This window comes from Lithobates pipiens, unplaced genomic scaffold, assembly GCF_037356315.1.
Source record: "Lithobates pipiens isolate NorthernLeopardFrog02 unplaced genomic scaffold, aLitPip1_a1.2 Scaffold_22, whole genome shotgun sequence".
In the NCBI taxonomy this organism is placed as follows: domain Eukaryota; kingdom Metazoa; phylum Chordata; class Amphibia; order Anura; family Ranidae; genus Lithobates; species Lithobates pipiens.
This window is the reverse complement of record NW_027507784.1, coordinates 125,139,248-125,211,336: the sequence shown is the minus strand read 5'-3', so window position 1 is coordinate 125,211,336 and position 72,089 is coordinate 125,139,248. Positions and strand designations below refer to the sequence as shown.

Genomic DNA, 72,089 nt, shown 5'->3' with positions numbered 1-72,089 from the left:
CTGCTGCAGAATAGGGCAGCAGTAGGGCCCCTCAACCTTATATATTGTGGACCTATACCAGTCCTTAAGGATTAGCAGACTGTACCTCACTCAACCCTATATACTCTAGTACGCTATACCTTACCAGTCCTTAGAAGGACCTTTGTGGAACTAGTAGGTTGTGATTAGCAGACTGTACCTCAGTCCCTATACTGATAAAGGACTGCTGCAGAATAGGGCAGCAGTCAACAGTAGTGCACCTCAACCCTATATATTGTGGACCTATACCAGTCCTTAAGGATTAGCAGACTGTACCTCACTCAACCCTATATACTCTAGTACGCTATACCTTACCAGTCCTTAGAAGGACCTTTGTGGAACTAGTAGGTTGTGATTAGCAGACTGTACCTCACTCAACCCTATATACTGTAGTACACTATACCTTACCAGTCCTTAGAAGGACCTTTGTGGAACTAGTAGGTTGTGATTAGCAGACTGTACCTCAGTCCCTATACTGATAAAGGACTGCTGCAGAATAGGGCAGCAGTAGGGCCCCACAACCTTATATATTGTGGACCTATACCAGTCCTTAAGGATTAGCAGACTGTACCTCACTCAACCCTATATACTCTAGTACGCTATACCTTACCAGTCCTTAGAAGGACCTTTGTGGAACTAGTAGGTTGTGATTAGAAGACTGTACCTCAGTCCCTATACTGATAAAAGACTGCTGCAGAAAAGGGCAGCAGTCAGCAGTAGTGCACCTCAACCCTATATATATTGTGGACCTATAACAGTCCTTAAGGATTATCAGACTGTACCTCACTCAACCCTATATACTCTAGTAAGCTATACCTTACCGTCCTTAGAAGGACCTTTGTGGAACTAGTAGGTTGTGATTAGCAGACTGTACCTCACTCAACCCTATATACTGTAGTACACTATACCTTACCAGTCCTTAGAAGGACCTTTGTGGAACTAGTAGGTTGTGATTAGCAGACTGTACCTCACTCAACCCTATATACTGTAGTACACTATACCTTACCAGTCCTTAGAAGGACCTTTGTGGAACTAGTAGGTTGTGATTAGCAGACTGTACCTCAGTCCCTATACTGATAAAGGACTGCTGCAGAATAGGGCAGCAGTAGGGCCCCTCAACCTTATATATTGTGGACCTATACCAGTCCTTAAGGATTAGCAGACTGTACCTCACTCAACCCTATATACTCTAGTACGCTATACCTTACCAGTCCTTAGAAGGACCTTTGTGGAACTAGTAGGTTGTGATTAGCAGACTGTACCTCAGTCCCTATACTGATAAAGGACTGCTGCAGAAAAGGGCAGCAGTCAGCAGTAGTGCACCTCAACCATATATATTGTGGACCTATAACAGTCCTTAAGGATTATCAGACTGTACCTCACTCAACCCTATATACTCCAGTACGCTATACCTTACCGTCCTTAGAAGGACCTTTGTGGAACTAGTAGGTTGTGATTAGCAGACTGTACCTCACTCAACCCTATATACTGTAGTACACTATACCTTACCAGTCCTTAGAAGGACCTTTGTGGAACTAGTAGGTTGTGATTAGCAGACTGTACCTCAGTCCCTATACTGATAAAGGACTGCTGCAGAATAGGGCAGCAGTAGTGCACCTCAACCCTATATATTGAGGACCTATACCAGTCCTTAAGGATTAGCAGATTGTACCTCACTCAACCCTATATACTCTAGTACGCTATACCTTACCAGTCCTTAGAAGGACCTTTGTGGAACTAGTAGGTTGTGATTAGCAGACTGTACCTAAGTCCTTATACTGATAAAGGACTGCTGCAGAAAAGGGCAGCAGTCAGCAGTAGTGCACCTCAACCCTATATATTGTGGACCTATAACAGTCCTTCAGGATTATCAGACTGTACCTCACTCAACCCTATATACTCTAGTACGCTATACCTTACCGTCCTTAGAAGGACCTTTGTGGAACTAGTAGGTTGTGATTAGCAGACTGTACCTCACTCAACCCTATATACTGTAGTACACTATACCGTACCAGTCCTTAGAAGGACCATTGTGGAACTAGTAGGTTGTGATTAGCAGACTGTACCTCAGTCCCTATACTGATAAAGGACTGCTGCAGAATAGGGCAGCAGTCAGCAGTAGTGCACCTCAACCCTATATATTGAGGACCTATACCAGTCCTTAAGGATTAGCAGATTGTACCTCACTGAACCCTATATACTCTAGTACGCTATACCTTACCAGTTCTTAGAAGGACCGTTGTGGAACTAGTAGGTTGTGATTAGCAGACTGTACCTCAGTCTTTATACTGATAAAGGACTTCTGCAGAAAAGGGCAGCAGTCAGCAGTAGTGCACCTCAACCCTATATATTGTGGACCTATAACAGTCCTTCAGGATTATCAGACTGTACCTCACTCAACCCTATATACTCTAGTACGCTATACCTTACCGTCCTTAGAAGGACCTTTGTGGAACTAGTAGGTTGTGATTAGCAGACTGTACCTCACTCAACCCTATATACTGTAGTACAATATACCTTACCAGTCCTTAGAAGGACCTTTGTGGAACTAGTAGGTTGTGATTAGCAGACTGTACCTCAGTCCCTATACTGATAAAGGACTGCTGCAGAATAGGGCAGCAGTCAGCAGTAGTGCACCTCAACCCTATATATTGTGGACCTATACCAGTCCTAAAGGATTAGCAGACTGTACCTCACTCAACCCTATATACTCTAGTACGCTATACCTTACCAGTCCTTAGAAGGACCTTTTTGGAACTAGTAGGTTGTGATTATCAGACTGTACCTCACTCAACCCTATATACTCTAGTACGCTATACCTTACCAGTCCTTAGAAGGACCTTTGTGGAACTAGTAGGTTGTGATTAGCAGACTGTACCTCACTGAACCCTATATACTGTAGTACACTATACCTTACCAGTCCTAAGAAGGACTTTCGTGGAACTAGTAGGTTGTGATTAGCAGACTGTACCTCAGTCCCTCTACTTATAAAGGCCTGCTGCAGAATAGGGCAGCAGTCAGCAGTAGTGCACCTCAACCCTATATATTGTGGACCTATACCAGTTCTTAAGGATTAGCAGACTGTACCTCACTCAACCCTATATACTCTAGTACGCTATACCTTACCAGTCCTTAGAAGGACCTTTGTGGAACTAGTAGGTTGTGATTAGCAGACTGTACCTCAGTTCCTATACTGATAAAGGACTGCTGCAGAAAAAGGCAGCAGTCAGCAGTAGTGCACCTCAACTCTATATATTGTGGACCTATAACAGTCCTTAAGGATTATCAGACTGTACCTCACTCAACCCTATATACTATAGTACACTATACCTTACCAGTCCTTAGAAGGACCTTTGTGGAACTAGTAGGTTGTGATTAGCAGACTGTACCTCAGTCCCTATACTGATAAAGGACTGCTGCAGAATAGGGCAGCAGTCAGCAGTAGTGCACCTCAACCCTATATATTGTGGACCTATAACAGTCCTTAAGGATTATCAGACTGTACCTCACTCAGCCCTATATACTCTAGTACGCTATACATTACCGTCCTTAGAAGGACCTTTGTGGAACTAGTAGGTTGTGATTAGCAGACTGTATCTCATTCAACCCTATATACTGTAGTACACTATACCTTACCAGTCCTTAGAAGGACCTTTGTGGAACTAGTAGGTTGTGATTAGCAGACTGTACCTCAGTCCCTATACTGATAAAGGACTGCTGCAGAATAGGGCAGCAGTCAGCAGTAGTGCACCTCAACCCTATATATTGTGGACCTATACCAGTCCTTAAGGATTAGCAGACTGTACCTCACTCAACCCTATATACTCTAGTACGCTATACCTTACCAGTCCTTAGAAGGACCTTTGTGGAACTAGTAGGTTGTGATTATCAGACTGTACCTCACTCAACCCTATATACTCTAGTACGCTATACCTTACCAGCCCTTAGAAGGACCTTTGTGGAACTAGTAGGTTGTGATTAGCAGACTGTACCTCACTCAACCCTATATACTGTAGTACACTATACCTTACCAGTCCTAAGAAGGACCTTCGTGGAACTAGTAGGTTGTGATTAGCAGACTGTACCTCAGTCCCTATACTGATAAAGGCCTGCTGCAGAATAGGGCAGCAGTCAGCAGTAGGGCACCTCAACCCTATATATTGTGGACCTATACCAGTCCTTAAGGATTAGCAGACTGTACCTCACTCAACCCTATATACTCTAGTACGCTATACCTTACCAGTCCTTAGAAGGACCTTTGTGGAACTAGTAGGTTGTGATTAGCAGACTGTACCTCAGTTCCTATACTGATAAAGGACTGCTGTAGAAAAAGGCAGCAGTCAGCAGTAGTGCACCTCAACTCTATATATTGTGGACCTATAACAGTCCTTAAGGATTATCAGACTGTACCTCACTCAACCCTATATACTCCAGTACGCTATACCTTACCGTCCTTAGAAGGACCTTTGTGGAACTAGTAGGTTGTGATTAGCAGACTGTACCTCACTCAACCCTATATACTGTAGTACACTATACCTTACCAGTCCTTAGAAGGACCTTTGTGGAACTAGTAGGTTGTGATTTTACAGACTGTACCTCAGTCCCTATACTGATAAAAGACTGCTGCAGAAAAGGGCAGCAGTCAGCAGTAGTGCACCTCAACCCTATATATATTGTGGACCTATAACAGTCCTTAAGGATTATCAGACTGTACCTCACTCAACCCTATATACTCTAGTAAGCTATACCTCACCGTCCTTTGAAGGACCTTTGTGGAACTAGTAGGTTGTGATTAGCAGACTGTACCTCACTCAACCCTATATACTGTAGTACACTATACCTTACCAGTCCTTAGAAGGACCTTTGTGGAACTAGTAGGTTGTGATTAGCAGACTGTACCTCACTCAACCCTATATACTGTAGTGCACTATACCTTACCAGTCCTTAGAAGGACCTTTGTGGAACTAGTAGGTTGTGATTAGCAGACTGTACCTCAGTCCCTATACTGATAAAGGACTGCTGCAGAATAGGGCAGCAGTAGGGCCCCTCAACCTTATATATTGTGGACCTATACCAGTCCTTAAGGATTAGCAGACTGTACCTCACTCAACCCTATATACTCTAGTACGCTATACCTTACCAGTCCTTAGAAGGACCTTTGTGGAACTAGTAGGTTGTGATTAGCAGACTGTACCTCATTCCCTATACTGATAAAGGACTGCTGCTGAAAAGGGCAGCAGTCAGCAGTAGTGCACCTCAACCCTATATATATTGTGGACCTATAACAGTCCTTAAGGATTATCAGACTGTACCTCACTCAACCCTATATACTCCAGTACGCTATACCTTACCGTCCTTAGAAGGACCTTTGTGGAACTAGTAGGTTGTGATTAGCAGACTGTACCTCACTCAACCCAATATACTGTAGTACACTATACCTTACCAGTCCTTAGAAGGACCTTTGTGGAACTAGTAGGTTGTGATTAGCAGACTGTACCTCAGTCCCTATACTGATAAAGGACTGCTGCAGAATAGGGCAGCAGTCAGCAGTAGTGCACCTCAACCCTATATATTGAGGACCTATACCAGTCCTTAAGGATTAGCAGATTGTACCTCACTCAACCCTATATACTCTAGTACGCTATACCTTACCAGTCCTTAGAAGGACCTTTGTGGAACTAGTAGGTTGTGATTAGCAGACTGTACCTAAGTCCTTATACTGATAAAGGACTGCTGCAGAAAAGGGCAGCAGTCAGCAGTAGTGCACCTCAACCCTATATATTGTGGACCTATAACAGTCCTTCAGGATTATCAGACTGTACCTCACTCAACCCTATATACTCTAGTACGCTATACCTTACCGTCCTTAGAAGGACCTTTGTGGAACTAGTAGGTTGTGATTAGCAGACTGTACCTCACTCAACCCTATATACTGTAGTACACTATACCGTACCAGTCCTTAGAAGGACCATTGTGGAACTAGTAGGTTGTGATTAGCAGACTGTACCTCAGTCCCTATACTGATAAAGGACTGCTGCAGAATAGGGCAGCAGTCAGCAGTAGTGCACCTCAACCCTATATATTGAGGACCTATACCAGTCCTTAAGGATTAGCAGATTGTACCTCACTGAACCCTATATACTCTAGTACGCTATACCTTACCAGTTCTTAGAAGGACCTTTGTGGAACTAGTAGGTTGTGATTAGCAGACTGTACCTCAGTCTTTATACTGATAAAGGACTTCTGCAGAAAAGGGCAGCAGTCAGCAGTAGTGCACCTCAACCCTATATATTGTGGACCTATAACAGTCCTTCAGGATTATCAGACTGTACCTCACTCAACCCTATATACTCTAGTACGCTATACCTTACCGTCCTTAGAAGGACCTTTGTGGAACTAGTAGGTTGTGATTAGCAGACTGTATCTCACTCAACCCTATATACTCTAGTACGCTATACCTTACCGTCCTTAGAAGGACCTTTGTGGAACTAGTAGGTTGTGATTAGCAGACTGTACCTCACTCAACCCTATATACTGTAGTACAATATACCTTACCAGTCCTTAGAAGGACCTTTGTGGAACTAGTAGGTTGTGATTAGCAGACTGTACCTCAGTCCCTATACTGATAAAGGACTGCTGCAGAATAGGGCAGCAGTCAGCAGTAGTGCACCTCAACCCTATATATTGTGGACCTATACCAGTCCTTAAGGATTATCAGACTGTACCTCACTCAACCCTATATACTCTAGTACGCTATACCTTACCGTCCTTAGAAGGACCTTTGTGGAACTAGTAGGTTGTGATTAGCAGACTGTATCTCACTCAACCCTATATACTATAGTACACTATACCTTACCAGTCCTTAGAAGGACCTTTGTGGAACTAGTAGGTTGTGATAAGCAGACTGTACCTCAGTCCCTATACTGATAAAGGACTGCTGCAGAATAGGGCAGCAGTCAGCAGTAGTGCACCTCAACCCTATATATTGTGGACCTATAACAGTCCTTAAGGATTATCAGACTGTACCTCACTCAACCCTATATACTCCAGTACGCTATACCTTACCGTCCTTAGAAGGACCTTTGTGGAACTAGTAGGTTGTGATTAGCAGACTGTACCTCACTCAACCCTATATACCGTAGTACACTATACCTTACCAGTCCTAAGAAGGACCTTTGTGGAACTAGTAGGTTGTGATTAGCAGACTGTACCTCAGTCCCTATACTGATAAAGGACTGCTGCAGAATAGGGCAGCAGTCAGCAGTAGTGCACCTCAACCCTATATATTGTGGACCTATACCAGTCCTTAAGGATTAGAAGACTGTACCTCACTCAACCCTATATATTCTAGTACGCTATACCTTACCAGTCCTTAGAAGGACCTTTGTGGAACTAGTAGGTTGTGATTAGCAGACTGTACCTCACTCAACCCTATATACTGTAGTATACTATACCTTACCGGTCCTTAGAAGGACCTTTGTGGAACTAGTAGGTTGTGATTAGCAGACTGTACCTCAGTCCCGATGCTGATAAAGGACTGCTGCAGAATAGGGCAGCAGTCAGCAGTAGTGCACCTCAACCCTATATATTGTGGACCTATACCAGTCCTTAAGGATTAGCAGACTGTACCTCACTCAACCCTATATACTATAGTATGCTATACCTTACCAGTCCTTAGAAGGACCTTTGTGGAACTAGTAGGTTGTGATTAGCAGACTGTACCTCAGTCCCTATACTGATAAAGGACTGCTGCAGAATAGGGCAGCAGTCAGCAGTAGTGCACCTCAACCCTATATATTGTGGACCTATAACAGTCCTTAAGGATTATCAGACTGTACCTCACTCAGCCCTATATACTCTAGTACGCTATACATTACCGTCCTTAGAAGGACCTTTGTGGAACTAGTAGGTTGTGATTAGCAGACTGTATCTCATTCAACCCTATATACTGTAGTACACTATACCTTACCAGTCCTTAGAAGGACCTTTGTGGAACTAGTAGGTTGTGATTAGCAGACTGTACCTCAGTCCCTATACTGATAAAGGACTGCTGCAGAATAGGGCAGCAGTCAGCAGTAGTGCACCTCAACCCTATATATTGTGGACCTATACCAGTCCTTAAGGATTAGCAGACTGTACCTCACTCAACCATATATACTCTAGTACGCTATACCTTACCAGTCCTTAGAAGGACCTTTGTGGAACTAGTAGGTTGTGATTATCAGACTGTACCTCACTCAACCCTACATACTCTAGTACGCTATACCTTACCAGCCCTTAGAAGGACCTTTGTGGAACTAGTAGGTTGTGATTAGCAGACTGTACCTCACTCAACCCTATATACTGTAGTACACTATACCTTACCCGTCCTAAGAAGGACCTTCGTGGAACTAGTAGGTTGTGATTAGCAGACTGTACCTCAGTCCCTATACTGATAAAGGCCTGCTGCAGAATAGGGCAGCAGTCAGCAGTAGTGCACCTCAACCCTATATATTGTGGACCTATACCAGTCCTTAAGGATTAGCAGACTGTACCTCACTCAACCCTATATACTCTAGTACGCTATACCTTACCAGTCCTTAGAAGGACCTTTGTGGAACTAGTAGGTTGTGATTAGCAGACTGTACCTCAGTTCCTATACTGATAAAGGACTGCTGCAGAAAAAGGCAGCAGTCAGTAGTAGTGCACCTCAACTCTATATATTGTGGACCTATAACAGTCCTTAAGGATTATCAGACTGTACCTCACTCAACCCTATATACTCCAGTACGCTATACCTTACCGTCCTTAGAAGGACCTTTGTGGAACTAGTAGGTTGTGATTAGCAGACTGTACCTCACTCAACCCTATATACTGTAGTACACTATACCTTACCAGTCCTTAGAAGGACCTTTGTGGAACTAGTAGGTTGTGATTAGCAGACTGTACCTCAGTCCCTATACTGATAAAGGACTGCTGCAGAATAGGGCAGCAGTCAGCAGTAGTGCACCTCAACCCTATATATTGTGGACCTATACCAGTCCTTAAGGATTAGAAGACTGTACCTCACTCAACCCTATATATTCTAGTACGCTACACCTTACCAGTCCTTAGAAGGACCTTTGTGGAACTAGTAGGTTGTGATTAGCAGACTGTACCTCACTCAACCCTATATACTGTAGTATACTATACCTTACCAGTCCTTAGAAGGACCTTTGTGGAACTAGTAGGTTGTGATTAGCAGACTGTACCTCAGTCCCGAGGCTGATAAAGGACTGCTGCAGAATAGGGCAGCAGTCAGCAGTAGTGCACCTCAACCCTATATATTGTGGACCTATACCAGTCCTTAAGGATTAGCAGACTGTTCCTCACTCAACCCTATATACTCTAGTATGCTATACCTTACCAGTCCTTAGAAGGACCTTTGTGGAACTAGTAGGTTGTGATTAGCAGACTGTACCTCAGTCCCTATACTGATAAAGGACTGCTGCAGAATAGGGCAGCACTCAGCAGAAGTCCACCTTAACCCAATATATTGTGGACCTATACCAGTCCTTAAGGATTAGCAGACTGTACCTCACTCAACCCTATATACTGTAGTACGCTATACCTTACCAGTCCTTAGAAGGACCTTTGTGGAACTAGTAGGTTGTGATTAGCAGACTGTACCTCAGTCCCTATACTGATAAAGGACTGCTGCAGAATAGGGCAGCAGTCAGCAGTAGTGCACCTCAACCCTATATATTGTGGACCTATACCAGTCCTTAACCACTTTCAGACCGGACCAATTTGCTGGTCAAAGACCAGACCACTTTTTGCGATTCGGCACTGCGTCGCTTTAACTGACAATTGCGCGGTCGTGCGACGTGGCTCCCAAACAAAATTAACGTCCTTTTTTCCCCACAAATAGAGCTTTCTTTTGGTGGTATTTGATCACCCCTGCGGTTTTTATTTTTTGCGCTATAAACAAAAATAGAGCGATAATTTTGAAAAAAACGCATTATTTTTTACTTTTTGTAATAAGAAATATCCCCCAAAAATATATAAAAAAACATTTTTTTCCCTCAGTTTAGGCCGATACGTATTCTTCTACATATTTTTGGTTAAAAAAATCACAATAAGCGTTTATTGATTGGTTTGCGCAAAAGTTATAGCGTTTACAAAATAGGGATAGTTTTGTAGCATTTTTATTAATAATTTTTTATTATTTTTTTTTTTTACTAGTAATGGCGGCGATCTGCGATTTTTATTGTGACTGCGACATTGTGGGGGACCCATCGGACATTTTTGACACATTTTTGGGACCATTGTCATTTATACAGTAATCACTGCTATATAAATGCAGTGATTCCTGTGTAAATGACACTGGCAGTGAAAGGGTTAACCAGTGGGTGGCAGTGTAGGGGTTAAGTGTTCCTAGGGGTGTGTTACTAACTGTGGGGGGGTTGGGCTTTCATTTAGTGTACACTGATCTCTGCTCCAATCACATGGAGCAGAGTTTAGCGTCACTAGTTGCTAGGCAGAATGGAAAAATGTTGTTTATACAGCATTTCCTCCCTTCGGCCGCTCCGTGAGACGATCGCGGGGATACCCGCGGCGATCGAGTCCGCGGGTCCCGGGACCGGACTCACGGGGGTCCCGACCAGCGCGGGAGCGCGCCGCCGGCGGCGCGCTCCCGATGGCACGGCGGCAACGAATATTGGACGTACATGTACGCCAATATGCCTGCCCGTGCCATTCTGTCGACGTACATCGTCGTGCGCTGGTCGGGAAGTGGTTAAGGATTAGCAGACTGTACCTCACTCAACCCTATATACTCTAGTACGCTATACCTTACCAGTCCTTAGAAGGACCTTTGTGGAACTAGTAGGTTGTGATTAGCAGACTGTACCTCAGTCCCTATACTGATAAAGGACTGCTGCAGAATAGGGCAGCAGTCAGCAGAAGTCCACCTCAACCCTATATATTGTGGACCTATACCAGTCCTTAAGGATTAGCAGACTGTACCTCACTCAACCCTATATACTGTAGTACGCTATACCTTACCAGTCCTTAAAAGGACCTTTGTGGAACTAGTAGGTTGTGATTAGCAGACTGTACCTCAGTCCCTATACTGATAAAGGACTGCTGCAGAATAGGGCAGCAGTCAGCAGTAGTGCACCTCAACCCTATATATTTTGGACCTATACCAGTCCTTAAGGATTAGCAGACTGTACCTCACTCAACCCTATATACTCTAGTACGCTATACCTTACCAGTCCTTAGAAAGACCTTTGTGGAACAAGTAGGTTGTGATTAGCGGACTGTACCTCACTCAATCCTATATACTGTAGTACACTATACCTTACCAGTCCTTAGAAGGACCTTTGTGGAACTAGTAGGTTGTGATTAGCAGACTGTACCTCAGTCCCTATACTGATAAAGGACTGCTGCAGAATAGGGCAGCAGTCAGCAGTAGTGCACCTCAACCCTATATATTGTGGACCTATACCAGTCCTTAAGGATTAGCAGACTGTACCTCACTCAACCCTATATATTCTAGTACGCTATACCTTACCAGTCCTTAGAAGGACCTTTGTGGAACTAGTAGGTTGTGATTAGCAGACTGTACCTCACTCAACCCTATATACTGTAGTATACTATACCTTACCAGTCCTTAGAAGGACCTTTGTGGAACTAGTAGGTTGTGATTAGCAGACTGTACCTCAGTCCCTATACTCATAAAGGACTACTGTAGCAGAAGGGCAGCAGTCAAGTATAATATTCTTTCTATATTTGGAAGAAAGAATATTATACGTGTACAACCCTATTACCATACCAGTCCTGAAAAGGACCTTTGTGGACCTAATAGTAACAGCTACTGATTAAACTGACTGTCCCTCACTGCCACACACAGCTTCCTGTCTGTCCCTATTTAAACTGACAAAACACAGGCTGCTGCAACAATAACTTGAATAGCACTCGAAAATATATCCTGTACTACTACACCATACCAGTCCTGAAAAGGACTTTTGTGGACCTAATAGTAACAGCTAATGATTAAACTGACTGTCCCTCTCTGCAACACACAGCGTCTTATCTGTCCCTTTCTCAGCACTGACAAAAGACAATCTGCTGCAACAATGACTTGAATAGTAGTGCCTCAAACCTATATCCTGAACTACACCTATACCATACCAGCCCTTAATAGAACTTTTGTGGACCTAATAACTAGCGATTTGGGTCACTGCAGTCTCTCCCTGCTCCACACAGCAACCTCTCCCTATAGTGACAGTAGAAAGAATGTAAAATGGCCGCCGGATCGGGTCTATTTATAAGTTAGGGGGAATGTCCAAGTGTCCATGTGCTGTAATATCTCATTTGGCTCTCCTGTACCACATGATGGATGTGTCATCCTAGGTCAAAGTAAGCCCGCCGGGCGAACAGCGGCAATAGTCCGCCGATCAGGCAGACCGCGAACAGCCGAAATTTGCGGCGAACCGACCGCCGGGCGAACTGTTCGGCCATCCCTACTAGCAGACAGGAACAACAGAGTACACGCCAAAGGTTCAGGGTCACAGGCAGACAGGGATGGTTGGGGACATGCCAAAAGGTCAAGGTCACAAGCAGACAGGAATCGTTGAGAACACGCCAAGGATGGTAACAGAGACAAATGTAGAGCACACGGCAAGCAGGAAACAGGAAGCCAAACACCCAATGGATACACAATGGTTGATCAGCACCGCTGGCTTGCAGTGCACAGGTTAATATAGGGTTCCCTGATAGGGCCTGGGGTGGAACCATGCTTAGAGGAGAGGTTATAAAAACCACCAGGTGGAAGTGGCTGGCCTCTTAGTCTTAACACATGAGAGGTAAGCAAACAGAGGAAGATTACTGCATAACCATGACATCCACTAGTCAGGAGTAAACTATGACATCAGACCAAGTGCAAGGTTAGTCAACTAATGTAGCAAACTGGATACTAGAAACAGATGGAACTTGGGGTGGCTTAATGAATGGTGTATTGTTTGTTTTTAGAGGAAAGTGAGTGTAGTGAGCTCACCCAGGATGTTTGTTTGGAGCCATGGGATCTGACTCCTGGACCCAGCACAGACCTTGCCATTGTGGACGTCAAATCTCCTGACGTGAGTCACACTGAGGCTTGTTTGTGCAAGTAAATATTCTTGGAATCTGACTGCAAATGTGTATACATGTCGAGTGTTTAAATGTGCAAACAAAACACCCACTCCACACATTAGCAAAGTATGCAATGCCTTAACATTAGCATGGAGAAGGAAGAGGAGGAAGGAGCTGGCAGTGTTGCGAGGTACCTGGGTTTTGGAGACCCAGGCACCAGGGCCAAGATTACAGAGTAGTTGCAGTGTGTACATTCCTAGTAGTGTTGGTGTCTGAAGGGCAAGCAGGTTTCAACCAACAATAGACTGGGTAGGTAATTATTTACGGAATTTGACTAGTAACTTGACCATAACTCACTATGTAAGGTCTCAGCCACTTGCCCATCGTTCCTTTAATACCTTTTACTTTTTCTTACTAGGTCATGATCTTCCACGATGCACTATTGGCAGAATGAGTGCAGATATGCTGCATTGTTTGAAGGATCTGGAGCAAATTAAGGAGGCTGCCACCGCTTTACAGCAAAGAATCACAGATTTTGTGGACATCCTTGCCAAATTTTAATTTTCTCTTACCTGGTCTGAAGTTTGTTCCACTTTTTGGCTCCTGTTTGCCCTTTTAATATTTACCATGTTTTTAGAACTTTGAAATGTGAAAGTTTAGGGACAGAACTCCCCACTCCACTCCTCTAGGTGCACCAGCAGGTCTTGTTTTCTGTATTTTCTAAAAACAACTGTGAGAATTACTAACAGTGAAAATTATAACATCAGCTGTGCCAGATTCTACAAGTACAGAAAACATGACCTGAGTTTGCATCTTGAGGAGGAGAGTTGGGAAACACTGCCCTAACTAATGTGAATTGTAATGTTTCTGTGTTTTTAAGACTATAAAACCCCAAATTTGAAGGTGCCCCTAAATTGGGCCTTAACATTCTTATTTCCCTCATGATCCCTTCAAAAATGTGTGTATTTCCATACATATAGTTTGAAAAAAGCTCCAAAACACACATGTCAACAGGTGCTATCTATCATCACTGGGTATCAATGGACGCGTTTTGAGGGTGCAATCTATTACTTATAACTAAAATAGCTCAGAGGAAGGGTTTGCACCCTCAAAACATGTCCATTGATACTCCGTGATGGGAGATAGCACATGTGGAAACACTGTGTGTTTTGTTGGTGTCAGGGTTTCTCCCGCACGAAATGGGCGAATGCGCAGGTGCGCGTACGCGTCGTGCGCGTGCGCGTTAGCGTGGTTTGGCGCCAGTGGGCCTATTTAAAGAAGGCTGCTGCATCTACTCGGTGCTGTTTGTCTGCAGCTCTGTACCCGAACTACTTGCTATCTTCCTGCTGTTGTGATATCTGACCCGGCTACCGTCTGACCTCGCTGACCTCTCCTGCTCTGACCCCGGCCTGCCTGACCTTGCTTTGGACTGTACCTTTGTTGCCGAACCTCTGCCTGCCTGCACTTCTCTTCTGCCTGCTGTACTTACCTGCCTGCATATCCATTGTGACCCGGCCCGCCTGACTATTCTTCTGCTGTTCAAGTGTGCTGCACCCAGTCCTTGCTGCCACTGCCTTGCCTGCTGATCGCTGCCTGCCTGTCTACCAACTTCTCTGCAGTTCCAGCATCCAGAAGAACCAGCCGCTGCTTCCAGTCAGACACTCCTACCCCGCTGCGCTCACGGGGCCACTGTCTCCATTCCAGTGGTCCCTGAACCAGAGCTGTAAGAGAAGTCTTCTTCCATCAAGTCGGGCTCATCACCAGGAAACCTAACAGTTGGTTTAGACAAAAAGATGTTTGTAACTACACACATTTCCGACATGGGATCATAAGGGAAATGTAATTGTTATGCCTCTACATGTACGTGGGTTCAAATTTTGGCTTTTAGAGGGGTGAGATCATCCCATCTGAGGAAGGCGACATAGTCTTGCGATACTAATGTCTCATTTGGCCTTCACTTTACCAAACTCAAACTTTGTAAGTCCCTGAGTTTGGGATGTGGATTTGTGAAGTTGTTGTAGTTACAGTGACAATGTGCTCTTAAATGTGGCCAACTCCTGCAATTTTTAGGCTTTAAAAAGATTAAAGGAGTTGAAAAGGCATATTTTTTTTGAACTTCATGCATTAGATCCATTAACAACAAAAACATTGTGTGTGTGTAGCAGACCCATAGCACACCATAATAGTTAGCTGAAGAAGATATTGTCACCTTATGTAGAAAATAAGGTACATTTGCACTATTGCAGCAAGTGGCCAAAATAAAGCCCATTTGTGAACATATTAGACAGATAAGAAACACAGAAAATAGTAGTTCAAATGAAAAATTAGTTTATTATCTCAAAAAAATTTAGAGATGATCAGAAAAAAAATGCTGCCAAGCCACTGCCCCTCTACCCACAAAATAATCAAGGTATTTCTGCTGTAAATCTCTGGCAATCTGTGAGGGCAATCCAGCACAGGCATTTCAATATCTGTCAGCACGCCCACAGACTGACAAGCTGCAGCCTCTTCAGCTGGGCCTGCCACTGCAGGGTCTGCATCACTTGGCAGTGAGGCTAGGTAGCTGGTAGCATTCCTCCTTAAAAAATTATGTAGGATATAGCAGCATAGGACCTTATGGTTTATTTTGTAGAGTGCCAGGTTAATTGGAGTAAAAAACAGCCTGAAACTACTTGATAGGGTGCCAAAGGTGTTTTCAACCCCCCTTCTGGCACAAGAGAGCCTGTAATTGAATATTCTCTGCTCTGGGGCAGGTTCCTCATAATAAACGGCTTCATCAGATGTTCCCCCAGAGCAAAGGCCTCGTCTGCAACAAATAAAAAATTGAGGCCATCAACATTCTCCTCAGCAGGTGGCAAGTTTAAGGTGCCATTCTGGAGCTGCTTGTAGAACTCTGTCTGCATAATCACTCCTCCGTCAGAGTTTCGGCCATTCTTCCCAACATCCAGATACAAAAACTCATAGTTGGCAGACACTACTGCTAGCATGACTATGCTGCAAAATCCCTTCTAATTAAAAGAATATGAGCCAGAGTTGGGTGGTGGGACAATCCAGACATGCTTGCCATCAATATCACCACCACAGTTGGGAAAATCCCACTGATGCTGGAAATGGGCTGCAACGTCCTGCCATTGCTCTGGGTTGGAAAGAAACTGTGGATTAAAAAAATAAAAAATAAATTACTACTTCTACACATAACATTGCGAGCAGATTTGCCACAAACATGCTTAGCCAACATAAGGAGAAACCCTAAATGAGCATTTAAAGACAAAAGTCTAAGGTCAACTTATCTTCCTTCCTTCCTCAACCCCTCTAGTGGCCCATTAGACCAATTTTAGGATGGGAGGCAGGTAATGGGTAGATGTTTAGGACAGGTAACCCTCTCCACTTCCATGAGAGCTGTTTGCATTAATAATCTGTGATACTTTGGCCAGCCAGGTACAGGTAATCTAAAAATCTGGATACACACTGTCCAAATTGCAGCACATTTTGACATTCTGAAATAACCTATCAATATAATAGGAGACAAAAACTTTCTATGTTACAATTTGTAGGTAATCAGGCAGGCCCTTGTACTACATGGTTTGGTGAATTTATACATAACTATGAACACAAAAGAGGGATAGTGTGTATGGGTTTTGCAAAGTCAGCAGATAGAGTATTTGTAACTGATCACTTAGCATTTGTTGGGGGGTCCAAATTAGTTTGGGCCACAAATAATGGCTTCTTGCACTCTGCCTGAATTTGAGGACAACAATAACGTTTGGACACATTTTAGGGGTTAAAGGGAAAAATAAACTGCGCTTGGGTGAAGCAAAAACAAACACAATCTACTAACAATCTATAAGGAAGGCGGCAGCAATAAATGTGACACAAACACCTAACAGCAATGAGAAAATACAAAAAGCTGCGCCAACATAAAGGTAACCTATAAATAAACACCCCTAAAAAAAAGGATTATTTTTTATATATGTGAAATGTGAATAGTTGATATATTCAAAACTTCTAAATAAAAAGTAACAATTAATAAGAATTCATCCTCAAAAAGTTCATAAAGGAGTCCATAAATGATCAACAGTTGCGGTCCTAAATGGAAACACCACGGTGGTTGAACACACTCAGATGCGCACAAGTGCCCGTCACCATATAGTGAGTGCGCTTACCAGATGGAACTTTGGTTAGAGCGTTATGGCTATATCATCAATCGCGTCAGAATATTCCTCTTTTTAGTAGATCAGCTCACCGAAATGAACAACAGCACTCTTATAAGCACATCTTAATCCACGATACCAAAAAATATTATCAGTAGCTCGAGGGAAAAAGAGGGAACCAACATAGTGTAATACTGTTTGGAGGATTTATTAAAGTAAAAAATAGCGCACTTACATGAGCATCGAAATAAATATAGCATGCATAGAAAGAACATAAAAAGCCGGCCGGCATTCAGGAGCCCGTCCTCCTCTCCTACAACGTGATGGCGTCACTGCGTGCCTTCCCAGACGCGTTTCGTCATACCTGACGTTGTCAATGGGGAACGGGCAGCGCAGTGACGCTCCACCTTATATAACCAAGGCTGAAACCCAACCTCGTTCTGAGATGCAAGATTCAGTCACACGTCGCCATTTTAGTTAATGGCGAATAGCCCTAAACATTGCGCGATTGATCCCATACTGAAATATAGAGCAAACTCATGTATCTTATGGGCTAATATAGCTCATAAGAACTCACTTTATCACGCGAGCGGTTCAGAGGGTCAAATCAGATCTAGGGTAAGAATAACCTTAACCAAAAATCAAAAATTAAATATGGATAAAATTAAAAAATTATATATGTATATCGGTATGCTAATGTCCTAAAATGAACGGTGTATAGTCCACATAATGCAATACACAACGCAAAAAGAGAATGATGCAAATGGCATAGTGAATAAAACCAAATCCATTAGCAAATCGATACAAAAATTGTGCCACTATATTTAGTGTCACACGCCTATAGTATGTGTATTGGTAAAAACCAAAAATGTGTATGAGTGAAAAATGAATTGTGCTGTAATAAAATGAATATTAATATCAGCTAATTTATTAAAGTAATATATATAAATATCTAGGCGATATGTGGTGATTTGTGAATATGATCCATAGAAAATTACCAAATCTAAATCTTCACACAAACTTAGTGTAAATATCCTATCGATACATATTAATCGATAAATAGTGTATAAAAAATCATATTATATAATTAAAAAAATATAGTTAAAAAATATATACTTTTTATAGACCAATCTGGCATCCCAAAACAGGTAAAGCAAAAAAAATTTTTGAGAAAGGTCTGTCCCCCAGACTCCAATGTAAACAAATAAATGCTAATAAAACTTATATAAAACATATGCAATAATAAGCAGAAATTAGGAGTTATCGATAAAAGCATTGACATCAGTATCAATATTGAGCCCATAAGGGGCGTAAGTTTTTAAACGGTGGATCCAGGACATCTCGAGTTTTGAAATTTCTCTGACCAGGGAACTGCCCCGCCAGTGAGGTTTATATTTGTCAATTCCTAAAAATAAGGTTTTGGAAGGGTCTTTATTATGGAACATCAAATAGTGTTTGGACACTGAATGGTTAAGAAAACCAGTAATTATATTTGTTATGTGTTCATTGAGTCTCACCTGTAGTGGACGCTTGGTCCGTCCCACATATTGCAGCCCACAGGGGCACTGCAACATGTAGACCACCCCAGTAGTAACACATGTGATACATGGCTTGATATTATGGTCCATCCCTGTGGCTGTACTCCTAAATGTAGTGGTCCGTCTATGAAGGCAAGAGTTCAAAGAACAGACTCTACATCTTCCACATTTGTAAAACCCGGTGAGTTGGTCAAAAAAACCTCTACCTCTCACAGGTGGGTCAATAACATTTGGTGCCAAATGATTTCGTACTGATGATGCACCCCTAAACACTATTTGTGGTCTTTCGCCCACCACATTTTTCAATGTGGCATCGCTGCTAACGATATGCCAGTGTTTATTAATCAGTCTTTTTATACCTTTCTGTTGAAGTGAATAGGTGGTTACAAAAGGGACCCTTCATGTTGCAGTGCCCCTGTGGGCTGCAATATGTGGGACGGACCAAGCGTCCACTACAGGTGAGACTCAATGAACACATAACAAATATAATTACTGGTTTTCTTAACCATTCAGTGTCCAAACACTATTTGATGTTCCATAATAAAGACCCTTCCAAAACCTTATTTTTAGGAATTGACAAATATAAACCTCACTGGCGGGGCAGTTCCCTGGTCAGAGAAATTTTTAAACTCGAGATGTCCTGGATCCACCGTTTAAAAACTTACGCCCCTTATGGGCTCAATATTGATACTGATGTCAATTCTTTTATCGATAACTCCTAATTTCTGCTTATTATTGCATATGTTTTATATAAGTTTTATTAGCATTTATTTGTTTACATTGGAGTCTGGGGGACAGACCTTTCTCCAAAAATTTTTTTGCTTTACCTGTTTTGGGATGCCAGATTGGTCTATAAAAAGTATATATTTTTTAACTATATATATTTTTTTAATTATATAATATGATTTTTTATACACTATTTATCGATTAATATGTATCGATAGGATATTTACACTAAGTTTGTGTGAAGATTTAGATTTGGTAATTTTCTATGGATCATATTCACAAATCACCACATATCGCCTAGATATTTATATATATATTACTTTAATAAATTAGCTGATATTAATATTCATTTTATTACAGCACAATTCATTTTTCACTCATACACATTTTTGGTTTTTACCAATACACATACTATAGGCGTGTGACACTAAATATAGTGGCACAATTTTTGTATCGATTTGCTAATGGATTTGGTTTTATTCACTATGCCATTTGCATCGTTCTCTTTTTGCGTTGTGTATGGCATTATGTGGACTATACACCGTTCATTTTAGGACATTAGCATACTGATATACATATATAATTTTTTAATTTTATCCATATTTAATTTTTGATTTTTGGTTAAGGTTATTCTTACCCTAGATCTGATTTGACCCTCTGAACCGCTCGCGTGATAAAGTGAGTTCTTATGAGCTATATTAGCCCATAAGACACGTGAGTTTGCTCTATATTTCAGTATGGGATCAATGGCGCAATGTTTAGGGCTATTCGCCATTAACTGAAATGGCGACGTGTGACTGAATCTTGCATCTCAGAATGAGGTTGGGTTTCAGCCTTGGTTATATAAGGTGGAGCGTCACTGCGCTGCCCGTTCCCCATTGACAACATCAGGTATGACGAAACGCGTCTGGAAAGGCACGCAGTGACGCCATCACGTTGTAGGAGAGGAGGACGGGCTCCTGAATGCCGGCCGGCTTTTTATGTTCTTTCTATGCATGCTGTATTTATTTCGATGCTCATGTAAGTGCGCTATTTTTTACTTTAATAAATCCTCCAAACAGTATTACACTATGTTGGTTCCCTCTTTTTCCCTCAAGCTACTGATAGTATTTTTTGGGATCGTGGATTAAGATGTGCTTATAAGAGTGCTGTTGTTCATTTCGGTGAGCTGATCTACTAAAAAGAGGAATATGCTGACGCGATTGATGATATAGCCATAACACTCTAACCAAAGTTCCATCTGGTAAGCGCACTCACTATATGGTGACGGGCACTTGTGCGCATCTGAGTGTGTTCAACCACCGTGGTGTTTCCATTTAGGACCGCAACTGTTGATCATTTATGGACTCCTTTATGAACTTTTTGAGGATGAATTCTTATTAATTGTTACTTTTTATTTAGAAGTTTTGAATATATCAACTATTCACATTTCACATATATAAAAAATAATCCTTTTTTTTAGGGGTGTTTATTTATAGGTTACTTTTATGTTGGCGCAGATTTTTGTATTTTCACATTTTAGGGGTTGTTTAGGGTAAGCCCCAAAATGTAGCTGACAAAAAGATTTTTAAGTTACTAGGCTAAGTTTGTATGGGCCCAGGATAGCATTCTGGGGAGGTTAGTGAAGAAAAATATGCATTTAGGCCAAAAAAGGAACCGGAAAAGCTTACAGCATGCATAAGGACAAAGAGGACATTCACAGCATATTACAATATTGATAATTATGTAATCAAGAAATTAATACAATACCCACATGCTAAAGGTCGTATTACATCATTGTATACACAATTGATATCTAATTCTAATACTGTTATACCTAAATATGTGGCCAAGTGGGAAAAAGATGTGGATTGTACGATCGATTCTAGGTCTTGGTCCAACATATGGTCTTTCACAAAATCTTCCTCTATAAATATATTGGCGTCTGAATCATCATATAAAGTTCTCACACGCTGGTATTTGGTTCCTGCAAGAATCGCCAAATTCTCAACAGACAACACTAGCCTCTGCTTTCGTGGCTGTCCAGAAAAAGGTACCTATATACATACCTGGTGGCATTGCTCATTTGTACAATCATTTTGGAAAAAGATCTTTCTGATAATTACAACATTTTTTGATCGTCCAATTTTTCCAGACCCAATTATAGCTCTCCTTAATTTAAAACCAGCCTTTCTGAATCAGAAACAATTCAAATTAGTTCTTACACTCCTGATAGCTGCAAAGCAGACTATAGCCAATGCGTGGAAAACAAATGTGGTGAATATTGCAGAAACCAAACGTAGAATGAATCAATCTTTCATCCATGCTAAAATGGACGCTGTAGATAAAAACCAGATGACAAAGTTTGATATCATATGGAAACCCTGGATTAAATATTATACGTCAGATAATATTGACAACCGAGTTTTATTGTTATGGTGATTAAGATTTTTTATAGAATTACAACTTTAGATGATATATAAAACCTCCTCCGGAGAATTATTCCCTCCCCTTCCCCTCCTATATACCTTTTATGTTCTTCTCTTACTATATAATACTTAATATAAACATACTTTAGAAGTTATGGTCAAAACTTTAAAATCATATATTTTCTTTTAGACATATTTATATTTTCTTGGGATTAAAATGTTTAAAACTCAGCTATAAGAATGTTTTCAAATTCTAAAATATATAAGGCCATTTATTGTCATTCCCACGAGAATATCTTGAAATTCTTCTTTGCTTTGTATCATCCGTACTTCAATATGTCTACTTTTTATTTCTGGTATCACATAATTTGTCTTATATTCTGTACATGTAATTTATTTTAACATAAAATAAAACATTTTGAATGAGAAATTAATACAATACATTAGCAAACATTAATAGAATGTGATCTTAAAGGAAAAAACTTTCCCTAATATAGTCGTTCTGCAGGACTTGAATAATGGCTGAGTAGGTCTCTGGAATAATCAGTCCCAGAGCCTGGGGGAGATCCCAGTCTTAAACTTGAGGTCCTGGAGACATCTCCCCGTCGCCAAGTACCACAAGGTGGCTATGAGCCTTTGCTCGGGAATATTGGGAAGCCTCATGCATGTGTCCTGCTTCTTAATATAGGGGGTCACCAATGCCAAGAGTTGGTGAAAGCAGGGGTCTGTCATCTGAAAATAATTCCAAAATCATCCGGATTATTCTCCTGGAGCTCTTGCAGCAATGGTATATGACATAATTGGTCACGATTAAGCAGCCAATTTTTGGTGTAAGAACTCCTCCTCCTCCTGTTCCTGGACCAGACATGGGTCAAAGCAATAACTCCAAGCCCAATAATAACACGCTCTCCTCCGATTACGCAACATTGCTGGCTGGTGAATGGTCTTTCAGAAACAAACTGAAAAGCACAAACTAAAAAGCACGAATCAACACTCACCAAACTTCTACTAAAACGAAATTAGCAGAAGGAGTCCTAAGGGTGGTGCTTGAGAAATGAACTTCCTCTTTAAAGTATCATAGTACGTCTAGTACGGCACTATGTTCGTGTTTGTTGGCCGACAATTGTGTACCGTTAATATGCAAGACCAGATCCAGGCACACGCCCTTTGGACAAAAATCATACGCTCAGTTGGCCAACAATCAGATCGTGTGTATGTAGCTTTAGGCAATAATTACAATAATTTCGCTGCAATTACAGCTGTAAGTCTTTTGGGGTTTTTACCAGCTTTGCACATCTAGAGCGTGACATTTTTGTCCATTCTTCTTTGCAAAATAGCTCAAGCTCTGTCAGATTGGATGGAGAGCGACTGTGAATAACAATTTTCAATTCTTGCTACAGATTCTCAATTGAATTTAGGTCTGGACTTTGACTGGGCCGTTCTAACACATGAACATGTTTTGAGCTAAACATTCCATTGTAGCTCTGACTCTATGTTTAAGGTCCTTGTCCTGCTGGAAGGTAAACCTCTGCCCCAGTCTCAAGTCTTTAGCAGACTATAACAGGTTTTCTTCCAAGATTGCCCTGTATTTGGCTCCATCCATCTTTCCATCAACTCTGACCAGCTTCCCTGTCTCTGCTGAAGAAAATCATCCCCCCAACATGTTAGTGCCACCACCACATTTCACGGCGGGGATGGTGTGTTAGCATTTTGCAAATGCATAGCGTTTTGTTTTTAGGCCAACAAGTTTCATATTGGTCTCATCTGACCAGAGCACATTCTCTCACATGTTTGCTGTGTCCCCCACATGGCTTCTCGCAAATTGAAAATGGGGCTTCTCATGGCTCTCTTTCAACAATGGCTTTCTTCTTGCCACTCTTCCATAAAGGACAGATTTGTAGAGTGTGCTCCCACCTGAGCTTTGGATCTCTGCAGCTTCTCCAGAGTTACCATGGGCCTCTTGGCTGCTTCTCTGATTAATGCTCTCCTTGCCCGATCTTTCAGTTTAGGTGGACAGCCATGTCTTGGTAGGTTTGCAGTTGTACCATACTCTTTCCATTTTCCAATGATGGATTGAACAGTGCCCTGTGAGATGTTCAAAGCTTGGGATATTTTATTTATAACTTAACCATGCTTTAAACTTCTCCACAACTTTATCCCTGACCTGTCTGGTGTGTTCCTTGGCCTCCATGATGCTGTTTGTTCACTAAGGTTCTCTAACAAACCTCTGAGCACTTCACAGTACAGCTGTATTCATACTGAGATGAAATTACACACAGATGGACCCTATTTACTAATTAGGTGACTTCTGAAGGCAATTGGTTAAACTAGATTTTAGTTAGGGGGGCTGAATATAAATGCACGAGACACTTTTCAGATATTTATTTGTAAAAAGCTTTGAAATATCCATTTTGGATAGAATTGGTCTATAATTTACATTCAATTCCAGTCAAAGTTTCAGTTCTGTTTTACATGGACTATTATGCTAAAAAAAAATTACTGATCCCAAAGACAACCTATTTCTATTACTATTGACAGACAGTAGAACTCTACATAAATTTCAAGGACAGTTGGGTTAAAAAAAAGTCAGACAAATGTAACTTTTGAATCATCTGATTCTGAGAATCCTCGGGACTAAAGGCCACAAATAGGTTAGCTTAATAATTTACCTATAATGACCCCAGACAGTGAAGAAACATATATGTGCTCTGTACTATACAACAGTCCCACTCAATCTCCTGTTAGGATGAAGATGATCCAGTTTGGCATTCTCCTTGGGATTTTTCCCTTCTGTTTAGGTAAAGTTTCAAGGTAACATTTTTTTACAATATAAGATTTGATGCCGTTTCCACAGCAGCTGATGTTTTCAGGAGTTGTGTATACATGTGTGGTCTAATGTTACTCCAAGTAAATTATGGAATGCATGCAGAAAAACTGACTCCCTCTTTCTTTAGAAGATATTTACATGAGAGGATGCATTTTAACTTGTGTAGGGCACCTATGGCACATAGATGGCCCACTTGTACCTTCTTAAAGCCAGTAGGCTTCACCATCAAGGTTCAAATGCCAGATGCTTATGTTAATCTGAGGGCAAATCCACATCTTGACCAATTCTGAGGTAATTTGTGGAATCGAGCAGCAGTACTTGAATATCTATACATTGTTTAACAAATCATCATCTACCACTTACTTAGCTTCCTGTGGGCAGGGCTCTATATCAGAAGTCATTGCTTTGCTGGTATGATCCCCCTCTGGTCAACCATATCCTCTCTACTCCCCACAATATAGCACAAAGGTAAAAGCCATGCTGCAAGTGTGCCTCTGATATCCCCTAGGTTCTTCCCAGACATGTTCGAAGAATACATAGCTCATTTTTACTCAAGTATTACTTTGATAAAAATTAAGACTCCTAGAGACATCAGTTCTCTTCATACATAATCTGTGCTGTATATGCCTTTAACCTAGTACAGAGAGACAACAGTTGGTTGATTAAACTGAACCTGTCAGTAAACTTAAAAGTCTACAAAAACTAATTACTGACATGTCACAGTATACAGCAAGAGTTTAATAGTAAAAAAAATAAAATAAATCTGTGCACTTTTTTGTTACTAAAGCAATCCATGAGCTCCAGGCAGGTAACTGCCTTAGCCGTACAATAATCCTGGAGACTGCGGTCATGTGAAAAATCTAACATTAAGGCAGCCCCCGACTTAGAGATGAGCCTTCACTGTGTGCAGCAATAAAGTGCAGAGTTGAAAAGCAACTTGTCCCATGTCACTATACACTGTAACTTATTTGTTTGTATTAGTAGGGATGTGCTGAACCTACGCTGGCTCTACCAGTCCAGCGCACCTCTGTTACCTCACTCCCAGTAACAGAATGGGGTCCCACCAAGCATAGACCTCATGCATGCTCTCACTTAACTCCTTCACTTTCCCTACCTCATGACCAGGCCATAGATCTCCTTAACACAGGTTTGGATCTGGTTGCTATTGGATACTGACTGCTAGGGAGGAAGCCAGACAACGACCCCCTCACTACAAGAACATCTGTACCACCAGTTACCACATCTTGGTTACTCGTAGCAACTACACTCCTCTTTCTTGTCTTGCAGAGTTAACCCTTTGTAGTGGTGTTACTTCATACCCCGTTGTGCTTTACAGACCCACGTTTTTTTGATACGACAAAACCAACATGCACCCCTTTAAATAACTTCAGACCAGGCTCAGAAAGGTTAATGTAACTATACTCAAGAAATTCAGCATAACAATTCAGTACGAACAACATTCTTTCCCTAATCCTAACTAGAACAGTATAGTAGCCCTTGTATACCTCCATGAAGTGAGAGTTCATTATGGCATTGTCTATGGCTTGGACATCTTCTAAAAACTCCAGTTCCTTAAGCAGCGCCAACAATTGTGCTCTCAGGTGATGCTGGAACTCCCTGGACCTACCGGAGCCTGCAACTCGTGGATGTCAGCCATTCCCCTTTTTATAGTATAGGTTGGCTGACTAGGACTAAATGCCCTGAAACTGAGCTAGAAATATTTAAATCCTTCCCCAGTCTAGGCCAGCTGCTGACTCACCAGACTATACAAGTTTCAACCTGCCTACAAGCAATTTTCTGTGTCAGACATTTTAACACGCAGGCAAGGCAATTACTTTAGATGGACTAGGATTTACACTTTTGTGATATCTCAGAGCCAGCATCACAATCCAGAAATTATATACTTAATAGGAATGAGTGAATCTGCCTGGGTTTGATTCGCAGCCAGTTTCGTAAAACATCCTCAAAATTTGCAAAGTCTGAAATTTTCACTGAACCCCATTGAGGTCTTTGGGGAAAGCAAGTGGAGGGGCTTGATAATCAATTTGTCCTTTTATGGGGCTAATAAACAAACTATTGTCAAAAAGAGGAATAGGGAGTAAGGCACTGTCATGGGAGACATGAAAATAAGCAAGGAAAAAAATGAATGTACAGCAAGGAGAGGGCCTGAAGCTTCGATGAAACACATTAAAGTGACATAAATCCCTTAAATTACAGGAGGATGTATTAAAGCTGCATGTGATGTAACAGAATAGCATGATGTTCACAGATTTTGTCAGCAAGTCAACTATATGCTGGATGTGCTGTGACTCTATTGGTTGGCCATCTTGAGAAAAAAGGATATGTGTGCCCTATCTTCAGGACCTGCATGCCCACTAATACTGCCATGCACAGCACCTCTATTTCTTATTTTCATTTTCAAACTCTGGTGATAGGGGGGTGAATGTATGGTGCTTTTGATGCACATTAGTTACAGCACAGTAATAAGCACATAGGAATATCTTTTTGCAAGGTCGTGCTCACCAATGCCTGGGACAAAGTGGGATTGCGTTTATGTGAAAGTCAACATTAAGGCAAAACCCTGGCTTAGAGATGGGCTATACACTTTGTGCAGCTGCGTTGCTGCATACAGATCCCTTCTGTGTACACTTGTCCAATTACACTGCACATTTTGACTTCCAGAATGTAGCATTTATTTACAAGGGGGACACCCAGAGCCTGTGCTCTGCTCCACCAGTCCATCTCTTCTCTGCCACCTCACCCCCAGTGACAGAATGGGGTCTTTCTGTGCATTAAGCCTGGGCCTCATCTGTGCACTTACTTAACTCTTTCAGCTCTCCTGTACCATGCAGCTAGGTACTTGGGGTCTCCGTATTGTGGGTTCGGTCCCGGTTGCTTTTGGGGAACCGACCACTATGGAGGGAACCAGAGCACCAACTCTCTCACTACCGGAGAAACAGTCGTCCATGCCTGTTACCACTCTTTGCTATCTGGCTGCTATTACATTCCCACCATTTCATGGTTACCCATAGCAATTACACTCTTGCCGCCAACTCCTTGGCTGGGTTAATCTGTATGGTGGCCTTCCATTCCTTCCTTTTCAACCCTGTGTGTGCTTTAATGGTCCTGTTCTTCTAGATACGCCATGTACCATCATGCACCCCTTTATAAATAACTTCAGATCAGGCTTTTGAACGTTTAAGAGCTTTATCATGTTGCAACAATGCTCTTCAAAGTGCACACAGTTCTCCTCTAACTAACTAACTAACCCTGGGCTGCCCGGCCATACCTTTCCAGGTAGTACTCCATAACTGGTAGTGTCCCGCAAGGTAGATTCCCATGCAGGGAGCTAGAGGGTGGATGATAATTACATCTTCATAGGAGGATTTCATGCTACTTTCCTATGCAGTCCCAAACTTCCTCTCTTCATTCCTTCTTCTCTTGAGCCCAGCCTTCTTCCTATTTATATACAGCACAGGGTGGATGGCAGAACCCAGAAAAGCCTGGGAAAAATGCAGAACGCACAATAACCTTTCCTCAGCCAGGGAAGCTCAGCACTATAGTTGCCACCTGCCTATATATAGCTATAGTATAGTTAAGTTTAAGGAGCTAAAAAAAACACAGGGGAGTACACAAGGGTATATAGCTCAACACACTGCAATGCGCAATAAAGAACTGTATGGCATAGTATTTCACTGCAGCACTGTATCTCTCTCTATCCAAATCTGTCAGATTTCCCTAAACGGCTCCAACACATTGACAATATGGCTGCTGACTTGTCAGTTTTTTTCAGATTATTGTCTTGCAAGGTCCCTTCTGACAGCGATTCAGCTATCAGTTTGGTTATAAAGTGTATTGTATTAAAGATCACATTTTTGCCCAAAAATTTGAAGTTTTGGCTAACTGTGAAACTGTGGGATTGAGCTCAAGGTGGACCATGATTGCTGAGCAGCGGAGATGACAGGCTGTGGAGAACATGGTAAAGATGGAAGGTCACCACTAGATATACAGCAAGGACTGGCAGATTGGTTGGTAGCCTGGTACGGGTTGGCAGGTACAGGTTCTGAGCAGAGAGCAGAATCAGGCAGGCCAGATCGGTAACTGGTGGACAGATCAGGTGCGAATGGCAGACAGAAGAGTAGTCATAATCTAGGCCAGAGTCAGTAACGGTGAGGCAGATTAGCATAAGGAGCAGGCAAAGACTTAATCCAGGGGTCCGTCAGGAGCAGATCGATTCAGCAGCAGAGGATCAGACACAGGAACAGGTAACAGGTTATGCAGAAAACGTTATAGACCATATGGCAGGGATCCAGTGCATCAGTTCTGTTCAAAAAGCACCCCTGGTGCCTGTCTTAGTGGCCGGTGTGCAAACATGCACGCCAGTGCCCACCCGTGCATGCATATGCTCACTTGTACATGCATGTGCATTAGAATGGCTGAAAGTAATTCTGTGCTTGCACATACGTATGTGCCTTTCCTGACAACTTGTGGTTAATGTTATATGGTGGTTGCAATAATTCTTCTGCTTTCCATTACTTTGATTAGATTACTGGTTAATTTCCCAGGAAGGGACTCTCCTCTGTTCACAGAGGCACTGTCCTGGATGGAGGCACTGCCAACTTTACTATTAATCCCACTCTTGCACTTAGCGAAGATTCTGTTCTCTCATTTACCTACAGGTCAGACACCATATCCTGTTTGGGGAGGGCCATTTTACACCCACCTAAAAGACAGCTGCACTAGAAAACTAGCATTCGATCAGTGCATGCAGCCAATGGCTTCAAGTGTTGATCTGTGTATTCTGACGAGGTAGGGGGGGGGCTCCCCACTTTCAGAATACAATAGAACCGTGGGAGAGAGCCCTCATCAATATGGCTTGTTTTGATACATGGATCTGTCAGTTTTTTGTTCAACCCCTGGACATGTATACCCAGCTCATACTTTATGTCTCCCTGGAGGCCAGTGACATATTTGTATGACTATGATAGTATCTATATTTCGTGGGCCATCTAGCCTATGAGTTGTTTCTAGTGGTTGTAAGTAAAAGTCTGTCACTTCAATTACAGGGTTGTAACCCTTATGTAGAATCTGCAAAGATAAAGGATAATACTGGGCCACAATTAGTGATGGACGAACTTCCGACGGGACGTTTCGTGAACGCGAAACGCGAACGCGGCCGATAGTTCGCGAACCGTAATGTTCACGGCGGGCCCCATTGACTTCAATGGGAGGTGAACTTTACAAACCTACAGGTCATATTTGCAGCCACAAAATAATCACTAGCTGTGCACACATAGTCCCACCACATGGCCAATGACATAACACATGTATGAGGTGAATCTGGGATCGACAACTACAAGCATTCTTTTTTTATATGTTAAATTCTGACAATTCAGGACTCAGGAGCACATGAAGGCAATGGAGGAGAGGGAAGGTCAGGGTAGGCAAAGAAGAGGGTGCAGGAGATGATCACCAGCACCGTGATATAGAGCACTGACACCAGCACTGTGATAGAGAGCACTGACATCAGCACCGTGACATAAAACACTGACATCAGCACCGTGATATAGAGCACTGACACCTGCACCGTGATAGAGTGATCTGACACCAGCACTGTGATAGAGAGCACTGACATCAGCAGTGTGACATAAAGCACTGACACCTGCACCATAAGCAGCCCCAGTCAGCATAGCACAGGGATGGTGGGAGCCCCTCATAATGAGCATAGCACAGGGATGGTGGGAGCCCCTCATAATATGCACAGCAGATGTACAGCCCCAGGAGGAAGTCAGCAGAGCACAGGGATGGTGGGAGCCCCTCATAATAAGCAGCCCCAGGAGGATGTCAGCATAGCACAGGGATGGTGGGAGCCCCTCATAATATGCACAGCAGAGGTACAGCCCCAGGAGGAAGTCAGCATAGCACAGGGATGGTGGGAGCCCCTCATAATAAGCAGCCCCAGGAGGAAGTCAGCATAGCACATAGATGGTGGGAGCCCCTCATAATCAGCATAGCACAGGGATGGTGGGAGCCCCTCATAATATGCACAGCAGAGGTACAGCCCCAGGAGGAAGTCAGCACAGCACAGGGATGGTGGGAGCCCCTCATAATAAGCAGCCCCAGGAGGAAGTCAGCACAGCACAGGGATGGTGGGAGCCCCTCATAATAAGCAGCCCCAGGAGGAAGTCAGCACAGCACAGGGATGGTGGGAGCCCCTCATAATATGCACAGCAGAGGTACAGCCCCAGGAGAAAGTCAGCAACAGCACCGAGTTAGAGAGAACTAACAGCAGCACTGATACCAGCAACTTGCTGCTGGGCCCCAAAAATATGACACTGCTCAACCTCTTCAAACAGGATGGTACGGGCATATAGTAGGGTGTTTTTTTTTTGTACAAGGAAGTGAACCAAATGAAGAAAGAAGGTCTGTGTGCTCGATTAAAAATAGTTTATAGACATATACATGGTCTACTGGTCACATGTGTTGAATTCCTCCGCGATCCATGCCTCATTCATTTTTAGAAATGTGAGGTAGTTAACACTGTCGTGAGCTAGGCGAGTACGCTTATCGGTCACGATCCCCCCTGCTGCGCTGAACGTCCTTTCGGACAGGACACTGGACGAGGGGCAAGCCAACAGTTCGATTGCAAATTGGGCAAGCTCTGGCCAGAGGTCAAGCCTTCCCACCCAGTAGTCCAGGGGTTCTTCACTCCTCAGAGCGTCCACATCGGCCGTTAACCCGATGTAGTCAGACACCTGGCGGTCTAGGCGTTCCCTGATGCTGGATCCGGATGACACCTGTCGATGGGTCGGCTGAAAGAATGACCTCATATCAGAAGTCACCAACACATCTTCAAACCGGCCTCTTCTTGCAGGCGCTGTTGGATTGGTACCTTCTCTGGGAGTGGGAATTGCTCCTCTGCCAGCGCACGCAAAAGCAGAATGCAGCATTTCTCTAAGCAAGGCCTGGAAGTGCTCCATTCTGACAGCCCTCTGTGATGGCAGTAACATTTCCGCCATTTTGTGTTTGTACCGGGGGTCTAAGTACGTTGCCACCCAGTACTGGTCCTTGACCCTTATGCTTTTTATACGGGGGTCCCTGGTAAAACACTGGAGCCTGAAGGCCCCCTTTTGCACTAAACTGGAAGCGGTGTGATGGCCTGGCTCCTGCTCATCATCCAGGATAATATCGTCCTTTTCATTCTCCTCTCCCCATCCACGCACAACAACAGGGATCCCAGAAAGGTTTAAAGCATGCTCTTATTGCTCCTCCTCATCCGCCCGGCACCAACCTCCTCTGACTTCTCTTCAGACTCCTGTTGTTCACTTGTCTCCGATAGAGTAGCCCCCCTGGGAATTCATCCAGCATTGCGACTTCCTCATCTTCCCGCTCCTGCTCCTCCACAGCTTGATCAATGACACGATGCAATGCATGCTCCATAAAGAAGGCATAAGGTACCATGTCACTGATGGTGCCATGGCTGCGACTGACCAGTTTGGTGATCTCCTCAAATGGCCGCAGAAGTCTGCATGCGTCGCGCATGAGCAGCCACTGGCGCGGTGAAAAAAAGCCCAGCTCCCCAGAACCTGTTCTGCTGCAGAGTTCATACAGGTAGACGTTAACTGCACGTTTCTGCTGGAGCAGCCTATCAAGCATATAGAAGGTTGAGTTCCATTGCGTCGGGCAATCGCAAATAAGACGTCTGACCGGCAGATTGTGTCACCGCTGAATGTCAGCAAGGCGAGCCATGGCCGTGTAAGATCTTCTGAAATGGGCCGAGATTTTCCTTGCCTGCCGCAAGATGTCCTGGACCCCAGGGTATTTGACAACAAATCACTGCACGACCAAGTTTAAGACGTGTGCCATGCATGGCACGTGCGTAATTTTGCCCTGTTTCAATGCGCTAAGCAGATTGGCACCGTTGTCACACACCACTTTACCAACTGTCAAATTGAGCGGTGTTAGCCACTGATCTGCCTGTGAACGCAAAGCTGAAAGGAGTGCCGGGCCAGTGTGGCTCTTGGCTTCCAGGCACAACAGACGCAGCACGGCATGGCAACGTCTCACCTGGCATGTCGAATAGGTTCTGGGGAGCTTGGGCTGCGCAGCAGAAGAGATGCTAGCAGTGGAAAAGGAGGAGTCAACCAAGGAGGAGAGGGAGGAGGATGGAGTAGGAGGAGGAGGAGAAGAAGAGCCAGGCCTGCATGCAATCCATGGCGGTAAAACCAAATCTACACGGGTGCCACGGGTTACATGCTTGACGGCCATCAGAAGGTTCACCCAGTGGGCAGTAAAAGTGATATACCTTCCCTGCCCGTGTTTGCTAGACCACGTGTCTGTAGTCAGATGTATCTTGGCACCGACACTGTGTGCCAGAGATACATTCACTTGCCGCTGAACATGGCCATATAGCTCTGGGATGCCCTTCTGTGAGAAATACTTCCTTCCTGGGACCTTCCATTGTGGTGTTCCAAATCTACACGGGTGCCACGGGTTACATGCTTGACGGCCATCAGAAGGTTCACCCAGTGGGCAGTAAAAGTGATATACCTTCCCTGCCCGTGTTTGCTAGACCACGTGTCTGTAGTCAGATGTATCTTGGCACCGACACTGTGTGCCAGAGATACATTCACTTGCCGCTGAACATGGCCATATAGCTCTGGGATGCCCTTCTGTGAGAAATACTTCCTTCCTGGGACCTTCCATTGTGGTGTTCCAATGGCCACAAATTTTCGAAAGGCCTCCAAGTCCACCAGTTTATATGGCAGTAGTTGGTGGGCTATCAGTTCTGACAAGCCAGCCGTCAACCGTTGGGCAAAAGGGTTATGCGGCGTCATCATTTTTTATGCTCGAACATTAGGACCACAGAAGCCTGCCTTTTTGCGGAAAAACGTGAGCTTGGCGTGATGGAAGGTGGAGTGGAGGACAATTGTGAGGAGAGAGGAAAAGAAGTAGAAGACGAGGCTGGACGGTGAGAGCCTAGAGTGTGGCTTTGTGTGTTCCGTTGCTCCCACTGGGCTCGGTGATGGCAGTTCATGTGCCTTCTTTAGGCGGTCGTCCCTAGGTGAGTGTTGGGCTTACCGCGACTAATGCGTTGACTGCAAAGATTGCAGATGGCAACACTATTGTCAGCAGCGGACACGTTAAAAAAAGCCCACACTGCGAGGGCCATGTGCCGGCGTCCTGGGAGCGCCAGATGTGACCGTACATGGTCGATGACTCGCTCCTGATACATTAGCAGTCTGCTTTGTCCCTTCTGTGCAATGTAAGTTATTCCTGCTTCTCCTCCCTATCTGATGGTCCATATCTCCCTCTGAACTCCCCTCCTCTTCCTCTCTTGTGGGCACCCACGTGACATCACTAGACACGTCATCATCGACGTCACCTTCCCCACCGCTATAAGTAGAGATCTCGGAGTAGGCAGCAACACCGGGGACCAACCTCCTCCTTGGGCTGATCTGGGTACTGTCGTCAGACTGCTGAGTGGCGGTTGTTGCTACCTCCTCTTCCTGATCCAATGCCAAGAGTGGCTGCGCATCAGAAATGTCTTGATATGGATGGATTGTGGAACTAGTAGGTTGTGATTAGCAGACTGTACCTCACTCAACCCTATATACTGTAGTACGCTATACCTTACCAGTGCTTAGAAGGACCTTTGTGGAACTAGTAGGTTGTGATTAGCAGACTGTACCTCAGTCCCTATACTGATAAAGGACTGCTGCAGAATAGGGCAGCAGTCAGCAGTAGTGCACCTCAACCCTATATATTGTGGACCTATACCAGTCCTTAAGGATTAGCAGACTGTCCCTCACTCAACCCTATATACTGTACTACGCTATACCTTACCAGCCCTTATAAGGACCTTTGTGGAACTAGTAAGTTGTGATTAGCAGACTGTACCTCCCTCAACCCTATATACTGTAGTACGCTATACCTTACCAGTCCTTAGAAGGACCTTTGTGGAACTAGTAGGTTGTGATTTGCAGACTGTACCTCAGTCCCTATACTGATAAAGGACTGCTGCAGAATAGGGCAGCAGTCAGCAGTAGTGCACCTCAACCCTATATATTGTGGACCTATACCAGTCCTTAAGGATTAGCAGACTGTACCTCACTCAACCCTATATACTGTAGTACGCTATACCTTACCAGTCCTTATAAGGACCTTTGTGGAACTAGTAGGTTGTAATTAGCAGACTGTACCTCACTCAACCCTATATACTGTAGTACGCTATACCTTACCAGTCCTTATAAGGACCTTTGTGGAACTAGTAGGTTGTGATTAGCAGACTGTACCTCAGTCCCTATACTGATAAAGGACTGCTGCAGCATAAGGGCAGCAGTCAAGTATAATATTCTTTCTATATTTGGAAGAAAGAATATTATACGTGTACAACCCTATTACCATACCAGTCCTGAAAAGGACCTTTGTGGACCCAATAGTAACAGCTAATGATTAAACTGACTGTCCCTCACTGCTACACACAGCGTCCTGTCTGTCCCTCTGTACACTGACAAAACACAGGCTGCTGCAACAATCACTTGAATAGCAGTGCACTCAAAGCTATATCCTGTACTACACCATACCAGTCCTGAAAAGGACTTTTGTGGACCTAATAGTGACAGCTAATGATTAAACTGGCTGTCCCTCTCTGCTACACACAGCGTCCTGTCTGTCCCTATCTGCACTGACAAAAGACAATCTGCTGCAACAATGACTTGAATAGCAGTGCCTCAAACCTATATCCTGAACTACACTTATACCATACCAGTCCTTAAAAGGACTTTTGTGGACCTAATAGCTAGCGATTTGGGTCACTGCAGTCTCTCCCTGCTCCACACAGCAACCTCTCCCTATAGTGACAGTAGAAAGAATGTAAAATGGCCGCCGGATCGGGTCTATTTATAAGTTAGGGGGAATGTCCAATTGTCCATGTGCTGTAATGTCTCAATTGGCTGTCCTGTACCCCATGATGGATGTGTCATCATAGGTCAAAGTTCTTTTACACAGCAAACACGTAAGTCCGCCGGGCGAACATCGGCAATAGTCCCCCGATCGGGCGAATCGCGAACAGCCGAAATTCACCGCGAACCGACCGCCGGGCCAACCGTTCGGCCATCCCTAGCCACAATATGTGCAAAATGTTACTTGACATAGTCAATGCCCTTATAGGCATAACATTTATGTGTTTTTTTTGTTTTGTTTTTTGTTTTTTTTAGTATAACGTAAGTCTTTATTAAAAATAAAAAGTCAAAGTCCATTTCCATAGATAATCACATGAAATAACATTACTTATCAGTAGCAAATTTACTTAGTGTTAGTTACCACTACTTTTATTTATTTATTTATTTATTTTATTATATCATTTCTAATACAATACAGTCCATATTTTCATTTTAAAACAATCTGCTTTATCCTGTAACACTTTTTCATTCCCCTATATCCCCCCCTCCCCCCATGTTCTGTTGACCCACTTTGAATCCACTCTATATTAATTCCACTGTTGCCTGAATGTAAGTTTCAGTTTTTTTTTAATGATCTCCACTTTTCTCACATTGCCCAATATCTATTCATTCGATCTTTCTCCATATTGCTTAAATATTCCATATTATTGATATACTCTACTCTCTGTATCCATTCTCTGATAGTAGTTTTTTTAGTCTCTAACCATCTTTTAGGGATGAGGGCTAGGGATGAGCTTCGAGTTCGAGTCGAACTCATGTTCGACTCGAACATTGCCTGTTCGCCTGTTCAGCGAACAGTGAATAATTTGGGCTGTTCGTGGCAAATTCGAAAAGCCGGAACACCCTATACAAGTCTATGGGAGAAATCTAAAGTGCTAATTTTAAAGGGTAATATGCAGGTTACTGTCCTAAAAAGTGTTTGGGGACCTGGGTCCTGCCCCAGGGAACATGGATCAATGCAAAAAAAAGTTTTAAAAACGGCCGTTTTTTCAGGAGCAGTGATTTTAATAATGATTAAAGTGAAACAATAAAAGTGTAATATTCCTTTAAATGTGGTACCTGGGGGGTGTCTTTAGTATGCCTGTGAAGGGGCGCATGTTTCTGGTGCTTAGAACTGTCCCTGCACAACTTTGTGCAGGAAAAAAAGTCTTTTAAAATCACTTGCGGCTATATTGTCGGCTCCCGTAATACAGAGAACACTCAATGAGCCGACAATTCATTCATTCATTGATAAAAAAATAAAAAAAATGTGGGGGTTCCCCTAAATTCAATTACCAGGCCCTTCAGGTCTGATATGGATATTAAGGGGAACCCTGTGTTTTTTTAAATTTAAAAAAACACAGGGTTCCCCTTAATATCCATATCAGACCTGAAGGGCCTGGTAATTGAATTTAGGGGAATCCCCACGCTTTTTTTTTTTTTTTTATCAATGAATGAATGAATTGTCGGCTAATACAGAGAACACTCATTGAGTGTTCTCTGTATTACGGGAGCCGACAATATAGCCGCAAGTGATTTTAAAATACTTTTTTTCCTGCACAAATGACACTTTGTGCAGGGACAGTTCTAAGCACGGGAAACATGCGCCCCTTCCCAGGCATACTATAGACACCCCCCAGGTACCACATTTAAAGGAATATTACACTTTTATTGTTTCACTCATTATTAAAATCACTGCTCCTGAAAAAACTGCCTTTTTTAAAACTTTTTTTTTGCATTGATCCATGTCCCCTGGGGCAGGACCCAGGTCCCCAAACACTTTTTAGGACAGTAACTTGCATATTAGCCTTTAAAATGAGCACTTTAGATTGTGAACGTTCGAGTCCCATAGACTTTAATAGGGTTCTAAAGTTCACACGAAGTTTAGGTCTGTTCGCAGGTTCTGGTGCGAACCGAACAGGGGGGTGTTCAGCTCATCCTTAATGAGGGCTTTTGCCGCATTAATCAGAAAAGGTACTAGTTTTTTTTTATATTGGTTCTTAGTTTTCTCCGAACCATAAAACAGACAAGCCCAGGGGCAATATGGTATCCTATCCCCGGTTATTGTCTCTATATAGTCTAATATACTATGCCAGTATTGTTTTATCTCTGGGCATTCCCACCATATATGGAATATTGTTCGGAGTGATTTACATTCTCTCCAACACTGTGAGGGTGGGATATATTCTGTGCAGCTTATCCGGTGTCAAATGCCACCTTATCAGACACTTATAGTTAACTTCTATAGACCTTGTATCCGATGCATAATTATATACAGCATCTATCATCTGTGTCTCATCCAATTTAATACCCATATCCTGTTCCCATTTTACTATGGCGGGTATAGCCCCTTGCCCCTCAATTTCTGAGAGAATTTCGTATACCCGGGATACCCTATGTTTTACTATATTTTTTGAGTTGCAGAGCTTTTCCATTGGCGTTAGTGTATTTTCATCCCTTATTGGACCAGGGATTGAGTTAAAAAAAATTTGAATCTGTAAGTATTCCCATTCCTTTAGGTTTTGCCACCCATATTTCTTTATTAATTCCTGTTTTGCCATTAATTCCCCTCCTAAAGTGATATCTTTTAATTGTATGTTTATCATTTGTTTCCCTAATTGCGTGCCAGTTCCTGGGATAAAAAAATTTGTGCCCTCAAGTGGAATTAATAGAGAATTATATATCCAATTATTTCTACGATATAATGCATCCCATGTTTTAAGTGTTGTTAAAGTTATTTCGTGTGCGCTATTACTTCCTATTCTATATTTTGGCGGAATCCAAATATTTTTTTGTAATTGTGAACCAAAAAGTGTCTCCTCCATTTTTACCCATTTCTTATTAGTGCCTATATTAGCCCATTCCACCAATCTCGCTAAAGTGTTTGCTATATAATACATATGTGTCTGGCAATGCCACCCCACCTTTTTTTTTTCCTAGTTAATAAGTTATAATTTACCCTTGATTTTTTGTCTTGCCATATAAATTTTACGAAAAGTGTTTTTATTACCTTAAAAAAACTTTTTTGGAATACTGATCGGGAGCATTTGAAATTTATAAGTAATTTTTGGTAAAATCACCACCTTCAACATATTAATTCTACCAATCCATGTGATTGATCCCTTTGTTCCTTAGCTCTGCTTTAATTTAATTTAACAGTGGAATGTAATTAGCTTGATATAAATCTTGGGCCGAAGTTGTAATTTTTAAACCTAAATATGTTATTTCTTTTTTCTCCCATGTAAAGGGGAATTCTTGTTGTAATAGTTTCTCTTCCTTTTTATCTAATCCTATATTCAATATAACTGTTTTTATGGGGTTTATTTAAAAATTTTAGAGAGCTCCAAAATCACTTATTTCTTTTCAGCAAAATGTTACTTGACATAGTCAATGCCCTTATAGGCATAACATTTATGGTTTTAACCACTTGCCGACAGCAGCACATCGATGTACGTTGGCAGAATGGCACGGGCAGGCAAAAGGGCATGCCCGTATGTCCCTTTGAATTTGCCGCCTAGCGGGTACACGCCGCAGGAGCGTGCCTGCGGGTCCTGCAAACTCAATATTTTCCGGCGGCCCGCAACTGCCTAGCAACATGACAGGGATCTACTGCTCCCTGTCATCAGGAGCAGTGATCTCTGTCATGTTGTAGTGAGCCCATCCCCCCTACAGTTAGAACACATCCAGGGAAGACACTTAACCCCTTGATCGCCCCCTAGTGTTTAACCCCTTCCCTGCCAGTGTCATTTATACAGTAATCAGTGGCTATTTGTAGCTCTCATCGCTGTTTAAATGTCAATGGTCCCAAAATAGTGTCAAAAGTGTCCGATCTGTCTGCCATAATGTCGCAGTCCTGATAAAAATCGCAGAATGCCACCATTACTAGTAAAAAAAAATGAATAATAAAAATGCCAGAAATCTGTCCCCTATTTTGCAGATGCTATAACTTTTACGCAAACCAATCAATATACACTTATTGTGATTTTCTTTACCAAAAATATGTAGAAGAATACATATCGGCCTAAACTGTGGTAGAAATTCGTTTTTTTATATATTTTTTGGGGGTATTTATTATAAAATATTGCTTTTTTTCAAAATTGTCAGCCTTTTTTTGTTTATCGCGCAAAAAATAAAAACCCCAGAGGTGATCAAGTACCACCAAAAGAAAGCTCTATTTGTGGCAAAAAAGGACGTAAATTTTGTTTGGATACAACATCGTAGGACCACTCAATTGTCAGCTAAAGTGACGCAGTGCCGAATCTCAAAAATGCTCTGGTCAGGAAGGGGGTAAATCCTTCCGGGGCTAAAGTGGTTAAAGGATGAGTTCCTTTTTATTCACTACATTTTATGTATTGACCGCAGGATTTCCAACACCTAATGCCAGACAAGAAGTACTTAGCAGAGCACTAGATGCATCTCTTAATCAGCTGAATGCTCAATCCTGGGGGAGGAACCTACTGAAGCTGTCACATACTGGAGTGACACGGATAAAGCCCTTACTACAGGTGAGTTGAACACAAGTTTCCTTAAGTACACTGATCCTCAGCTCTAATGCTTAAATAATAATATCCTGTTTCAAGTCTACAAATTTCTGCTGAACCCTGAACTTCTTTTGATTGCAGATGAAATATCAAAGAGGTGATGAAGAAATGTTTGAAGTCAATTTAAAATTTAGTGTGAGAGAAACCAACTGTGATAAGGATACAACCATTGATCCCACAAAGTGTGAATTCAGTGCTGGACCATACATGGTGAGTACGGCATGAACCCTATCCACTCTGTTTTGCTTTTACACGTATTAATATTAGCCTCATGTTATTAGACAGAGAGATTTTATATAAATTATACAATTATATAGAGCATCACTCCAACATTTACATGTTTACTCTAAATGTGTATGTTCTTGTTTCCCCATCAGTTCTATAATTGCAAAGAAACCTAATGCATGCCCTACCATATTCATATTTTCCAGTACCAAGTTTCTGATGTTAAAACTTGGTTACAAGCTAAAATTGTAAGGACTTTTCATCACATCGGGAGTACATACACCTTAGTTTTGGGTGCGTGGGGTGTTAGATATCTGCGGCTGATTTGCCAGGGCAATGGCTGGTTTTAGCTCTTCACGCATCATGGCACCATGGTTGATATGGTGTCAGGATGTTTGAAGCACATTATTTCTATTATTACATTGTAATATAAAATGAAACCATAGTGCAGAATCAGAATCAGTGGGAGCACTGAGTGTGTCACTTGCCACCGTTGCCTGCCCTCAGATGCAGCTCATCACTTGCCACATCACCTGCCATCAGATGCAGCTTGTCATTTGCCATCAAATGCAGCTTGTCACCTGCCACCAGATGCAGTTTGTCACTTGCCATGTCGCCTGCTACAAGATGCAGCTTGTCATTTGCCGCATCACCTGCCATCAGAGGCAGCTTGTCACTTATCATCCAAATGCAGCTTGTCACCTGCCACCAGATGTAGCTTGTCACTTGCCCTGTCACCTGCCACCAGATGCAACTTGTCACTTGCCAATGTCGCCTGCCACTAGATGCAGCTTGTCACCCGCCACCAGATTCAACTTGTCACCTGCCACATCACCTTCAATGTCGCCTGCCACTAGATACAGCTTGTCACTTGCCACGTCACCTGCCACCAGATGCAGCTTGTCACTTGCCACATTGCCTGCTACCAGATGCAGCTTGTCCCTTTCCTGAAAGACTCACAACTCTTCTCTCTGCCTCATCCCAGCGCTAAGGCACCCAAGCATGTTAATCGTCACGTGCAGTTGCTGGGTCCTATCCCAGAGTGAGGGCGGAACAGCTGCAATGTAGGGACAGGTGGGGAAAGATGATGTAATCTCTCTGCTCACTCGCCGCACCTCTGGTGGAGCAGCCTTCATTGCCCAGCTGTGAGGGTGGATCAGCGGTGATGCAGGGCGGGCGGTGAGAGAGGATGTCATCTCTCTGCTCGCCCGCCGCACCTTTTACAGTGCAGCCTTTGTGGCCCAGCTGCAAAGAGGCCACAGATCGGCACCGGTTCATGACCCAGAGGTTGGAGACCCCCGTTTTATATAATATTTATTTTAAAAAGTTGCAGGAAATGCACTGTCATAAACACCTGTGACTAAATCAGAAGTTCAATAATAATGCTGCTGCATTGAGGCCAATATAATAACCTGTGGGGTGCTCCCTAAAGTTGGAGTCTCCTTGTTTCAGGACCCCAAGAAATATGGAGTGCTGCTATGAATTATATTTGACTTAGCCCTTGTACACACGGTCGGACGTTCTGACATCCAAATCCGTTGGATTTTGTCTGACGGATTTTGTCCGAAACTGTTGCATACACACAGTTGGACAAAGTTGTCAGAAAATCCGATCGTACTTAACTTGATGACGTTATTTCGTTAGGACGGGACTACGTTCAGGCTAGTAGCCAATAGCTTTGGTCTAGCAATTTGATCTGAGCATGCGTGGCACTTTGTCCGATCGGAATTCTCTACGCATGATCGGACAAAGTCCGATCGGATCATGTTGTCGGAAAATTTTATAGCCCAGCTGGAAAACTTGGTCCGTCGGATACTCCGACAGAGCCCACACACTGTCGGATTATCCGTCAACACGGTCCTATCTGAAATTGTCCATCGGAATGTCCGACCGTGCGTACAAGGGCTTAGAGAAAACAGTGCTGTTAAATGAGCAGCTACCACCAACCATTGCCAAGGTGCCGGTGCCTATTGACTTTTTCCTTTTCTTACCTTTAGTTCTGTGTTGATTTTATAGGAGACACCGTGTGAAAGTCAAGTAATGGTATCTCGTAAAAAAGCTTTAGTTGTAAAAGCCCGTTGCAACCTCTACACCACCTCCTCATCTGAATCTCACAGCAGCGAGGAGGTAAGTATTAAAAAAAGTTTGGCTATCATATTGTTTATGTTTTAATTTGGATCTTTAAAGTGACACCAAACAATATATTTATTTTTCAAAAATAATCCATATACATTCACTGCTTAAAGAATATGTTGTCCCAACATTTCATATTCCTAATATGTACCTGTTGTACCATGTACTTCTAATTATAAGTATCCTGTTCTCTTTGAATTCCTTCCCTTGTGTGAAATACCTGGGGCTCCTGCCTGTCCCCCTGCTTTCCTATTTCAGACTGACTACATTATGCACGAGAGCACATCCATCCCGGTATAATTTGTTTTCTGGTTGTGCTGGGAGAACAGACTGCCTGTCCTCCAATGATCAGGTTTGCACTGACACACTACCCCCCTCCACCACAGTCATTCACTGAAAAGATTACTGTCCTGCTGTTTCTCCAGCCCTAGCTCTCTGATCTCCTTATACAGATATAAACAGAGATTCTGTGATCACTTATAGAAAATAAAAAAAAAGTATTTACAGTATATATATTTTTTTAATGGATTTACAAATGTTTTGCTTTTCATTACTATTTTAAACTGAATGGGTTGTTTCACAAGATAAGAGTGCACATATACTTTAATGGCCCTGTAATCTAGTTTTCATTAAATTGTTTCTTACTATGTTTTTCTGCCTCCTTTTAGCATCCTCTGTGAACTCCTGAACTTCTCCCTGCTCCCCTCACATGTGGTTTTGTGCACTGCTCTATGCACACTACACATCCCATAGTCCTTGGTCCTTAGTCCATCTCAGGAATAAAAAATCAATGGGGCAGCGCTGCAATACCGCCGGCAAAATGCTGATATTGCCACGTATTGCGGGCAGTTTTAACCCTTTTTCGGCCGGTAGCGGGGGGTAAAAGTGCCCCGCTAGCGGCCGAAATGCGCTGCAAATCCGAAGGTAAAGCGCCACTAAAAATACCGCAGACACTATGAATGAATGAATGAAATACTTGTATAGCGCACAATGCGAACTGAATCGCCTCTAGGCGCTGCTTGGTGTGAAAGCCGCTTTACTTACAGTAGGACCATAGACCAAGACTGAACATAGTCACCCCCTAACAGGAAGTTTGATTATAGCAGCCAAAAAAAAGTAATTTGGAGATCTAGAGGAGACTGAGAGTTATCAAACTTATTTTTTTTTTGTTAAAAAGACAGACAGTGGAACCTTGGTTTACGAGTAACACAGTTAACGAGCGTTTTGAAAGATGAGCAACTTTTTTTAAAAATTCTGACTCGGTTTGCGAGTGTTGTCTCCCAAAACGAGCAGAATTCAAGCTAATGGTGTGTGCAGTACCGCATTTAGCCAGAGGTGCTGGGGCACCGGGACACTTGGAATGGTTCGAAGCCATTCGGAATTACTCGGAACCACTCGGAAATACTCGGAAACACTCGGAAATACTCCGTTCCCAAGTGTTTCCGAGTTCAGCCGAGCTGTCCCTGAGTATTTCCGAGGCTCTCCAGTGCCCCCCCCCCCCCTCCACCTCTGGCCTCATGCAGTGCATGTAATAGAAGTCAATTATCTTCGTTTCCATTGACTTCTACGGGGAAACTCGCTTTGATATGCGAGTGCTTTGGATTACAAGCATTCTCCTGGAACGGATTATGTTTGTAATCCAATGTTCCACTGTACTTGAATAGAATATATATATTTTTTAAATCAGAGTTTAGTGTCACTTAAAGGAGGTATGGAACATCACTTGTGTAATGCAAATTGTGAGGCTTTGCACATTTATAGGTTGCTTTAAATTTAAAAATATAGTTTCTGAAGAAAGTGAGGAAGTTGCCAACTGGACAACATTATCCATTGTGAAGCGATAAATACATTCTGGTTGCTTTTAACTGATCATGCTAAACAATCATTATTTTCTCCTATGAGCATTATGTTTCATAAATAAATATGAATATATTTATTTGGTGCAGCAAGTTGGGGATCGGTGTAGAGAAACTGTACATCCAGACTTTTGCAGACTTTGAAAGGGGTGTTGCATATAAGCCCAATTTTTTTATTTTTATTATTTTTGCATACAGTAGTAAAAAGATATTATTGCTGTCTGTGTTCCCTGCTGGAGAGATCCACCTTCAATATTTGTCATGGAGGTAATTGTGTCCAGTACAGAAAGTGAAAGAAAATCCAAAGTTTTAGAGTTGTCACCAGAATAGGATGTAGAGGGATAGCTTCCAAAGGGAACAACTTCTGGTTAGTGGTGGAGGAAATTTCCACAAGTTTTGCTCTTATTTCCTGTTAAATTTCCTGCTGAGACAAAAAAAAAAAAAAAAAAATTCCATTCTGTATCTATTGGTGAACTTTAAATATAATTAGTCTTTCATATTTAATCTGTTTGCAGGCCTGAATTTTACATGCCCCAAATAGACGGTATATAAATAAATTGCCCTATAGGATGATATAGGATCCCTATAGGATTGAATAAAAAAGCCTCTTATGCCACGTACACACGAGCAGATTTTCCTTCGGAAAAATGTTGGATGGTTTTTCCGACGGAATTCTGCTCAAGCTTGGCTTGCATACACTACAACAAGCCGAGAAAATGAAGTTCAATGCTTCCGAGCATGCGTTGAAATGTTTCCGAGCATGTGTAGGAATTTTGCACGTCGGAATTGGTACAGACGATCGGAATCTCCCAACAAAACTTTTTCCGACCGAAAAATTGAGAACCTGCTCTCAATCTTTTGCTGAAGGGAAGGGAATTCCGCCAGCAAAAGTCCGATGGAGCATACACATGGGTGCATTTTGCAACCAAAAGCTCTCATCGGTCTTTTGCTGGCCGAATTTCCGATCGTGTGTATGGGGCATTATAAGCATTTCTTTTAAACCTGCAACATTTGTAAACTACATAATTTAGTATAATTTATTGTTCTTTTTCTTTCATGACACAAGACATTCTTGACAATTCACAGTTCACCTCATGGAAGGATAAGGAGTAATCCAGGTGAGTAATTATTAGTGATTTACCCCCCATTGATTACCCCCAGGCCCTGCTAGATATCATCAGTCACACTACCAATTGCCAACCTAGCTGTCCTTCTACCCAAAGCACATCTGAGTCCTACAGAGCAAACCACATAGAATCTTCTCTTTTTCTTCCCGACCCTTTGGTGGCTGTCTGGAACCATCTCTTTGTTCAAGTGTAGCCCTTTGAGATTATTGTATGACTAATCTCCTATTCATCTGCCCATAGCACTCAATATAGATTTTTTTCAGTCACTCAAAGTAAAAATTGCCCATGTAGTTCTTTTTCTCAGAAGTTCGGCAGCATTTCCCTTTCAGACACTAAAAAAGGACATCAGCTCCTTCTTCCTGTTTCAAAACTTCCAGAATACATGGATGGAGAAATAATTGGTCAAAAGATGTCATATACAGCTACAACTATCTGGACCAACCTACAATATGTGTTCTATGCTAATTTTTCAACAGCCTCTGGTCAATTTTATTAACACTACCTCAGCAAGGAGCAAACTAAGGCCTCATTCATGTTTGGAAATGGGGCCATTAGCAATTATATGCAGGAAACCCAGCAGGCCAGCAATGGGAGGCTGACAGCTCCTTCAGCTAATCCTGGCCATTTGCTTGTAATCACTCATAAAGCAATTCCTGCAATGATTGGCCCTTAATACAGATTGCAAGTATTCTCTTCAATGATTAAAAAAAAAAAACAAAGGGCTTTATTTGACCAGAGCTGCTTACACATTAGTATATGACTGAACACAAAGACCAGCTCTTTTATAAGTTACTAAACTTTCTGAAGGCTGATTAAATACTTTCTCTATGGTACCTAAGCATATAGTATCAATATTCATAGGCTGCTCTACTGTGATATTTTTAATAAAGCAGCCAAGTGGCACCCCTGGTTTAGCTTCTTTCCAACTTGTCATTGACAGGCTTTTGAGCGGAGGAATTTCCTCTGGTCTTGTGTGACTTCCGCGCTAAATTGTGAATAATCACACATACAGTGGGTATAGAAAAAAATCACCCCCCTTTAAAGTGGTGGTAAACTGTTCTACCACTTGTACCTACAGGTAAGCCTATAATAAGACTTACCTGTAGGTACTGTGAATATCTCCTAAACTTGCACTGTTTAGGAGATATTCAGAGTGCATCCAGCCTGTGATGTCACCGTCACTCTGAAGGTTCGGCTATAATTAATCTCCCAAAAAATATATAAAAAACGAATTTCTTCCTCAGTTTAGGCCGATTTATATTCTTCTACATATTTTTGATTTAAAAAAATCACAAGAAGCGCATATTGATTAGTTTGCACAAAAGTTTTTAGTTTTTTTTAACCGCGCCCATCCCGCAGAGCTTGCATGCAGAAGCGAACCCATACATGAGTAGCGCCCGCATATGAAAAAGGTGTTAAAACCACACATGTGAGGTATTGCCGCGATTGGTAGAGCAAGAGCAATAATTCTAGCCCTAGACCTCCTCTGTAACTCAAAACATGCAACCTATAGAATTTTTTAAATGTCGCCTATAGAGATTTTTAAGGGTAAAAGTTTGGCGCCATTCCACGAGCGGGCACAATTTTGAAGCTTGACATGTTGGGTATCAATTTACTCAGAGTAACATTATTTTTCACAATATAAAAAAATTGTGCTAACTTTACTGTTGTCTTATTTATTTTTTTTCAAAAAAGTTAATTTTTTCCCCAAAAAATAAGCTTGTAAGACCGCTGCGCAAATACGGTATGACAGAAAGTATTGCAATGACTGCCATTTTATTCTCCAGGGTGTTAGAAAAAAATATATAATGTTTGGGGGTTCTAAATAATTTTCTAGCAAACAAAAAGAGTTTTTAACTTGTAAACACCAAATCTCAGAAAGAGGCTCGGTTAAACCACTGTGTGGTAATTTTAGTGGTGTGCGTTGGGTCATTGTCATGTTGTCAAATGTCAAATCTTCTTCCCATTGACAACTTTCTGGCAGAGGACAGCAAATTTTCCTAAAAAAGTGCCCCAGTCCCTGCTGCTGGGAAACACCCCCATAGCAGGATATTACCACCTCCATGCTTTACTGTGCTTTATTGCTTTACTGTAGGAATGGTGTTATTTGGATGGTGAGGTGTATTGGATTTCTACCAGCCATATCGTTTGGTGTTGAGGCCAAATAATAACATTTTTGATTCATCTGACCATAGCAACTTTTTCCATGTGGCCTCAGAATCTTCAAGGTGTGTTTTGGCAAAGCTCAGTCGTGACTGCCTGTGGCCTTTCTTGAGAAGTGGCTTTTTTCTTGCAATTCTCCCATACAAGCCACATTTGTGGAGAATTTGTAATGTTGTTGTCACATGCACACAATGACCACTCTTTGTCATAGATTCCTGCAACTGCTTTAGAGTTGCTGTAGGCCTCTTGGTAGTCACTCTGACCAGTTTCTTCCTGGCTCTTTCACCCAGTTTGGAGCGACGTCCTGATCCAAGGAGGGTCCAAAGAGGGTCTGTGTTGTATCAAATACCTTGCACTTCTTAATAATAGTCTTTATTGTGTTTCTAGTCATTGAAAAAGCCTTTAAAATTGTATCCATCTCCTGACTTGTGCCTGTCCACTACTTAATCCCGGAGTTCTTTTGACAGTGCTTTGCCACCTATAGTTGATTGTTTGCTTCAGTTGCACTACTAGGGACTGAAATGCTCCAGGAAAGGTCTTTTCATTTTGAGCTAATCAAAATGACCACTGTTATATTCTTAATATCTAAATTTCAATTGGCTTTATTATATTTTATTTAGAATATCAATTCTCCATATTGTGTGAAAGAAAAACTCTGAATCAATCAATCTCCATGTTATGACATGCTAAAATTGAAAAATAAACATTTAAAACCTGTCAGGATTTTGATGAATATTGTAAATCTTATATATGCTTTTAAAGGACATATGCCTATGTAACTGAGATGTTGTTTACGGTTTAGATTCCCCCCCCCCCCCACACTTTTTGTCATTAGAATGGTCAGCTATGTTTAAGTGATACCAGATGTTGGTAACAACTCTTTAGCCCACACCCTTGTGAAGGAGGGTTTATTCTTTTGCCGCAAATTTAGAAGCTTTGAGTGATATAGGCGAAAAGCTTCTAAAAAGACAATCTCTTTGATTCCTACACTCAGCTTTGAAACATACATCCCAGCACACAGACTCTCAGCTATTTTCAGCATACAAAGGGTTATTCGGCCATTTTAGATTCCAAAAAAACATTGTTTGATGTTAAGTATTTTTATATCTTTGAAACGAATGAACGATACAAGAATTTTATCATTGTACTATTTTTGTAAGTATTATTTTCTACTTTAGTGTGTATAATAAAACACACATTTTTGATTTACGCTGACTCAGAACTAATTAAGGAAATTCGTCTCACAATCTCAATCGGTCTTACCAGATATATATAAGAGATACTTATATATACATTTTTTTTATATTTTTACAACCACAGCTGATCACAGCTGAAAGTCAAATGGCTTTATGTGACATTGGGAAGGTGATTAGCTATACCTGATTGAGTTTACAAGTCATTTTTAGGAGTGGGTGATCCTTTTTCCAACTCAGTGATTCCATTTTTGATTTTTATTTCTGACATGGTGTTGCATCTTTCACTTGGTAAATACAGCTGGATAAAACAAAAATGGTGTCTGTCTTTGTTTGAGGCTACAAAGTAACAAAATTTGATTATTTTAAATCTGTACATGAGGTTATTGTTATGACAATCCTTTTTAACGTTTTATCACTTTTCATTACATTGGCAAATATGTTAAAGGGACCAACCATCCTGCTTGCTAATGTAAGGTTAAGGTTTCTAAACACACCAGTCTGTTATCTGTTCTATTGAAATTTGACTAAAGTTCCATGATATTCATCCTATTTTGATGATTCCCATATAGCTTACTAAAATATGCTCTGTCAGCTGTATCTTCTGGAGACAAAGCATGTTGTTTTTTGCTTTTTGATTTTTCTTTGTAAGTTTTGTATACTATTTTTGTTTTCAGTACCAAGGCCACTGTTTGTACGGCTGCTGTACTTTTTATGTACAGCAAAAAAAAAAAAACCTGTTAAAAAAAAAGCTCATAAGTGGAGCTCATAGTAGTCTACTAACACCAAGAGACAGACCAGCCCATCTATCGTATATACAGTTTCCAGATTTCCAGTCCAGGCCAAAATATTATCAAACGGTCATTCATTACCAATCAAATTCTTTTCCAACAAAAGATATGATTGAGGGAAGTTTTTCTTGTTTTTTTTCCCCTGACAGTTATGCAATTAACCTTTTGATTAGGTCTAAACCAGCCTGTTCTGTGACAATCAGCTTACATGTAGATGTCTAGAGGCAAATGCCTATGAGGATTAAGGGATACAATAAAAATGCATTACTAATGCTGAAGAAATAGGAGTAATGCTAGGAGATTCCACAAGGGTTGGGTTAGACAGAATGTATGGACTGTAACTCTTGCGAGTGCGTTTGTGTCCTTATAGTGCTGTATTTATCTCCTATTGCTGTGATAGTAGTCTGCAATGTTTATTCTCATATAATAATACATTGTTTTCTTCTAATTTGTGTGTTAGAGAGGTTTCCAGCCCAATGGGATCCATTTGGAAAGAGGACTCAGATGATAAACCCACGCTGGGAGGAGGAAGATAGGACTTCAGACCATTTTCTCTTCGAATAGATATATGTTGTGTACTTTACATATGTTATGTAATATTAAAACATTCTACTGATACTCAATTAGGCGAGAGTTCCTTAATGCCTGATAAATTGTTCACTCGTTCTACACTTTGAGTGGTTTGGCTTGGTTACCTCGAACACAATCATAATGTAGAGTGATGGGAGGAGGAAAGATGGAGAGCAGTTACTCTACTCTGCCACTGGCCATATCTTAAGCAGAAATAATAGCCAGCAGCCAAAAAAATCAAGCCCTATCCTACTTGATTAGCTGTGGGGTGTCTGCTGCTACTTTGATATACAATAACAGCGATTGCAGATATAGAGACTGATGACTGGATGAGTGACCATTTTTTCGAACCTTTGAGAACCTAAAGGCAATATCATAAACCTACAATAAACTAACCAGTACAGTTCCTTGGCCAGCAACTTTTTATACATTTTTCAAGTTGAGGATGTTGCTTTATATCTGAAATAGTTTTATAAAAATGACAGTATATGTAGATATGTGTTGTTAAAAAAAATATATACACTATACATATATTTTTCTTTTTTTTTGTGCAAAAAGTTTAACTACCTGTATTTTTGATGAAAGAAGAGCAGTAATATGGGAGGGTGAGGACAAGCACTTGAGGCCAAGTAGAATATAGTACATTAACATTAAAGTGGATGTAAACCTGATTCATGAAATTTAAGCTGGGCACATATATCTGCAGTGTTTTGTTATCTCTCTTCAAAGCACCATGTCCCATAGCTGTCTCCTGCTCCATTCTTCTGTTATCAGCCTGATAACTACTGACAAGTTCTCTGTGACATATGATAAAAGCAGCCTGAGTTTTATGTTGGGGAGGATGCTATAAATAGTTTAGCAGAGCTCTGAACGGTTCAAGGGGCAGAGCTGAAAGTCTCTACCTATGAGGAGAGGGGGTGTGTGCCTTTCCTCCAATCAGCTCTCTTGGCAGAATTGTGATCAGTCTATGGTCAGTTTTATTGGCTTAAAGGCAGGGCCATTCCAAAAATGTGAAAACAGACAACCACAGGGATTTAGCAAATGGGACAGCACAAAAGGGAATGCCAGGATGACAATTATACCCAAATGGAAGTTTATACCACCTTAGTGAGTTTAAATGTAAAATTATTATGTCTGACTGGAGTTTTTTTTTAATTACTTACATTCACTATTCATTTTTATATTTGACTAAAACCATTCTTGGCACTGTGAAAAAAAAAACATACACCCCCCCCAAAAAAATATAAAATGCAGATAGTCCAGATGTACATTCACCCCCTTTTACATAAATTAAGATGTAAGGAGAGAAGTAGGGGTGATGGACCTGGAGCTTAGCTTTCCTTCAAATGCAAGTTGTTAGTGGTTCTTGTTGAATGGATCTTGACCACTCAGGAGATGGACACAAACCCAGAGGAGTAGGACCCACCCTTCTTAATGAGTTTATGTAAATGGAAGGAACCAAGATCCAAAAGATCAATAATGCTCTGTACACTTGGTCGGACATTCCGACGACAAAACCTGTCGGATTTTTTCAGACGGATTTTGAGCCAAACTTGTCTTGCTTACACACACTAGCACAAAGTTGTCAGAAAATCTGATCGTTCAGAACAAGGTGACGTACAACACGTACGACAGGACTATAAAGAGGCCAGTAGCCAATAGCTTTCGTCTCATAATTTATTCTGAGCATGCATGGCACTTTCTGCGTCGAAATTGTATACACACGATTGGAATTTAACCACTTCAATACAGGGCATTTATACACCCTTCCTTCCCAGACCAATTTTTAGCTTTCAGCTCTCTCACACTTTGAATGCCAATTACTCAGTCATGCAACACTGTACCCAAAAATGTTTTTATCATTTTTTTCATACAAATAGAGCTTTCTTTTGGCGGTATTTAATCACCAGTGGGTTTTTTGTTTTTGCGACATAAGTGAAAAAAGAGATAAAATTTTGAAAAAAAAACACTTTTTTTAGTTTCTATGATAATATTTTGCAAATAAGTCATTTTTGTTCATAAATTTGGGCGAAAATTGATTCTGCTACATCTCTTTGGCAAAAATAACCCAAATTAGTACATATTATTTAGTCTCTTTGAAAGTTATAGAGTCTACAAGCTATGGTGCAAATCATTGAAAATTGATCACATCTGATCACACCTGATGCACTGACAGCCTATCTCAGTTCTTGAGGCTCTGAAATGTCAGGAAAATACAAATACCCCCCAAATGACCCCTTTTTGAAAAGTCCAAGGTATTTAGTAAGAGGCATGGTGAGTTTTTTGAAGTTGTAATTTTTTCCCACAATTCTTGGGAAAAAGAAGAATGTTTTTTTTTTTTTTTTTTTTTGTTTTTTTTTTTTTTTACAAAATTGTAAATGCAACTGTTCCCGAGTATGGCGATACCACATGTGTGGGACTTTTACACAGGCTGGCCACACAGAGAGGTCCAACATGCAGGGAGCACCGTCAGGGGTTCTAGAAGCATAAATTACACCTCTAATTTCCTAACAACCTATTACATTTGTGAATGCCCTGGAGCACCAGGACAGTAGAATTACCCACAAAATGGCCCCATTTTGGAAAGTAAACACCCCAACATATATTCTATGAGGCATAATGAGTCTTTTGAACAGTTCATTTTTTCCCACAAGTCTTCGGAAAACGTGGAAAGAAAATGAAAACATATTTTTTTTACACAAAGTGGTCAGTTTATAAGATATTTCTAACTCAAAGCATGTACATAGCAAAAATTACACCCCAAAATACATTCTGCTACTCATCCTGAGTATGGCGATACCACATATGTGTGACTTTTACACATCCTGGCCACATACAGAGGCCCAACATGCGGGGAGCGCAGTCAGGTGATCTAGGAGCATAAATGACACCTCTAATTTCCTAACGACCTATTACATTTGTGATAGCCCTGGAGCACCAGGACAATGGAATTACCCATGAAATGACCCAATTTTGGAAAACAAACACCCCAAAGTATATTCTATGAAGCATTATGAGTCTTTTGATTTTATAAATTTTTTTACACAAGTCTTCAGAAAACGTTGGTAAGAAAATGAAAATCTTTTTTTTTTTTTTTTTACACATTTTACACATGTCCATTTATAAGATATTTCTAACACATAGCATGTATATAGCAAAAATTACACCCCAAAACACATTTTGCTACTGAGTATTGCCATACCACATGTGTGAGACTATTACACAGCCTGGCCATATACAGAGGTCCAACATGGAAGTAGTACCTTCAGGCGTTCTAGGAGCATAAATTACACATCTCATTTATCTACCTATCACAGTTTTGAAGGTCCTGGAGCACCAGGACAATGGAATTACCCCCAAAATGACCCCAGTTTGGAAAACAAACACCTCAACGTGTATTCTATGAGGCATGGTCTGCAAATAGGTACTCAGATACTCTGACAGGCTGGTGACAGGTACTTGGGTACTCCGACGGGCTGGTGACAGGTACTCGGGTACTCCGACGGGCTGGTGACAGGTAATCGGGTACTCCGATGGGCTGGTGACAGGTACTTGGGTACTCCGATGGACTGTGACAGGTATTCGGGTACTCAGATGAACTGTGACAGGTACTCGGGTACTCAGGTGAACTGTGACAGGTACTCAGGTACTCAGATGAGCTGTAACAGGTACTCAGGTACTCAGATGGGCTGTGACAGGTATTCAGGTACTCGGGTACTCAGATGGACTGTGACAGGTACTCAGGTACTCAGATGGGATGTGACAGGTACTCAGGTACTCGGGTACTCGGATGGGCTGTGACAGGTACTTGAGTACTCAGATGGGATGTGACAGGTATTCGAGTACTCAGATGGGATGTGACAGGTACTCAAGTACTCAGATGGGTTGTGACAGGTACTCAGGTACTCAGATGGGCTGTGATAGGTACTCAGGTACTCGGGTACTCAGATGGACTGTGACAGGTACTCAGGTACTCGGGTACTCAGATGGGCTGACAGGTACTCGGGTACTCTGATGGGCTGGAACAGGTACTTGGGTACTCTGATGGGCTGGGACAGGTACTCGGGTACTCAGATGGGCTGGGACAGGTACTCGGGTACTCAGATGGGCTGGGACAGGTACTCGGGTACTTGGGTACTCAGATGGGCTGGGACAGGTACTCGGGTACTCGGGTACTCAGATGGGCAGACAGGTGCTCAGGTACTCGGATACTCAGATGGACTGTGACAGGTACTCTGGTACTGAGATGGGCTTTGACAGGTACTCAGATGGGCTAACAGGTACTCGGGTACTCAGATGGGCTGACAGGTACTCAGGTACTCGGGTACACAGATGAGCTGACAGGTACTCAGGTACTCGGGTACTCATATGGGCTGACAGGTACTCAGGGACTCGGGTACTCAGATGGGCTGACAGGTACTCGGGTACTCAGATGGGCTATGACAGGTACTCAGGTATTCGGGTACTCAGATGGGCTGACAGGTACTCAGGGACTCGGGTACTCAGATGGGCTGTGACAGGTACTCGGGTACTCAGATGGGTTGGGACAGGTACTCGGGTACTCAGATGGGCTGTGAGAGGTACTCAGGTTCTTGGGTACTCAGATGGGCTGACAGGTACTCAGGTAATCAAGTACTCATGTGGGCTGACAGGTACTCAGGTACTCGAGTACTCATCTGGGCTGACAGGTACTCAGGTACTCAGATGGCCTGGGACAGGTACCCGGGTACTCAGATGGGCTGGGACAGGTACTCGGGTGATGGGCTGTGATGGGTGATGACAGGTACTTTGATGGGTGATGACAGGTACTATGATGGCTGGTGACAGGTCCTCAGTGTGTGTTGGTGTACACTAGGCGGTAACGAGATGTTACCGCAATCTCCTCCTCACACATGATCAGTGTGTGAGGAGGAGAACCCGGTAACATCTCGTTACCGCGGTTTGTTTACATTCTGTGACCGGCTGTGATTGGACATGGCCGGTCACGTGGTAAAGAGCCAGTGTGAATGTGAATGGGAGCCAATGTGAATGTGCACAGTACATGTGACCGGCTGTGATTGGACATGGCCGGTCACGTGTATCGGGGGGTGGATGGGGATGGAAATCCCACAGATCGGGGATGGGCTGTGTCCGAGGGACACACCTCATCCATGACCGCCCGGGGGCCCGCAGGAGAGGCGAAATACCAAGGGCGTCACATGACGCCGACCCTGTGGGCCAGAGGCGTAACTAGAAACCTCAGGGCCCCGATGCAAGAAATCAGGAAGGGCCCCCCCCCCCGAAAAGCATGATTTTGATACTATATTTTTTTCCACTGTAGAACAAAGTAAAACATTTCTGTGCAGCCTGTGTCCCGAGTGAAACCTGTGTCACCAGTGCAGTGGTGGTACTGGAGGGGGGTGGCAGTGGTACTGGAGGGGGATGGTGGTCCTGGAGGTGGGTGGCGGTGGTAGTCCTGGAGAGGGGTGGCAGTGGTACTGGAGGTGGGTGGTGGTGGTGGTACTGGAGGGGGGCTGATGGTGGCACTGGAGGGGGGTGGCAGTGGTGGTACTGGAGGGGGATAGTGGTCCTGGAGAGGGGTGGCAGTGGTACTGGAGGGGGATGGTGGTCTTGGAGAGGGGTGGCGGTGGTACTGGAGGTGGGTGGCGGTGGTGGTACTGAAGGTGGTAGCGGTCCTGGAGAGGGGTGGCGGTGGTACCGGAGGTGGGTGGCGGTGGTACTGGAGAGGCATGATGGTCCTGGAGAGGGGTGGCGGTGGTACTGGAGGTGGGTGGCATGGTGGTGGTACTGGAGAGGGGGTGGCGGTGGTACTGGAGGTGGGTGGTGGTGGTACTGGAGGTGGGTGGCGGTGGTGGTACTGAAGGGGGGTGGCGGTCCTGGAGAGGGGTGGCGGTGGTACCGGAGGGTGGGTGGTGGTACTGGAGGAGGGTGGCGATGGTACTGGAGAGGCATGGTTGTCCTGGAGGTGGGTGGCGGTGGTACTGGAGGTGGGTGGCATGGTGGTGGTACTGGAGAGGGGGTGGCGGTGGTACTGGAGTGGGTGGTGGTGGCACAGTCTGGAGGGGTGGTGGCCTGGTGGTACTGGAGGGGGGGTGGTGGCACTGGAGGGGGGATGGTGGCATTGGAGGGAGGGGTGGCACTGGAGGGCGGTGGTGGAACAGTCTGGAGGGGGGGTGGTGGAACAGTCTGGGGGGGGGTGGTGGTGGCACAGTCTGGAGGAGTGGTGGTGGTGGCACAGTCTGGAGGAGTGGTGGTGGTGGCATTGGAGGGAGGGGTGGCGGCAGTCTGGAGGGGTGGTGGTGGTGGCACAGTCTGGAGGGATGGTGGTGGTGGCACAGTCTGGAAGGGTGGTGGTGGTGGTGGCACAGTCTGGAAGGGTGGTGGTGGTGGCACAGTCTGGAGGGGTCTGGAGGGGTGGTGGCACAGTCTGGAGGGGTGGTGGTGGCACTAGAGGGGTGGTGGTGGCACTAGAGGGGTGGTGGAGGCACTAGAGGGGGGGTGGTGGTGGCACAGTCTGGAGGGGTGGTGTTGGCAGTCTGGAGAGGGGGTGGTGGGCTGGTGGTACTGGAGGGGGGGTGGTGGCACTGGAGGGGGGGTGGTGGCACTGGAGGGGGGATGGTGGCATTGGAGGGAGGGGTGGCACTGGAGGGCGGTGGTGGCAGTCTGAAGGGGGGGTGGTGGAACAGTCTGGAGGGGTGGTGGTGGAACAGTCTGGAGGGGGGGTGGTGGTGGCACAGTCTGGAGGGCGGGTGGTGGTGGCACAGTCTGGAGGGGGGGGGTGGAGGGCTGGTGGCACTGGAGGGCGGGTGGTGGCACTGGAGGGGTGGTGGCACAGTCTGGAGGGGTGGTGGCACTGGAAGGGGGTGGTGGTGGCACTGGAAGGGGGTGGTGGGCTAGTGGCACTCGAGGGGTGGTGGTGGCACAGTCTGGAGGGGGGTGGTGGCACTGGAGGGAGGTGGGGGTAGCGGCACTGGAGGGGTGGTGGTGGCAGTCTGGAGGGGGGTGGTGAAACAGTCTGGAGGGGTGGTGATGGCACTGGAGGGTGGGTGGCACAGTCTGGAGGGGGGGTGGTGGCACTGGAGGGAGGTGGGGGTAGCGGCACTGGAGGGGTTGTGGTGGCAGTCTAGAGGGGGGTGGTGAAACAGTCTGGAGGGGTGGTGACGGCGGGTAGGTGGGTGGTGGTGGCACTGGAGGAGGTTGTGGGCTGGTGGCACTGGAGGGGGGTGGTGGCACTGGAGGGGGGGTGGTGGCACTGGAGGGAGGTGGTGGCACAGTCTGGAGGGGTGGTGGTGGCACTGGAGGGGGTTGTGGGCTGGTGGCACTGGAGGGGGGTGGTGGCACTGGAGAGGGGGTGGTGGGCTGGTGGCACTGGAGGGGGGGTGGTGGCACTGGAGGGAGGTGGTGGCACAGTCTGGAGGGGCGGTGGTGGCGAACAGTCTGGAGGGGGATGGGGTGGAACAGTCTGGAGGAGGGGATGGGGTGGAACAGTCTGGAGGAGGGGATGGGGTGGAACAGTCTGGAGGGGGGGATGGGGTGGAACAGTCTGGAGGGGGGGATGGGGTGGGACAGTCGGGGGGGTGGGGTGGGGTGGAACAGTCTGGGGGGTGTGGTAGAACAGTCTGGAGGGGGGGTGGTGGCACTGGAGGGGGGGTGGTGGGCTGGTGGCACTGGAGGACAGGGGGTGGCACAGTCTGGAGGGGTGGTGGTGGCACTGGAGGGGGGTGGTGGGCTGGTGGCACTATGGTGGCACTGGAGGGGTGGTGGTGGCATTGGAGGGAGGGGTGGCACTGGAGGGGCGGTGGTGGCAGTCTGGAGTGGAAGTGGTGGAACAGTCCGGAGGGGGGTGGTGGAACAGTCTGGAGGGGTGGTGATGGCACTGGAGGGCGGGTGGCACAGTCTGGAGGGGTGGTGGTGGCACTGGAGAGGGGGTGGTGGGCTGGTGGCACTGGAGAGGGGGTGGTGGAACTGGAGGGGTGGTGGTGGCACAGTCTGGAGGGGGATGGGGTGGAACAGTCTGGAGGGGGATGGGGTGGAACAGTCGGGGGGGATGGGGTGGAACAGTCGGGGGGGGGGGATGGGGTGGAACAGCCTGGGGGGGATGGGGTGGAACAGTCTGGGGGGGTGGGGTGGAACAGTTTGGGGGGGGGGATGGGGTGGAACAGTCTGGAGGGAAATGGGGTGGAACAGTCTGGGGGGGGGTGGAACAGTCTGGGGGGGGGGTGGGGTGGAACAGTCTGGAGGGGGATGGGGTGGAACAGTCTGGGGGGGGATGGGGTGGAACAGTCTGGGGGGGATGGGGTGGAACAGTCTGGGGGGGGGTGGTGGTGGCACTGGAGGGGGGGTGGTGGGCTGCTGGCACTGGAGGGCAGGGGGTGGCACAGTCTGGAGGGGCGATGGTGGGCTGGTGGCACTGGAGGGCAGGTGGTGGCACTGGAGGGGGGTGGCAGGCTGGCACAATCTGGAGGGGGGATGGCGACTTACCGCCAATCAATCGATGATGATCGATTCCCCCTCCTCAGAATCCTGCAGAGTGATGCTGATCAAGTGATCAAGTCCTGCATGAAGCGTGCCTCCGTTCCTACAAGAAAGCCTTGCTTCAGAGAGCTCATCCCCCGCCTTCACTGAATTGGCTGTTCCCTTTCAGTCGCTCTGGATAGGCGGGGGCGGAGCCAAACGAGCAATTCTCTCACGCTTTCTCTCACGCTGGTGAAGGAAGCCCCCCCCCCTCACCACGGCATGACAAGCGAAAATGAATAACAGCACACGCACACCCCCGGCCGGACAGTCAGGTGGGCCCCTCGGGCGGCGGGCGGAGGGCGGCGGGCGGGCTGCCGGTGGGCCCCCTGAAGTGGCAGAGAATTACAGGGCCCAGTCGCACTTGCGACTGTTGCGACCCTGATAATTCCGCCACTGCTGTGGGCGTCATTTGACTATGGCCCGGTATTGAAGTGGTTAAACAATGGGATATTGTTGTCGGAAAATTTTAGATGCAGCTCTTAAACTTTGTGTGTTGGAAATTCCGATGGAAAAAGTACGATGGAGCCCACACACAATCGGATTTTCCGACAACATGATCTGATCGCACATTTTTGGAAAGTCCGACCATGTGTACAGGGCATTAGAATTCCATATATCCATATATCCTTTATTCTTGATAGCTACTGTATCAAAAATAAAGGCTATATGTATGGTAGGGGTAGGCAACCCCCGGTGTGGGGGTGCTGGAAGCGGCACACAAAGCCTCTTTTGTCGGCACTTGACTCCCTCCCCATCAGCAGAGCAGCGCAGGGAAGTGTCAGTGAGATACTAATGCATTTCGATCTCAGAATTCACCATGCCGCACCTGCACTGAGGGGGAAGCACTGTGCCCCCCCACACATTGTAAAAGATGGGAAACATTGTTGGGTTCTCTAACATTGCTGCAGCTGCGATTGTCAGCTCTTGTGATGGGGAAGAGGTTAGGTGCAGTTCTGCTGGGGGGGGGGGGTCCCTGTTTCCAGCAGGAAGAGGACTGTGATTTGCCACTGCTAAAGCCAATCAAGTCCTGCTAGCCCCACCCACCATATGGAGGAAGATGACTTGCTTGGTTGCCACTGCCAATCTCAGAAAGAAGGGATTTAACTGTGATTGAGAAAACCACAATCAGGTGACAGTTTCTGGGAACTTTGCATCACTTACTACTAAATCCCTGCACTCTGTGTTCCTTTAAGCCAGAGCCAGTATTCAGCGCAATGAAAACCACACCCAACATTTGCTGCGGTGCAGAGCACTGCACTTTCTCTCAGCTGCGGGCGCCCAACTTATGATCCTGCACACAGGCCCACTGCTTTTAGAAAATGCCCTTGACTAGCCCATAAATACCAAATTGAAACTACGCAGTGTTGCTGGAGGGGGTACGGGGGACTGGGAACCATGTCTCATATTTGGTGGACTTGTCCAAAAACTAGACAATACTGAAGAGAAATAATACAGATAATAAAAGATATAACAAATGTGGCAGTCCAACATAACCCGTGGGAATGTTTATTCCACCTGACGAAAATTCAGGTCAACCAATATATGAGAACTTTGGTTCCCTCGCTACTGAACACAGCTAAAAGCCTAATTCCTAGACATTGGCAGGATCCAGAGAGCCCTACATTGAGGGCTTTGTGTAATAGAGTAGACAAAATTTTCAACAGAGTATCTGAGATTAGTGGAGAGGAGGGATAGGCAGGATTTGAGGAAAATGGAAGGAATGGCTCAAACTTAAGCACATACTTAGGTTTGCAGAAATAATTGGAGTTTGAAAATGGAAGAGGGATAAGGTAGGTACACGGTGGTTGATCCAGAGCGGTTGAGGGGGGGGGGGTAGTGGATCGAGAGGTTATTGGTAATAAAGAGGTTTATAAGAGAATTACTTTTTTGACTAAATGTATGCAAAAAAATAAAAAAAAATACCCCGGGCCTGAGCTCATCATTGCGCATCCATTTCTGATGCTTGCACATGGGCTGGATGTGAGAGGTGGATCAGCAGAATGAGTGTACCAGGACAGGTACAGTCAGGTCCATAAATATTGGGACAATTCTAATCTTTTTGGCTCTATACACCACCACAATTGATTTGAAATGAAACAAAAAAGATATGCTTTAACTGCAGACTTTCAGCTTTAATTTGAGGATATTTACATCTAAATCAGGTGAACGGTGTTGGAATTTTAACAGTGTGTATATGTGCCTCCCACTTTAGACATAAAGACATCACCAGACGCTGGGTTTCATCCTTGGTGATGCTCTGCCAGGCCCCTACTGCAACTGTCTTCAGTTCCTGCTTGTTCTTGGGGCATTTTCCCTTCAGTTTTGTCTTTAGCAAGTGAAATGCATGCTCAATCGGATTCAGGTTAGATGATTGACTTGGTCATTGCATAACATTCCACTTCTTTCCCTTAAAAAACTCTTTGGTTGCTTTCGCAGTATGCTTCGGGTCATTGTCCATCTGCACTGTGAAGCGCCGTCCAATGAGTTCTAAAGCATTTTGCTAAATATTAGCAGATAATATTGCCCGAAACACTTCAGAATTCATCCTGATGCTTTTGTCAGCAGTCACATCATCAATAAATACAAGAGAACCAGTTCCATTGGCAGCCATACATGCCCACGCCATGGCACTACCACCACCATGCTTCACTGATGAGGTGGTATGCTTTGGATCATGAGCAGTTCCTTTCCTTCTCCATATTCTTCTCTTCCCATCACTCTGGTACAAGTTGATCTTGGTCTCATCTGTCCATAGGATGTTGTTCCAGAACTGTGAAGGCTTTTATAGATGTTGCTTGGCAAACTCTAATCTGGCCTTCCTGTTTTTGAGGCTCACCAATGGTTTACATCTTGTAGTGAACCCTCTGTATTCACTCTGGTGAAGTCTTCTCTTGATTGTTAACTTTGACACACATACACCTACCTCCTGGAGAGTGTTCTTGATCTGGCCAACTGTTGTGAAGGGTGTTTTCTTCACCAGGGAAAGAATTCTTTGGCCATCCACCACAGTTGTTTTCCATGGTCTTCTGGGTCTTTTGGTGTTACTGAGCTCACCGGTGCATTCTTTCTTTTTAAGGATGTTGATTTGGCCACACCTAATGTTTTTGCCATCTCTCTGATGGGTTCATTTTTTTTTCAGCCTAATGATGCCTTGCTTCACTGATAGTGACAGCTCTTTCGATCTCATATTGAGAGTTGACAGCAACAAATTCCAAATGCAAATAGCACACTTGAAATTAACTCTAGTCCTTTTATCTACCACTTGTAAATGGGATAATGAGGGAATAATACACACCTGGCCATGGAAAAGCTGAGCAGCCAATTGTCCCATTACTTTTGGTTCCTTGAAACGTGGGAGGCACATATACAAACTGTTGTAATTCCTACACTGTTCACCTGATTTGGATGTAAAATACCCTCAAATTAAAGCTGAAAGTCTGCAGTTAAAGCACGTCTTGTTTGTTTCATTTCAAATCCATTGTGGTGGTCTAAAGAGCCAATAAGATTAGAATTGTGTTGATGTCCCAATATTTATGGACCTGACTCTAAATGTGTCTCATCTCTGCTTCTTTTCACCACTCTGCATATCACACATACCATAGATGAGAAGAGGGTACCGCGGCAGAGCAGATGAGCAGCAGGGTACAGTGGTGGAGCAGATGAGCAGGGGGGTAGAGCAGTGGGCTAGATGTGAAAGGAGGTTTATTGGTGGGGCAGAAGAGCAGGGGGGTACAGAGGTGAAAGATATAGTAAGGGGAGATCTGGCGCTCCAAATGGTGTATGTCCTAGATATAAAACAATAGGTAATGGCTGTAACAGCAAAGTCTAATAGTCCATAGTAATGACCAAGGTAGGCAGTTAAAGGAGGCAGCTATCCTCAGAGGGTGTCCAGAACCTCTGCAAACATGTGGAAGAGCAGAGAAAGGCAGGCACCAACTAAATGTAGTATTAAAAAGTTCAGTATTTAATGCACAAGGTAAAAACACTTACAAGATCCAAAAAGGAATTCATACTCATCAAGATCTGATCAGTCCCGGCAGGTTCTAATGGCACTCTGCAGGCTCTGCAACCTGTCTAATGGCTGGGGGGATGTGCGTCTTGTTGGTAGCTGGGTATCCATCCCAGTGATGAGATGAGAAGGGGGTTCAGCAGTGGGACAGATGTGAAAGGAGGTGCATTGGTGGGACAGATGAGCAGGGGGTTAAAGTGGTTGGGCAGAAGAGCAGGGGGTACAGAGATGAGGCAAATGTACAGGGGGGTACAATGGCGGGGCAGAAGAGAAAGGAGGTGCATTGGTGGGATAGATGAGCAGGGGGTTACAGCGGTGGGGCAGAGGAGCAGGGGGTAGAGAGGTGGGGCAGATGTGCAGAGAAGAAAGTAAGTACATTGCGGAACACATAAGTAGGGAGTTACAGTGGTGGGGCAGAAGAGCAGTGGGAACAGAGGTGGGACAGAAGTGCAGGAGGTACATTCGTGGGGCAGATGAGCAGGGGATTGCAGTGGTGGGACAGAAGAGCAGGGTGGAACAGTGGTGGGGCAGCTGTGTAGGGGGTTACAGTGGTGGGAGAGATGAGCAGGGGGGTACAGTGGTGGGGCAGATGTGCAGAGGGATACAGTGGGAAAATATCAGTACCAGAGGGGGTGCAATAATCTGAGGTGTGAAGATGCAGGAATTGGGCCTGATCTGGGGACTGGAGTTGCAGGAATTGGGGATAATCTGAGGCGTGAGAGAGCAGGATGTTAATTTCTCACTATTACTCAAGTCGTTTACAGCATTTATTTTATAAACAATCCTTTTCATGATTGACAGTGTGAAGTTGCAATTTTTTTTTATAAAATCGACACACTCAGATTCTTTAAAAAAAAAATTCGGCACACTGTGCTCAAAAGCTTGCCCACCCCTGCTATATGGACTTCTAATTGATCTTTTGGCATTTGGTTTCTTCCATTCATGTATACATTGAGTTCCATTCATGTATAATGAAAAGCTACTTATTGAGAAGATGATACTCTGTTTTGCCTTTGTAGAGAAAAAGAAAAAATTACTTTAAAATGCAGGAGCAGCTCCATAGGGTAAAAGGCGTATTTAGTTCCCATGTTTACTGCATATTGCAATACATCTCTACCTCAAACAACCCAATGGCAAATTGATTGAATAATAATTAAGCTATATTTAGGGGTGGACATATAATTTCTCTAGACTGTACAACTGCAAAGTGCCCTATGGCACTTACAGGGCTATTTATCTGGGGCGATTGGTTGCTGAGACTCCTTCTATTATCACATAATTCCGAGCACCAGTGCCGGGACAAGGTTATCCAGAGCCCAGGGCAAACATGCCAAACTGCACCCCCCCACCCCCAAGGCTTATGAACATTATATGTCATCAAACCCCCCCCCCCCCCCAAAAAAAAACTGAGCACTAATCTTTTTCACCCCCTAAGAATAAATCCTCCCTCCTCCCAGTGCAAATCTATACCACCTGCTGAAATCCCCCCTCCCAGCACAATTCAAGAGCCCCCCCCCAAAAAAATCACTCCTTCTAGAACAAATTATCTACCCCTAAGATTACCCCTCCCAATAACCCCACTTCCAGCACAAAGCGCCCCAGTCATCCTTCCTAGCACAAATCGTCTTCCCCCATTTCTTCTCAACCCTACATTTTAGCATACTCCCCAAATTTCCCCCACCAGAACAATACTTACTCCCTGCTGCCCCCCAAATCCCCCTTTCCAACACAAATCCCCTACCTCCTATTTCCTTGTGGTGCCCCCCCACCGCCCATGATACCACAGTGCCCAGGGCAGCCGTCCCTCCTGCCCACCCCTTGTCCCGGCCCTGCTGAGCACTACTTACTTTAATAACATGTGAGAAGTGGAAAGCATTATTCAGGATGCCATAACAGTACTGCTGGTTTGTAATATCGAGGTATTGGTGGGTGGAGAGGAAATTCCTCCACTCTCTGCTGGACTAACACTGATTTGTTCAGAATAATTCTCCCATTTCCTGTTGAAGACATCAAGAGTGGACTCTATCTTGTAGATCAGTATCTATTCATTTATCATAGGTGTACACAGCTTGTTGCATTAGGGTGTGCACCAAAAATGTATTAAAACATGGACGGCCTTAGTAGGGCAGTAGATGGTGTCAGTAAAGCAGTGTACTTGTCAGTAGGGCAGAGGTTGGTGATAGTAGGGCAGTGGACGGTGGCAGTGGTGTTTTATTTGTATTAATATTATTTTATTTTTTGTTCTTCTTTACAATTTTTTCTAGGAGCCCCTTGGGGGGCTTTGGTGAAATAGGAGATGGAATCAGAGCAGCACAAGGTGATTAAAGTGTGCCCAGGCACATCCCCTGTGCATGCCTTGTCATTTATACATGGGCAGTAGTTGAATGGAAAGCTCAAAAATTGTTTGAGCACAGGTCCCTTTTATACCTATGTATACCATTGTCCACTAATAAGCTTTTGGGAGAAAACAAGACATCTATGTTAGCAGATCAGACTAACATGAGTGTTGGCGAAATAGAAATAATAAATCCCCAAAGCCGGGACAACACTACACCCAAAACAAATAAAGAAATTTTGGCTTTAAATACACTTGATTGATTTTGTTTCTTAAGCCTTATACAACCCCTCATAAAACAGAAATGTATTAATTGTGTGTTTTCCACAAGAAGATAACCTGCCAACATTTTGGTAAGTTACATTTCCAAGTGATTGTGTTATCAGTTTAAAGTATGTTATTAGTCAAATGCCCAGCAGGTGGCAGAGTAACACAATAAATGTGTGCTTTGAGAGAACTCTGCTTGAACCTTATCTTTACACAATTCTGCATAATTTATGACCAGGGATCCTGTGCTCATGAGTATCAGAACAAGCATCTCTTTTTACATGATCTTAATTATCTGAAGAATCAAGCTTTGCTATGCTTCTCTTTTTAGAAATATGCTTCATCATACAGCTTATGTGCAGTGCTTAGAGAAAACAGGTTAAAGGTGGTGGATGAGTCTGAATTAGCCCCCATTCACACTTCAGGTGTTTGTAATTGTTGTTATTTTGCACATTTTTACAAAAAAAGTTCTTGTGAGAATGTACATTTTGAAGCATTTTTTTGTGTTTCTCGTTTTTTCAAGCTTCAGTAGCAGGAAGCAGCATTATCTGTAACATTATATGTCATGGTCATTGTCCTTGTATCTGCTGAAACAGCAGCGGGAGCTATTGGCTCCTGCTACTCTCAATTACAGCCAATGAAGAGAAAGATGGAGGGGGTGTGGTAGCTGCACTCTGCGTGTGAATAGGAGCTTGGGAGTGAGCCTGCTCGGGAGCCCCTATAGGCTGCTTGCTATGGGGGCACTTGGCAGGAGGGACAGGCCAGGAGTGCCAACGAGGGACCCAAGAAGAAGAGGAGTTGCAGTATAACATGTTTGTTATAAATAAAATAAAAAATTGCCTTTATTATCACTTTTAAGTAAACCTGCCACAAAACTTCCCTAGAGTTTGTGGTCAGTGAAAGTATTTCGCAGCTTCAGTCTTCATCAATGTGATGACACAATGGGTTTCCCCTGGAGCATAACCGGCCTGTGCCTAGCAAGTGCTGTTAAGCACTGGATAGTTTTTTTCTGTGTGCCTGTCTTTGCCTTTCAGTTGCGGGACCTGTACATTTGACACCCTGGTATTTTGTTTAAATCCTGATTAAGAGATCAAAAAGTGCCCTGCAATGTTACTGGCGCATGCATGGGATTGACATCACGGCCAGTCACACAGCCGGAGTCCGCGGACCCGGAAGAAAAACCGGCGCAGATGAATGTGGCCTCGACCGGGGACGATGAGGGCTTCGTTTGCAGGTAAGTGTCACATAATGTGCTAGTATGCGATGCCTTTACTTTGCAGGTATGAAAAAAAGCACATTTTACTTCCTCTTTAAAGTATAACTAAAGGCAAAACTTTTTTTTTAGTTTTGGATGAAGTGGAGAGGAATTAGAACACCTGGCAGTTTTTATTGCTGTCTGTGCAGCCACTCTATTTGTCCGGTTTAACATTATCATTAAAAGTGAAAGTAAAAGAAAATCCCACATTTTGGGTTGTCCCCAGGAAAATAGAGGGCAAATCTTCCAATTGGGACACCTCCTCTCTGGTGCAGTCCTTTGCAGAATCTGCTTCAAGGTCCAGCACTGGTCTCTGTTATTCTGAGCTGAATGGCACTTATGTTATTATGTTTCACCATTCTTTACAGCATTCATAACCTGCACTTGACCAGACAATTTGAATACCCATTAAAAAAAAAAAATGGTGACTCTTTCCTCACCCCATGCCTATGCAGCCAATCGCCAAGCACCAGTGCTGTCATGTGAGAAGAAGAGGAGTAAAGTGAGAGATGCTCTCAAATACCTATAAGTATTCTTCTTTTATTCTGCAAGCCAAACAGATTAGCAAAGCACTGAAGGGAAGGTGAGTGGATGCAGATGACAGTGCTGCCAATAATGTCAGGTATGATGGAGTGACCTATACAACAAATGTGACACTGCGCTGTCCCAAATTAGCAGCTAACACACTAAAACATGGATATTTTTAGCATAAATATGGTAAATGCAATAAAGTGCAGCGCTAGATGATAATATATAAATCTGTGAATCAAAATATACATGACACAACAAAAGAAAAAGGGAGAAAAGGGAAAAGAATATAACGGTTCTCCCCTACACCATTATATGCAACTAAACAGGTGCGCACAATTTACATCATACATAACCAAATTAATAAATTCAGTGAAAATCAATATAAAGAGTCCATTATATATAAAGTGAAGTCCCAAATATGAAGAGAAAATAAATATAAAGAACCATCCAAAAGTACTTCTTCCAGAGGCTTCACCCAAGTGTTGATTATGACCATATAAGTCCAAGAATTGGAGAAAGGCTATCCTCAAGGTGTGACCTATTGATCAGCGATTTGAAAGTTTGTGCCCCAAATTGGAGCGATAAACACTTGTGACCCCTTGAATATACGTTCAATTGGGTCAACATTTTCTGGTAAGCCTACATCTTTTAAGGTGGTGGATCAATAGGTCACACCTTGAGGATAGCCTTTCTCCAATTCTTGGACTTATATGGTCATAATTAGGGATGAGCCGAACACCCCCCGGTTCGGTTCGCACCAGAACTTTCGAACGGACCCCACGTTCGTTACGAACGTTAGAACCCCATTGAAGTCTATGGGACTCGAACTTTCGAAATGGAAAGTGCTAATTTTAACGGCTAATATGCAAGATACTGTCCTAAAAAGGGTTTGGGGACCTGACTCCTGCCTCAGGGGACATGGGTCAATGCAAAAAAAAGTTTTAAAAACGGCCGTTTTGGCGGGAGCACTGATTTTAATGACAATTAAAGTGAAAAAAAAAAAAGTGAAATATTCCTTTAAATATGATGTCTGGGGGGTGTCTGTAGTATGCCTGTGAAGTGCCACGTGTTTCCCGTGTTTAGAACAGTCCCTGCACAAAATGACTTTAAACAGAAATAACACCATTTAAAACTGCTTGCGGTTTTAATGTTATATCTGGTTCCTGCAATATGGTTGAAAATCATTGAGAAAAATGGCATGGGTAGCCCTCCCTGCCCATTACCAGCCTATTTGGGTCTTGTACGCATATTAAGGGGAACCCCGTACCCATATTAAAAAAAGGAAATGCGTGTGGCCCCCAGGCCCTATATACTCAGAACAGCAGTATACAGGCGGTGCAAACAAGACAGGGACTGTGTAGGTTTGTTGTGTTAAGTTGAATCTGTTTGTAATTTTCAACTGGTACATTTTTAAAGTGTAGCTCCAGTCAAAAAAACTATTTTTAAGCTTTTTGGAAAACATAGGGAAGGGTTATCACCCCTGTATAATTTGTTTTGTCGTCCATCTTTTTTCATCTCACTTGCTGTTGTCTCCTTCCGTTTGCAAGTAGGAGATGTTTGTAAATTGGATGTTTGAAAGTAGGGGCCTGCCCTATATGCTCTGCAGAAATGGCGGAACAAGGTGTTGGTTTTGCCACAACATTGTAAGCCCTCAAAGTGACTCTTGGTGGGCGCTGGAGCGCCCTGCTGTGAACGATTATATCAAGAATTGTAATTACATGCCATTGTTGAACAGTGGTAGAAAAATTGACCTTTGGTGGTTGTGGTGCTGGTGCCACAACACTATAAGTCCTCACCGTTACTCTGGGTGGGCACAGGAAGGGGCCCTCCTGTGAAATATTATATCAAGAATTGTAATTACATGTCCCTGTTAAACAGGGGCAGAAAAATTGGGCCTTAGGCACTGGTGCCATCACACTGCAACCTCTGCCATATACTCTAGTTTTATTGCAGGAATTAGCCCTGCTGCAAAGCATTGCATCAAAAATTGTACTTAAACGCCCCTGTTAAACAGGGGCAGAAAAATTGGGCCTTAGGCACTGGTGCTGGTGCCATCACACTGCAACCTCTGCCATATACTCTAGTTTTATTGCAGGAATTAGCCCTGCTGCAAAGCATTGCATCAAAAATTGTAATTAAACGCCCCTGTTAAACAGGGGCAGAAAAATTGGGCCTTAGGCACTGGTGCTGGTGCCACCACACTCCAACCTCTGCCATATACTCTAGTTTTATTGCAGGAATTAGCTCTGCTGCAAAGCATTGCATCAAAAATTGTACTTAAACGCCCCTGTTAAACAGGGGCAGAAAAATTGGGCCTTAGGCACTGGTGCTGGTGCCACCACACTCCAACCTCTGCCATATACTCTAGTTTTATTGCAGGAATTAGCCCTGCTGCAAAGCATTGCATCAAAAATTGTACTTAAACGCCCCTGTTAAACAGGGGCAGAAAAATTGGGCCTTAGGCACTGGTGCTGGTGCCACCACACTCCAACCTCTGCCATATACTCTAGTTTTATTGCAGGAAATAGCCCTGCTGCAAAGCATTGCATCAAAAATTGTAATTAAACGCCCCTGTTAAACAGGGGCAGAAAAATTGGGCTGCTGGCATCACCCAGAACCAAAAATGTTCTTCCAACATATCAGCGGAGGAGGAAGAGGATAGACAATCAACATAACAGGACAGTCACTCAGCATCAGCATAGGCAGTCTTGAAGGGATGTGGTATTTCCAAAAAAATTATTCGGTTACATCAGCTTCAGGTGCTTGGTAGCTGTGGGTGATCCAAGACTGATTCATCTTGATGAAGGTCAGTCGATCAACTGATTCGGTGGACAGGCGCACCCTGTGATCGGTAACAAAGCCACCAGCAGCACTGAAGGTGCGTTCCGAAAGAACGCTGGATGCAGGACAGGCCAGTAGCTCAATTGCATACTGTGCAAGCTCTGGCCAGTGATCCATCCTCAAGACCCAGTAAGCCAGAGGATTTTCAGTGGGAAAGGTGTCCAAGTCTGACCTTGCCCCTAGGTATTCCTGCACCATGTAAATTAGACGCTGGCGATGGGTGCTGGAACCAATCATACCTTGGGGCTGCGGACTAAAAAATTGTCTGAAAGCATCAGTCAGACGGCCACCTTCTCCACCGCTCCTTCTGACTGATGCCTCAGCAACACGTTGTCCAGGACCAGGAGTTTGTGACCTCCCAGTCTCTGGGAACGCGTTGCACAGAGCTTTCTGCAAGGCCTCCCGGAGATGTCTCATCCTCTGCTCCCTCTGCGATGGCAAGATAAGGTCGGCAACCTTACCCTTGTACCGTGGATCAAGGAGAGTGGCCAGCCAGTAATGGTCCCTCTCCTTGATCCGAAGAATACGAGGATCCTTCCGCAGGCTTTGCAGGATCAGGGAGGCCATGCAGCGTAGGTTAGCTGAGGCATTCGATCCGGAGTCCTCTGGGTCACTAAGGACAACATGATCCGCAGCTACCTCCTCCCAGCCACGTACAAGTCCACGTGTTTCTTGGGACTGTAAATCATCCCTATAAGACTGCTGCTGCTGATGCTGATGCTGAGTGCCAGCCTCCACCTCCATGCTGACACAATCATCCTCCTCCTCCTTTTCCTCCTCCTCACCCTCTTCCTGTGTGATGGGTGGCACAGCAGGAACACTGTCTGGATAAAGGGGGCCTTGAGAGGCAAGGAAGTCCTCCTCTTCCTGCCTCTGTTCTGCCTCAAGTGCCCTGTCCATTATTCCACGCAGCGTATGCTCCAAGAGGTGGACAAGAGGTACAGTGTCACTGATGCATGCACTGTCACTGCTCACCATCCTTGTGGCCTCCTCAAACGGTGACAGGACAGTGCATGCATCCCTGATCATGCCCCACTGGTGTGGTGAGAAAAAACCAAGCTCCCCTGACCCTGTCCTGGTGCCGTAGTCGCACAGGTACTCATTGATGGCCCTCTGCTGCGTGTGCAGCCGCTGCAGCATGGCCAATGTTGAGTTCCATCTGGTGGGCATGTCACATATAAGGCGGTTCTTGGGCAGGTTCAACTCCTTTTGGAGCTCAGCCAGCCGAGCACAGGCATTAAATGATCGGCGGAAATGCACACACACTTTCCTGGCCTGCTTCAGGACATCATGTAAGCCGGGGTACCTGCCCAAGAACCGCTGCACCACCAGGTTAAGGACGTGAGCTACACAGGGCACATGGGTCAGTTGTCCCTGTCGAAGGGCGGAGAGGAGGTTGGTGCCATTGTCGCAAACCACCATTTCTGGCTTAAGCTGGCGTGGCGTCAACCACCTCTCGGCCTGCCCCTGCAGAGCTGACAAAACATCCGCCCCAGTGTGGCTCCTGTCCCCCAAACAAACCAGCGCAAGCACGGCATGGCATCGTTTTGCCTGCGTACTTGCGTAGCCCCTGGAACGCCTACGGAGCACCGCTGGTTCTGAGGACAGAGCACTGGAAGAGGCCATGGAGGAAGAAGAAGAGGAGGGGGTGGAGGAGAGAGGTGTGTCACAACCAATAGTAGCATTTTGGAGGCGTGGTGGCGGAACAACCTCCAACACTACTGCACCTTGTCCTGCATCCTTCCCAGCAGCCAGAAGAGTGACCCAATGGGCCGTGAAAGACAGGTAACGTCCCTGTCCATGCCTGCTGGACCATGAGTCAGCGGTAATATGCACCTTACCGCTGACCGCCCTGTCCAGCGAGGCAAGGACATTGCCTTCCACATGCCGGTAGAGAGCCGGAATCGCCTTCCGTGAGAAAAAGTGGCGTTTGGGGACCTGCCACTGAGGAACCGCACATTGTACAAACTCACGGAAGGGGGCCGAGTCTACCAACTGAAAAGGCAGCAGTTGAAGTGCTAGCAATTTA

At 44.0% G+C, this 72,089-nt stretch overlaps 1 protein-coding gene and 1 long non-coding RNA gene across 3 annotated transcripts; one reads left to right on the top strand and one right to left on the bottom strand.

The window, feature by feature from the left end:
- Window positions 1-15,424: 15,424 nt before the first annotated feature.
- On the bottom strand, window positions 15,425-26,431 carry LOC143924147 (uncharacterized). The gene is made up of 2 exons (XR_013261829.1): window positions 26,269-26,431; window positions 15,425-16,265 (listed from the first exon to the last, which is right to left on the bottom strand). It is a non-coding gene; the product is annotated as an uncharacterized LOC143924147 (long non-coding RNA).
- SPP2 (secreted phosphoprotein 2) lies at window positions 24,585-50,358 on the top strand. Of its 2 annotated transcripts, XM_077448221.1 has the most exons (6): window positions 24,585-24,734; window positions 40,069-40,211; window positions 40,329-40,457; window positions 42,489-42,599; window positions 45,528-45,579; window positions 50,196-50,358. In XM_077448221.1, the coding sequence occupies exons 1-6, from the start codon at window positions 24,611-24,613 to the stop codon at window positions 50,297-50,299; spliced, it is 663 nt and encodes a 220-aa protein (XP_077304347.1). In that variant the 5' UTR covers window positions 24,585-24,610; the 3' UTR covers window positions 50,300-50,358. The 2 variants fall into 2 exon arrangements, with proteins under 2 accessions (XP_077304347.1, XP_077304348.1); XM_077448222.1 differs by lacking the exon at window positions 45,528-45,579.
- The last annotated feature ends 21,731 nt before the right edge of the window (window positions 50,359-72,089 follow it).

Coding starts and splice junctions, on each gene's coding strand:
- SPP2 (XM_077448221.1), top strand. CDS start 24,611: ATGACCCCAGACAGTGAAGAAACATATATGTGCTCTGTACTATACAAC. Junction 24,735..40,068: donor GATTTTTCCCTTCTGTTTAG/GTAAAGTTTCAA, acceptor TATTGACCGCAG/GATTTCCAACACCTAATGCC. Junction 40,212..40,328: donor GGATAAAGCCCTTACTACAG/GTGAGTTGAACA, acceptor TTTTGATTGCAG/ATGAAATATCAAAGAGGTGA.